The following is a 72,089-nucleotide window of genomic DNA, read 5'->3' on the forward strand; positions in this document are numbered from 1 at the left end:
AAAACTCTATTGTCATAATTTGTTTGTCAACTTAATCTTATCTCTGATTCTAGCCTAAGCTTTCTACAACATAGTTGGATATTATCCGTGTTATGTCACTCTTTTATACACGTTTTTTTCAGATTTCCATTGTGTCTTTTCTTACGCACAAGACAATGTTATTGCACAAAGATATCCGATTTTCTTTAATTTTCTTGAACCTGAACAGCTTTTAGATACCGTATTACAAAATGTAGTGATCTTACACTTACCCACTGTTTTGTGTAGGCTATCATGAAAAAGAAGAAAGAAAAAACAGTAATGTTATACTATGTTATACTTAATATCTCATATATATTATTACAACTTGTCATAAGTGTGTCCTCTATAAAAGTATAATTAAATGTCTTCTTAACAGTCAACGTGCAATATATGGCTATACACTTCATGTACATTTGTCTGTATATAAAACTTGTTCCCATAGACGAGAATCTTCCAACATCGTTATACGTATTCCTCAGTCTACGTAGCCATCAATATGTGTATTGTAGAATGTATTCCTGGTGACTACTCGATATGAACTTGTTGAACATCAACCTGCACGGGTTTATTTGTTGCTTTTGTTGTGGATTCCTGTATTTCTTTATTTTTCTATGATCAATATATTTGCCTACACTCTTTATATAATGCCAGATATTACTCAAGTTTTAAAAATTGTCCAAACAAATTAGAAAAATAAAAATAAGAAATCGAATTCAACATTGAATCCTTATAAGACAATGCATTCATATTCTGCTGGATGCAACATATATTTGTACATAGACTGAAATAAATTTTGCAAAAGAGAAAAAACATAAAATTATTTAGTGCTGATGGGAATTCACTCCCTGATCCGAAACATCTAGACTGGATATAATCACAGTATATCACTAACCTCAGTGAGAACTATCGACAGGACTTTGCTGTAGGATAAGACAAATAAACTTGTATAAATATTATTATAAATATTAAAGAAAATAAACCACATATAACACTATTGCTTTCAATAGAGTTTATAATTTGTATTTCGTCTGATTTGCGTCTGTAAACTCAGATTACATAATATTCGATATATTTAGATCCGTTACTTATTCTCAGAGTTTCTGCAGTTGTTTGTTGCGTCTTCTCAGGGATTCTTTTACACAGTAAATAAAGTTATTGGAGGAAAAAATCTCTCAGAAGTATGTATTTTAATGCCCATATAATTCCATCTCAGTGAAATGGTTTAATGTCCATATTAGTGAGGTTCTTTAATATAGATGAGATGCTTTAAGCATCAATGTTTGTCATTTTGGAGAATTACAACATGCAGATTTAACACTCTAAATTGTTTGTGTTTATGACAATTAAAGCTTGTGAACCATAATCGGATACTTCCTAATTATATGTGAGCGTTATTGTCAAAATTCACATGCCGTATTTAGATCTTACTGATACGTTGCTTATCTAATACAGACACCCCCCATGTGGCAATCTTATGAGAATCACTGCCATGGCATTTGTATTGCAAGTACCTACCAAGGTAAATAAAACGTTTGGAACTTTTACGAACATTGCCTTAAGGTACTACATTTCTTGCGTGTGACCATGGGTTAAAATATGTTAATCAGCTGCCCAGTACATGTTTAAAGTATATGCATGCCTTAGGTCATTCAATTCGAATACCATGACAATAAAAATGTCCATCGTAGACTTGGCATTTTGTCTATTTGAACATCTCACAAAAAAAGAGAGCCGGCATGTGATTTATAGTGACAGTACACGGTGACTCGTGGGCCAAGTGATTTTTCATCTGAAAGTTGTTACTTTCTTTGCACTGGAACTTACAGTTGAAATGTGCAAAATTTTACAACAGTAATTGTCATTTTGTCATTGCCTTTCGTATATCTAATGGAATCTCGTTTGCTTTAAAAAATGCAGAAAATGGTCACTCTTATAAAATTGTTATAAGAACTATATATATGGCTGGGTTGAAAGCAAATATATCATAAATGTAACAAAAGCAAATGGATTATTCATGTTTTAGCCACTAATACCATGGTACAAATGACAGATTAGATGCTTATATATGTCAGATCGTAAAAGACTGGTACCATTTTTATAGTTTGCTGTGACGTGCAGATCGTTCAGAAAAATAACTACTGCAAAACGGGCACAAAATTGACACAAACGAAAAACTCGTATATTAAGGGAGCACCATTAGCATTATGTAGCACTGTACTTAATTGAAAATAAATTTGTTAATGGTAAGTTGCATTAAAGTGGCACATAACTGACAGCTCAACCAATCCACTTTGCTTTACTCGATTAGTGCATCATGTGCATTTGTATGTTGTTCTATTTAATTTAATTAATATGAAATTGCTACTGGCAATTATTATACACATGCAAACCCTTACTACTCAGACTGTTAATTCTTTCCTTTAATATGTTATACTAATGTCAATGTAGAGACAAAAACGATAATTATGTCAGTTCCCGGAAGTAAAATGTGTGATTATTTAAGAAGCATGAATGTTATGTACGAGTTATTTGTTGTGATTTTAGGTTTATTTAGTGGCTTGCGAATTTCATAAGACCTTTGCAACGCACTGCAATGTGAATGCGGACATTGTTTTAACAACTGTTTTCATGCTAAAGAGTTTGATCCGAGAGGAGTATTACACATTTAATGAGTTGTGAAATGGACTTCTTTGAGTTATAAAATCAGATTAAATGAAACGAAACTTTACATCTGATCAGAATCTCTATATTTGTGTTTGACTACTAATCAAACGATCATCAGGAATGTATTCCGAAATTTATTTTTTTAACTTTGTAAACATTATGTTAGACATATGAATAATTGTATGTAAAGGTTTTAATAATAAATTTTAGCTGATGCAATATACTAAGTTTAATTGAAATATATGTCTTTTCTTTTAATGAGATATTACAAAAAAACAAATATTTGAATCATATTTTGATATATCGGAGGGGAAAAGTGTGCAAACGGCGGGTACATTAAATTAATAACCATAAAGGTCTCAATTCAATGGCAAAGGAATTATGTACAACTCTAGTATGTTTTTGACATTGTTCTTCCAAAATCATTTAAATTCGACTCGGATATAATGTTTTCTAAAACATATAAATATTTTTTAAAATATCCTGAGAGACGTTACAATATAGGTAATAATTAAATTGTAATCTTCACAGAAGGTTCCTTGGAAATATGGAAATCAAAACATTTAACATCCTGGCATATGGGTGAATGCAATGTATAAACAAAACTTTCATCTGCAAACTATTATAGATGACTTACCTATTTCACATTAATTATTCTTTAAGAACATCTGGTTCAACTTCATTTTCAACGGTTACAGTTAGCTTTTGAAAAGCAACAGTCTGAAAGAATAATTAATAATATATTTTAAATAAATAAAGTAAAATGCATAAATAAATATCACATAAATTAAATGAAATTATTTAATCTCAACCAACATCTGTTTTGCTGTAACAGTTATAATTCACCTACTGACTTTAAGATCTCATGTTTTGTATGGAATATGTCAAAGGTATACTGGTATGCTAACCATGTGGGCAACTTCTTCATGGACGATGATGTACTGACTAGAAAACATTTGCTCAAAATCTGTAAACCTTTCGATGTTTGACATAATTTCTTACATTGGGATTAAGAGGTATTGAAAGAGTTTACACCTGATTACACATTATAAACAAAACCATATCAGTGATGCACAAAATAAGCTGACATGTCTGCAGTGTGGCCATTTATAGTGATGTCTAGCACTGAGGCATAAGACGATTTTATTAACTAAGAAGTATTGCTGATTATGATAAACGGAGTTACTGTGAATGCAATAGGTCAAGGGAGACAACTTAGCATTTGATTATTTCTTATATTTACAAGCATTTGTGTCCCTGGACAAGACTCATGTACCTCTGGTGATTGAAGCAATGAATGGCATGACTGTGATGCATATGGGGGAGATCTATCTTAACATATTATGATATCTAGTGGGGGAACATATATTAGCCGAACACACTCATGATATTGATGATATTGACAGTGTAAGTATTACATATATCTGATTTAATATATATATATATATATATATATATATATATATATATATATATATATATATATATATATATATATATATATATATATATATATATATATATATATATAACTTATTTGTTTGTCAGTTTAAAATTTCTCTTTTTCTTACATGCTATGGTAATGTAACTTTACTCAGTAGAGATGATACTTTTTGAGAAAATTGTTTGACCTTGACTGTTAGTTTATAAACAACAGCTGTTGATCTAAATTCTGACCTGGGTTCAGAATTAGTAAACAAAGTTCTATTCTATTTTAAAGTCATTGGTTGTTGTCAAGGTCATGATGGGATTACGTGGGTTAAGAAGTAAACGCTTTTTTAAAGTTTTATTTTGGGAATAAAATTATTGGTCTAATCAAGGCCATATTCTGTGTATGTGATATAAGCATGATCATGTGACCCCCTTCTAATTTCGCAACTTGGGGGAATTTCGAAACTGCGTCTTATGATACAGTATATTCTTTGTTTTGAGAGAGATTTCTCAGTTTTAGGCCTTTCTCACTGATGTCAAGTTAATTTGTTGTAGCCAGATTTAAGCTATAATACTTTTTCAGTCTATTTGGATTTCAAAAGGATTAATTCTTTATTCTCTGGAAATATTTAGAGGAGTGCTCACACACAAAGTTTGGTAAAACATTGCTTACAAATTTAATTTGGATTTCCAACACCGGAGTGCCATTGTTTGTATTTCTACAAGGAACTGTATATAAGCACAGTACAGACTACAGCATACGTCATCGTTATCCATCTTGGATTTTACATCAGGATTCGAATGTGAAATTATTAGAACATTTATTACTAGGACTTTTGCAATTTAATACTTGGATTATTCGTATATTATTTTGGATTTGATTCTTGGAACTGTAAGTTCTTCTCTTTTTTTTTTCTTCAGAATTTTCCAGGAAAATAAATTATTTGTTAAATTTCAAAATGCTTGTTGTTTTCAATCTTTCTGTGTTACTGTTTAATCGAACCTACACACGTAACAGTCAGTCTTGGAAAGTGTGATATTTGAAGAAAGTAATATTTATTCAATGACAACACATACATTTATAGAACAGAAAACAATCTAATGTAGGGGGAAAAATATCCTGATGCAATGATCACGCAAGTTATAGTATGTCAAGAGAAAATGACTCTTTCAATGACTACACTAAAATTGATAAGGAAGAGGTGATATGTTGTGCGAAAACATCACCAATCATCACAAAAACAAAGCTTTGTAACTAGAACGTATCCCGACATCAAGTCAAACTCGTTTTGATTTATATTCGTAAGACTTGCAAACGTGTCTTATTAGAGAAAAGAAACCACTTATTAAATAGATATATATTTTAAACGCACGATAATGAATCCAAGATACAAAATACAAAAATCAATTTATTATGTTCATAAAAGAAGAAATTTGAAATCCAATCACTAAAATGATGGCTGAAATTACAGTTTGTGTCAGCTAATTATTTTGCAATTGTCAGCAGGTTTCATTGCAACAACTAAAAAATAATTGCATAATAAATACCAAGTAAATTACAGAAGCAACTAAAATCTGAAATTCAAAGTAAAACCCTATGCCTTTGCCATTTTGGGGTTGTATCTAAACTGTGTCTATTTCATGTCGATGTCCACATTCGTTGATTCTGGATTTCAAATGAACTGGCATCTCGTTAGTTATGATCAATCTTTCAGTATACATATTCAACAATTCCCAGGGAATAATAACAGCATAGTCGAAATTTAGCTGGAATACTGTTGGAAGTGTCAAGATTGTTGGATGAATGGTTGATATTGTAAAAATTAGAAATATTTTGAAAACTCTAAATCGCCATGAACACAGGAGTCTCAAGGACGAAACAATTAAATATTGTTCTCTTGTACATGTGACAACACATCTTTGGACTCAAACTTTTCAATATTATGCTTTCTCACTGAACGTTGTTTCGTCTTCATATAATTCTTCAATGTTGAAAATTATTTTCTCTACTTTTTCAACATTATTAAAATACTTTTTTCCAACTGTGTATTCATATAAAAGTCTTAGTGACATGACAAACAACGAACACATATATGGAAAAGAATACTTTACAATTTGACAATATGACGATGTTTTTGTCCTATTTATTCTCCCCGAATTCCTCTCTCAAGACCAGCACAAACAAATAGAAAACATAGTTATATGAGACACATTCTACACCTGCCAGTGACGGTTATGAACCAGTGACTAGTACAGCATTTGATTAAGCTTATAACATCTGGCTTAAGTACATTTTCCTCTCCGAACTTGGCATTTTATAATTAACTGCTACTGCAGGCTTCAACCATCGTTAGCTCACCCTCCATTAGCATTTAAGTGTTGTTTCAATCAGACCTTGCATGAAACGAAGAGATACTAACGTTATCTTCTTGGGCATGGGAAACAAATGAAAACATAACCTTTTGAGAACAACATATATCTTCCAGACCATATATATATATATATATATATATATATATATATATATATATATATATATATATATATATATATATATATATATATATATATATATATATATATATATATATATATATATATATATATATATATATATATATATATATATATATATATATATATATATATATATATATATATATATATATATATATATATATATATATATATATATATATATATATATATATATATATATATATATATATATATATATAAGTGTGTGTGTGTGTGTGTGTGTGTGCTTCAGCGAAACCGTCATTACGGTGACAGTTCATTGTCGCTGGGTAGCCATTACGGCGATAGTAGCATTACGGTGAAACAATCTACATCATCCTAATGTTTGCTATACGTATATAGATTAGCTTCCTGACTGATTTACTTACAGAATTGCATACAAGTATCATAACATCATCGATAACTAGTATTTACAAGTAGCCTAATATCATCGATAACTAATATTTACATATTTTGATGCAAGATATGCAACGATTTTATTAAATAGTGTTATGCACAAATTTAATCTTGTGTTAATGTTATGTTTTCTGCCACCGTCAGTGAATAACCAATAAGGCGACATTTCTAAAATTGCTTCCTATTTTTTCAAAGTTAATGCAAATTTTAAGAAGATGTATTGAATTGATTTAAATGGAAAAGATGGTCTTTTTCATTTCTTTTATCTCGAATCAAATTCTTTGTTAAGACATAACACACTCAACTTTTCGAAAACAAACTGCCCTGTAATTAAAAATATTATTATCTTAAATTTGTGTTTGGTAAATAATACATCAGCGAAACGAACTTAATAAATACATCATAAAATTAAAATAAAAAACGTATTTTTGATCAATAGATTTATAAAAATTATATAAATGTTTCACACATTCAAATATTTTATTTTGTTCTTAATTTATATAATAACCAATGTTTTTCGTTCCATCAAATATACATATGTTGTCAACTAGGACGTAGAAAGTACAAAAGACCTACACCTATCCCTCGATAGCTCGCGCACAACGGGGTCCACAAACATAGAACACACTATAAGCGAGGCATCTGTTACCCAGGGACCTCCAAAAATTGAAGAAAGAAAATTGCTTTTGAGATCGAGAAAACCGTGGGGGGGGGGGGGGGAAGAGGCGTTAGGGAACTGGACTGTTTATTGACTGAATCCTTATTATACAATCACGTCGATAATAATTTTTAATGACGCACTTTTTCTAAGGAAGTTGCTCGTTCGTCTGTTTAAATAACATTTATTTTCAAAATGTCCAACATATGAAAGATCGTTCAACTGGTTTCAATAGCCATTACGTCACCGCTTTTTGTTTTCTTGGTGATTCTGGTTCCCGTAGTGCTGTTTAATAGTATCCTGCCATATCGAGAATCCACTGAGCAGGGAACTAGACTAACTGTTGATACACCACCAAACAAGATTCCTTTTTCTTCAAAGACATGCGACATTTATTTCGTAAGACAATCATCTACGTTGAAACTCAAATTTTTGTATTGCTCAAGTAGTACAATATTGATGTAGTGAATTAATAAATTGGAATTAATAATGAAATTTTTATCATCCTTAAGGATATCTCTAAGTGCCAGTTCAAGAATTCTCGGAAACTCGCTTGCCCACAATGGTCCGTAGCTGTGAAATCAAACTTTATTTCACAAAGTATACGTTTCGTTTGGCTGTCTTGTTATCTTTGATCACAGTTATGAAAGAATCGATTAATTTAAGGTAGCTTATGTCACATACTCAATAACATTTCTAAGTGTTCGATTGATCAAACGAAGTGAGTTCATCCGACTTATGACCGGGGCCACTAGATTTTAAGTTTGTAAGATTTTCGTGCCTTTTAACTTTTCTTTAATTCCGCCTCCTTTTTTTGATGCAAAAGACAATTAACATGATAATACAAAGGAGGACAGCTTTTAATTCAGTGCAACAATACAAAAATACTTCCGCAAGTCAGTTATCAAAACACGGTCTGTACTTAATTAGGTTCTCAGAGAAACGTTCGCAGACATAGCTGTTACGGTATATTTTGACGAATTGTACGTTTAATTACAAGAGGACGCATTGCATTTATGACGATTACACTTAAAAGGAACTAAACGATATAACTAGAACACAAATTTCAATTAAAATAAAAATTATTTAATTTGTATTTATTTATTAAAGTACTACCTCCACTCGGCGTGAGTGACATTTTCATTGATCGAAATTTCGTTACATATCGATAATTGCGGTGTACTAGGAATGCTGTTTGGAAAGAAAATGTAAAAAAATGTATGACCTATTTTTAAATTTGATATTTCATAGTGTTGATTAAAATTTTCAGGTCTGTTTTCGACAATAAAACGAGCGATGAATCAAAGTTTCCATTACCAATTTTGATCGCGATTTACTTCAAATTCAACACATAAGGATCAATTTTGGGGGTATTTTCTGGTTTAAAAGATGGGATCCACGCCCAACCCCACTTTATAAGCGGGTTAGCGAGTTATCAGGGCTCGAGTTATTGAGGGAGTGGTGTACATGTAGAGAAGGTTGGTAAGATTGTTGCATATTATTTGTGTAATAAATAAATGTTTGCTTTACTCATGAGATGACATTAAATAGTTCATGGAAACTTAATTTAGAAAATGATGCCCAATTTGTTTAAAAAGAGTCACTAACTTAAGTAATCAAGGGCAGGGTTTGAAACGGGATGTTGAACTTAAAAGTTCATAATATTTCTACTGAAGTGCTATGGCATCACTGCTCTTAAATTTAGCGATTGGTGAATAAGTAAATAAAGACATCGAACTTCAAGATATTATGTCTGTTTGGTGTTCTTTGCTCTATATTAACATACATTTCAGGGCCGGATCAGGTCAAGTGTTGGGGAGGTCCAAACTTTCAAAAGAATCATGACTTTCCTCGAAAGGGCAAAGTCAGTTTGCTGAAGGTGTGTATAATACCAAATAAATGTGCGCAAGAAGAAAACAATGATCAAATTTCAAGTGACAAGTGACTGTGCATTTAATATCCAGTTTACATGAGACGATTGTGGCATAACTTTACTATAAAAGCTAACTTTTATATTTCTCTGACCGCCATACTACCATCACGGGGCTCCAATCGTTACTTAAAATGTACCTGTCATACAAGCACTATGTAGCTATTGTATACTGCATGAATGACAGGTACATTGTAAGCAATGATACAAGCCCCTGTGACTGCCATCTTGATTTATTAATCTTCCTGCACCTCCTAAAAAAAATTATAAACATTCTAATGATGGCTGTTTTATCCTGATTGAAAATGGTGCCAATTTTATGCCTGTTATTTTTGCTGGAGTGTATAAGTTCACATATGTTTGAGTTAAAAGAAATAATATTGTCTGGAAATTGTTTAGGCTAGTAGGATGCCAGTCAATTCAGCTTACGTATGTGTACAGACAGCAAGATATCTGTTTAAACAGATAAAAAGGACCATTTAATTTTCACTCAGACTCTCTCTTTCTCTCTCTCTCTCTCTCTCTCTCTCTCTCTATCTATCTATCTATCTATCTATATATATATATATATATATATATATGCTTTAATGTTTAATGCTTTTATTTTGTTAACAGTGGAGCATCATTCTCTTCAACTGACTCATATTCATTGACTGGATGCCAGGAGGGAAACTGGTGATTTCTACCACAGGCATTTATTGTTGTAGTGGTTATAACTTACGGGTTTAACACCATTTTATGCACACGATACACGACAGTATGTATATTAGGTGAAGTTAGACCCAGGAAGAATCAACAATGCACAGGAAGTTACTGGCTAGTTTTCTTTTTTTACAAATACCTATGTTAGCTGAGCCTCGGTCTCGACCCCCATGTAGAGGTGAGATTTCAGTGATCTGTCTAGAGGAGTGCCTTTGGGATACTGGGCCACCCAAGGCTCTGCGTTCATTGTATATGGCTCACTGATCAAAGATTGGCAGACTAGTAGCAAGATAGAGGTCAGCTTTTGGGCAAATATGGTTATATAATAAAAATATTAGTGTACTTTTTGATGCCATGTCATTGGTTGGATAAATTCACTAAATAGTTTATTGATTTTGTACCATATCATTAATAAACTAATTAACATTATGTGGCTTAAAACACTGCTCTTTTGGATTATATATTATGCTTCCACTTCTCTATTCTTTCACAAATTAAGAAAAATATTTGTTTAAAACATTTAATACAGCAGCAATATCAAGCATACGTAAGTTATGTACATTTTATTTACATTGTTAGTTTTTTATTCACTTGTTTTTCTACTTTGTTATATATATAACAATATGCAATTGTGTGTTGTCCAAAATTAAATTCATTTTCTACCTGCCTTGATCTGTTGATTTGGTTTTTCTAGTGCACATGTTTATCACAATTCGAGTCCTGAACATTGGAAAGTTTTTATGAATTGTTGGGTCTACCTGCTGTTTACTACACATTTTACATTATAGTAACATACTCCTAATTATAACTAAGATTTTATTTTGTAAACATTATGAACCTTCAAGAAGGTTATTTGCCATGAGGTAAATGGTGTTTTTTTAGAAATTTTAAGTGTGACCTGAGGTCAGGCAGAAGACTATATAATTTTGTTGCTGAAAAATATATTCATTTATGCTATAAGATCTTGCGGCAGAATCATTTGTATTATTTGTGTCCTTTAGTTCATTTGGGCTTGATTTGTTTCTTCAAACCATTTAATTCAAGTGATTCTTCTTTGGAAATATAGAGTTCGCTTCAAAAAAATAACATTCTTGGAAATAGAGAATTTATACTGAAATTTCAAATAAGGATATATTCTTGGATTGTATTATTGTGATCTAACAAAAGATTGTTTGTACATCATCATGACACGCTCACCACAGGCACAACAGGAACTTCGATATTTGATTTAATCTGAATTTCCACTAAAATGTATTCAGAACTTTGTTTATTGGGACTTGTGTCTGTAATTCTAGAATTATTTGTGAATTAATTTTGCAATACTTTAAGTTCCTTTTCTTTTACATTTTCAACTTGTATTCTTGGGAAATAAATTATTTATTGAATTTTACAAAGCTTGTTGTTGCTCACTCTTTTATATTATTTAAAGCAAATAGAGTTGTACTAGATCGCATACCTTAAAATTGTCTTTACTTAATTTATAGAGTTCTGTGTATCTATTTTAAGCTGGATGACATTCATTTTGTTATTCGACTTAATAATTTTAATATGGGGATAATTTTTTAAATTTTATTTTTAATGTACTGTACAATATGACACATTTAAATATTTATCTTTTTACCAAAGAAGTAGGTTGATTTTAAATACAAATAGAGTTTTCCAGATTCTCTCCACGTTGTACAGTTTACTGAATGTCTATATGTATTTTTCAGTCAAGTTAGTAAAATGCATACCATGTTTGTTGTTTTCAAACAAATCAGGTACAGTCATTCCTCCTTGATAGCCGGAATTGATTGAATTGATTGTAGCAGTCCCATCTGTATGTCAGATGAAGAACAGCTGTATTATCAGACAAGTGTTCGGATAATATTTCTAAACTTTACATGATTAATATCAAAGATTAAATTATTTTTTAATGGATGCATACTTTTTCAGAATTGTATCATGATTTACTTTTTCAAAATGAACAGAATAGATATGTAAAGCTTTAAATGATAATTTTGATAAATTCTGTCATCTAGTTCCACTTTTCTTGTAATATTGACTCAAAATCACTGTTGCAATAATTATATTAGTTTTTTTTTTTTTAAAAAAATATATATGAATGTATTATCAAAATTTTATTTACATCCATATGCGCTACTATTAAAAGTGAAACTGAAATTAATGTAGATATATATTATTTTAAAAAAGACGAGTATAAACAGTGTGATTATTTATCTGACACGATCCTTTTTTCTCTTCTCATTATTGCATTTTCAGCTTGTTTGATGTAAACAATCATTATATAAGTAGAATGTTAATAAAAACAGGTCTCTGAGGTCGGTAAGCATATATTGCAAGATCGTTCACTCACACTTATAAATTTACTGCTTCTTGTACTAATGCTTGTAACTGACAGGGTCCGAAATACTTTAGCATCATGAACAATAGGTAAGGGTGATCAAGTCCAAATAGTTAACCAAATATATCATATAATAAGTATATCATATAATGCACCTATAATAAACAATTTCAGTATATATTTCTTGTTCATAATACAAATAATAAAAAATAGTTGTATTCTGCATCAATAAATATGAGTAGTTAAACAGAAATGATAAGCGCCAGCTGAAAACTTCCGTTTTCTAAACAGTTTAATATTTAATGGGGGAAGTTTTCGGCTAAAATAATTACAAAGTTCACAAGTCCTGCTTACTATTGATACCATCAAGGAGAAGATATTTTGGACCCTAACACAGGCTTTTTATTAGTGTAATTATTATCATCTTTCATATTTTCATGGCATATAATGAACTTATTTTTCTGTCTTATCAGCATCATATGCATGTTTTTTTTCTCTACATATCTGCACTATTAATATTCTATTTGTTCCCTTTCTTGCGTAGGAAAGAGAAATGAGTGGATATTAAATACACATTTGTCCATCCAACTTTTGTTTCAAAACAATAACTCGTATACTGGGTTTCAAGCAGTTTCGTTATGGAGCTAAAAGTGGAGCAACCTTTTCATGTGATTGTGAGCATTGTTTGTCATTGTGACAAGAACTACGTTAACTATTGCTGGATTTCATACAAATTTGGTATTCGGTTTATTTATGGCTTACAGGGCATGGTAATGTGCAAATAACAAACTTTTTACAAAGATCCACACTTGGAGAGCAGTCATGTGTGAGAACTTCAGCAGTTTAAAGACATGCATATAAATGTTTACTCCGAACAGTATACAATTTTTATTATTTAATTTTTAATGTTTAATGTACTTGTTCACATGCATCCTTTTTCACCGTTTTCGCTGGACATAAATGGTTGTTAAGCTAAATTTAATTTTCAGATTGGGTCATGGACTAAGTATAGTATCCTGTTCAGTCCTTGCATGAAGAACTTTTGCATATACTGTTTGAAATACAGGCTCCCTAGAAAACCCTAAATGGATGATTGCCAACATGAGTCATCTTCACATGACGATTTTGTTTGTCAAATACTGGTTGCCATTACAATGGTGATGATAAAGATTTTTGAAGTTAGGCATACCAGCCCCCTCCCCCATTTTAGTGACATTAGAGGAGTTCCCAATTTAGATAAAATCCTGGCAGCTTATCTGATTATGTATTGCAGTAAATGCACATAATAACAAAGACAGATGTGATATCACATTGTCCATGTATATTGATAGGCAAACACCATTAGTTTAATTAAAGGCATCAAGATTGTTTATCCTTCTGATACCTCTTTTTGAACATTAGGAATTTACAAAAAGCAAACTTTAGAAAATGTTCAAAGGCTTTTACCTTATCAGCATATTTTATTTCTATGGTCAAATTGAATTTTCAGGAATTTTCTATATATACTTGCTTCATTCAATGAACGAAATGAAATTTGAAAGTTATTGGCAATCTACTTCAAATTTGTTTGTCAGTACTAATTACTGCAATAATGAGATTTAAAAGTGCTTTTAATAATAACTTGGTAGGCAGTAGCAATTACTTCACTATGTAAAAGTTCAAACACAGGGACAGTTTCTTGCTGTAATGTTTTCCATCATTATTATTCCCTATCTTTTAAATCATACTTTCTTTCTCTTCAGCTCTTGTTTGATACACTTTTTGCTCCAATTTTATTTTTATCAGAACTTAAATATAACAATCACATTCAAGTCATGTTGTTTCTATTCACATACACGTATCAATTTCAAGATCTTGAAGGTCTGAAATAGGTTATAACATATGGCATATAAGAACTACATGATTGTAATTGGAGGTTTTAACATTAAACTTAACAAATTCACCATACCATTATGCATTGTTCACAGAGAGAAAACATTCATCATGTTCATGGATGGATGGATGGATGGATAAATAGAGAGATGAGATATATAGGTAGATAGATAGATATGGCCTCATATTTTGATATAGAGATTTAGTAGTTTTAATATAAATTTAATTACAAACGTGTTGAATTGCACATCAGTTTTATATTTCAGGCACAAAGCGGGTACCCAAGCCAACCTTACCTTGCATGCTTACCACAAGCTTGCGACAAGCTAGTTGAAGTTACACAAGCTAGTAAGGCTGCTCACACAAGCCTGCAAAAGGAATTTCTCCAAGTCTGCAAGCTTGGAAAATCAAAAATGCAAGCTTGCAGAAGAAATTTTTCCAAGTCGGCAAGCTTGGAAAATCTAAAATTCAAGCTTGCAAAAGGACTTTTTCTCATTAAGTCTGCAAGATTGCAAAATCTAAAATTCTGCATAAAACTGCACGCCAGCGTGCAGAATAATTTAATCAGTCATGAAAGTTGAAACTTGGTAGCTAGCTATAGCTCCTGCATGAGATTATGCAGTACCTGTTGAAATGTTGAATATATATTTTGATTATATATCATGTGCAGTAAGAAACAAGTTAAATTTGAATGTTATTTTGTTTCTAATTCATAGCATCTGATAATGCACTCTAGTTAAATATATGTATATACATTTTCAATTCTTGCAGAAATACTAAACAATCTAACTTGGCTGCTACATACATAAAATGTATTATTTCAACATTTCTCTGTCTGAACGTAAATAGGAACATTATTAATATATATTTCAAATTAAACTGATTTCTTGTCCTTGTTTAATATAAAATGTAATTTATTTCTACAAATATCATTTTTCCAGTTTAATGATATATCTTGTTTAAAATATCAGCCAGGTTAGATAAACAGTTGAGTTTTATGCGTTTAAAATAAATTCTTCAAGTTATTGTACACTGAATCAGCTATTTTGTTAGTGAGTGACATGGATTATAATCATAAAATAACTATTTTTTTGTCTTTAATCGGTTTATGTTCCTAAAAATACAAATATTTCAATCTACAAGTAAACCAGTTTTAAACTATACAAAAACTTGTCCTTACAAACACATATAACCAGTATATTATCAAAGTCATCCCATACAATGTTTACTATAGAACCAATTCAATCACATTCCACAGTATTAGGTCTTAGCATGATACAGCTTTTATCTTTTAAAAAAATTAATAAATAAACCCACACCAACGTTTTCAAGAGGTATGGCTACAAAATGATCAGACAATCCCAGGATAAATGTGAATCAGACATGCATGAACCAATTTGGTTTTATCTACAAATGCACATTTTTCATATTTTGTGAATTTATTTACAATTGCAAGAGAATGAAGGAGTGCATCTGCAGTCATTCATCAAGCAGCAGCACAGTGGATAAACTTTAACGTAGAACATATATGAAAGACTGAATAAAGAATTCCATTTAGTAAAATCCTGTAAAATAGATAGTAATTGCTAATTGCAAAGTTATTTACAGACTAACTTAATACAGCAAGATATTTTATGTCAAATACTTGTAAATGCTATTTACCGACTGCACCATCAAATCTAGTTTCAGTAACTCCTGTAATATTAACTTCTGACAATAAGTATTTGAAAGAATTGTCATAGATTTGTTTCAATGACAATCTTCTGCCAGAAGAAAAAAATAATTGTCAGTTATTTACTTACTAAATAAAAATTAAACAAATATATACAATAATAACGATGTTGTAGGGCAATCAAATTCCTTTTGATTTAAAATAATGTGGATTTCTGATGAACAATTACAAAGCAATACTTAGGTAAACAAAAATACAAGGACACTCACTTTGTTGTGTCGGTGCTACAAACAACCTATTAAGAAAAATATCGACAAGCTGTTTTACGTTTTTAGGCAAGTTTATTTGACAATTAGTAGTATCTAAAAATACCGGTCTCGTTTATTGTGGGTAGCCAATAAATCTAGAATGGCAGGCCGACTGGCTAAAGGATTCACTACAAGCAGAGAACTGACTGGTTCTATTGGCCTGGTGTAAATATTGACGTTACTATGTGTTGTCGGTCTTGTGACGTATGTCATAAACTGTGTCTAAGAGGAGAGTTTCACATGTTCCCCTAGGCCAAATGCCCTTGATGAACGCACATTTCAAAATAGTTGCTCTGGTTATTGTCTGGCACACACAACCTGTGACTGATAAGAAAGACGGGTTTATCCTTACACTTGTGAATTATGCTACTAGGTACCCTGAAGCCATATCATTGCCCATTACCGAAACAGAGAGGGTAACCGAAGCGCTAGTTGATATATTCAGCAAGGTAGGGGTGCTGAAAGAAATTGTAACGGATTGTGGAACCCAATTCACTTCCGACCTCATGAGTGAAGTTAATAGGTTGTTAGCGATAAAACAACTGAATACGCTACCGTACAATCCCATGTGTAATGGTCTGGTAGAAAAGTTCAATGGTAAATTGAAACAGATGTTAGGTCGAATGCGCGCCGAATGTCCTCAAGACTGTGTCCGTTATTTGAATGATCTATTCACGTATCGCGAAGTGCCGCAAGATGGTTACCTAGGGTGAATAATTGTCTTTTCGAATTAAGTTATTAAGCTAACATGCATCTCGTCGTAGATCTGCCTGCCTTATGATATAGGGTTTAGGTCATCCTCCTCTAAAGTTACGATAAATCTATTTCACGGTACACTTAAAGGAAATATACCGAAAGTATATTGAAACAAAATTCATCACAAGCGCATAGCGTTTAACGCGACAAAATAAGTTGAATTTTCTTGAATTTAACCAATCCCGCTAATTCCAGATATTGCCCGTGCATGCTTATTAACACGGAAAGTACACAACTTTCGATGTATGCAGTCAATGATGATTTTGTTTATCTGACAACATCAGACGAATGATAAACTATTGTCTCTAATTTCCATAGTTAGATTGGGTATGACAAATCTGAATAGCTAAGCTAAGGTTCAGCAATATTTGGTTACTGTGGTAACTTTCATCCTTATGTTGAGTATTGTTTGCTTTCAAAACAAGGTAGTATCTAGAGTAAATGGTAGATACGTGTTTTCTTCCGGCGTCTTTAGGATACGAGTCCGACGCTCTACCAACGTAGTTATTGATACTCCCTTTGCTATTTAAAAGGAAACGTGTACAACAAAATTCATTTTCTTTAAAACTACCCAGCTTTTCAATCATGAAAATACTCATATCCTCAGACTGTCTTAGTCATTGTGATAATTTCAACTGATGAGTGTGTTGATTTCGTTTTTTGAAAATTTAGATGCTTTTTGTCATAGTGTATTGGTTTTTGTGTTCTAATATCTCTCTTTCTCTCATAAGAGAGATATTACTGTCAGTTGTTTACCTGATTATTGTAATTGACAGTCTTTAATTGATCATGCTGATAACTAATTATAGTGTTGCTGGTATTTCATAACTGTTTACTTTTTAATTTTAAGACTACTGCTTTTCTTTAGGCTGTGATCTTCTCCTTCCACGAAACTGGTCTTGTAGAATTCAAAACTAAAGAAATATAAATAACATAGGATTGATGTAGAAATAAATACATTGTTTTGCTAAAGCACAAATCATTATATCGTTCTTGAAGTGACTGAAGTGAAATTCTCTCGCTGGACACATGACCAAATAATCTGGTTAGAAGCCCAACTCTGAAGGAACTATACAGCATACATTTATCAGTAAAGCTCATAGCCGAGATGGCTCTGTATTATACATGCATGTTCCTGACTCGCCCAATATTTGTTAACGACCTTACTTCAACCATTCTGGTCTAGTGACATTTATCGATTTTCGACCCTTAATCTTTCCGCCTATTTCCATTTTTGATAGTAACCCCCTAACAAATATTACCATTATATATGGCCTGGTGAATGTTTAAGTTTGTATTTCACGTCTGTTGTACTAGTGTATAAGATATGAAAAAAACAAAAGTGCTCCAAAACTGACAATACTTTTTTTTCGGCAAAGCCATCAAACTGGACTCCACCGAAGTAACAAACAGCATGACTTTGATCTGATATAAAAAGTTTCTCTCTTTATATTTCTCACTCACTCACAGTTTTTCTTTAGCTATGTGCATACGTTGTATACTTCCATCTGCGAATGTCACCAAAAGAAGTACGAGATATATTTTCTTTACTAATAGACCTCAAAAATGAATCAGAATTATAATTAGAATTATAATAAGAAATTAAGGTACTGCTTTTTTCGTTTGTTTGTTGTCTTTCAACCACCATAAGGCTTAGTAGAATGATACCAACCCCTCCACCTTATCCACCATAACGAATACGAATTTTTAGTCTTGTACGCTCGAACCTTTGGATACCTCTGATATCTGCATTAGTTTCTGATCCATGCACGCTTGGAAATAAATATTATTTATCACATCCAATAGAGTATTGAAATCAAGTGGTACGGTCATCAATGTTGTTATACTGTTGTTACTTTACTACAATAATTACTATTATTATATTGAGACCATGTTGAAACTTTAAACTTTATTTAATTTTACAGCAATTTACGTTCAGTTTATGCTGAGGACAATTCAAGGTTCACATGTTGGTGAACATTCACTTTTTTGTAAGGTGCAGGAAACAGGAGTACACAAACAACAACACTGACATTGGGTGGGAAAACACTTTACCATCGAGCATGCTGAGACCGTTCAAGGAAATGGGGACTACTAAGGTGTAACGCCAGTATTTTACCACTGAGCAACCCGCGATATTTTAATGTTAAATTTGTTATATGTTTGATAAAGCGTTATTCCTTACTTGGAATTGTATTGCTTCCTAAAGTTCCTTAGATAAATATACTTCGCCACTTTTTCTACATTGGTTTATGTCCGTGTTGGTTTTGCGAGGATATCTATCTCTGCCTCAAACCCTTTCTTACGCACACACATACACGGATAAACACACATTCTTGTAAAACCTACCAAACGGGGCCATATGATTTGTACCATCAAAACGGGGACATTTCTATTAACAAATTATGAGCGATAAAGATCTAATTTAATATGCATTTGATACATACATGCCATTTCTAATTGATTTGTGGTTGACTTCCAAGAAACACTGTATGATATTCTTTGCCATCAGAACGGGGACTCACACACATATACACAGTACTGGAATTTATACAAACAAATAGGGGACATTCAATAAGTATGTATTTTGATTCTAAATCGAAACTAATTCAATCTAACTACCGCAGTAATCTCACCTGATTCACATAGTTCCCATCCATATCAATAAACTAAATTAAAATTATCATGTTGAATCTTTATATAATATTTGTCGTATATATAATTAAAAATGGTGTTCAGGAGTTTGAAGAAATTGAGTTGTCATAATTGTGTGAAAATATAGAGAATGTGTCCCTATTTCTAAAATGAAATAATCAAAGATATGCATGCCAATCTCCAGTTAAAATACTTTTATTGGCAAGACTATGGTTTAGAATTTAAAATGTCAAACACAATAACATATTTTTAACTTTTAGTGCAATTCCTTACATTAACAAGCCAATACATGATAAGATATATTCAATATGAAACACAGCAAAAGTTTATTTTGTATGATGGCATGGTTTGATTTTAGTGATCTCAGGTCAGAGCCGCATAAGTGACCAAATAGTCCCTATTAAAATCTAATTGTGTGGATCAAATGTGTTACGCCATGTGCAGTATTAATGGTAGTGACTGGTAAATCGTACAAATGAATCATCGAGAAGGGACTGCCCCTTTATCTGGAGACGCCTTTTATTCTTACTATGACGGTAAATATGGTGCAGAGTTACAAGCGAAATGAGGCTTAAAATCATCATTTGACTGACTTAAAGTAGCGTATGAAAATAGTTCCCGGTATTTGGTGTTTGAGTTGTGATTTGTATTGTATGGTAGTTAAGTACGGACGCTACGTTACGGAAATGTATTCAGGAGAAACAATGCATTTGTGAGGTAGGGCGGCAATTGTATAGTTGTGATGTAAATGTGTAGTTTTGATATTGGTGGTCATGTATTCATTGGAGGAAAATTATTATAATATATTTGATTCGTTCACTAATGAGACCTCTTGTATTTAACATTATTAATGTTCTGCCTTTCGCTGAGTGAAGTCAGTTGTAAATTTAATGTTGCGTATTTGTGGTCATTTATTGATTAGAGAACAATTTACCACCGTCATCATCGGGTCCTTAGAAAAGGGAAAATAAGGGACTTATGGCCAGAAAGAAATGAAGCTGGCTAAAAGGAAGAACGGCAGACAGAAGTAACAAAACCGAGAGGGCGAGAGAAAGACAGAGAGAGAGAATATAAAAGGTACTGACTAAACGAGATCAGAATGTGAAATATTTGATAATTTACCTCTGAGTCAAACAAAATGTATGATATATCGAGAAACCTTAACTTTGTATATAAAAGCTTGTATTTTCAGCGTCGTGACAGGTACAATAACTTACAAAAGTTATTTTTATTTCCTATTTGCTCAACCTTAACTTCTCGGATTTACCTATAATGCGGTTGATTGGAGGAAAAGAAATGTTATTATGTTTGGTTACCATGTAGACTGTTCCTTATTATGCTTCTAACTACATTTGAATGAACTAAAATCAATGTTGATATTTTCCAGTGTATTTCTTATCCAAATGTGCATGGCTCAGAGTTAAATAGGAGATAAAATATACAAGCTCAGATGAAAACCGTGCTCAATAATTGCATGAAACCTTTTATTCAGTTTTTTTTTTGGTTCCCGATCTAATCTGGCGAAATGTGTTATGAACGTTGGACTACCCATTAATAAACATGTATATCGATATTGCTCTCTGTGTTAAAATAGAAAATATATCATATATATTTGTCTATGTTTCTACAAATGATTTAAATCCTGTTAGCTCTTCTTGATGCCGCCATTTTCGGTCAGTAATTCGGAAGCGACGTGCGCAAGCCCATAGCACAACAGTGTGAATTTTTACCGCGTAAACGGGGACGCAGTTTTCCGACTGATACACACGAGGTTTTGAGTCGAGTGGGATGTGTGTATTGTTGTGTATAGCATGATGTGAAAAAATACCAATAAAATGGGGACATGCTCAGATACGCTAATTGTAAGGTTTGCATCATTAAATAAGGCCTTGGCATTCCATTTAAGCCGACATTACAAAACGGTATTTCCCCGTTCCGAGTTGTGTCCCGGTCTGTTGGTGTGTATTCACACTGACGTCCCCGTTTCGCGCCCTTTACAAACGCACACAAACTCTCACACACAATTACACAGTATCTGATCAACAACTTCTTGTGACCAAGTAGAGAAAGAGAGATTAGCTTAACTTACGCGTTGATATACTCTTATAATAATAATAATAATAATAATAATAATGTTTATTTAACGATGATAACACATTTGTTCATGAGAGACATATATACCATGTGGTACGTAATTTGTGTCACAGATTACGGTATGTATGTTTGTTTTTAAATGTCACCTACACACACTGAAGAATCCTTGTACACATACTCACAAAGATTTAAAATGAACTAATATATGTAACAATAGTAGTCAACAGCTGCATATATACGAATACCTTGATATACACAGGTATACATATTTTGGAATGTCAGAAGTCATCTTTCCATAGCCTGAATAAAACATACACATATTATTCTTGACCAAATTATAAAATTCTCTATTGGTGGGCTTTAATATTTCATTCCATGTAGTCAATAAATAATTTCCTTAATTAGATTTTAAACAATGCAATGGAATTTGAATTACGGATGCTCAGGGATTAGGTACTCATACAAAGAATATGATTTTGAAAAGGTTTGTTTTTGAACACGGAATATTAGTATCGTTGTTTATTGTTTGTCGGAGACTAAGCTAACTATTTAATGATCTTATTTGATTTAGGTTATTGATATAACCTGGGGCAAGATAGTTTAAGGATTTATATATCATGATTCCTTTAAAAATAAAGAATGCGTGTTTTGTCTAGGCAGCCGTTGTAGACGTAAACACAATCGTTTGAGGGACTGATAATAGAAAATATCAAAATTATCCCCTCATTCCTTTTCTGGAGATTGTCAATGCTGTGTAGTGTAATGGAATGCGTTCATCCATTTGGTACATTAGTCTATCAGTGCTAGTAAAAATCCCGAAAAATAATGTTCAGGTGACTTGGCAATGTAGAAATTATGACAGCTATGTTTTGAGAGTTAATATATTGACTACCATTGTGCATATATGATCGATATGTTAAAACTAGAGAAAAAAACACGTCGAAAGAAATTTTATGTTATAAGTCTTTAGTCTTTCCCATTACGTTTCTATTCTTTTTGATTTCAATGCAATAGTTGGAATACTTGCAATACTTGGAAAACATGTCTAAAGTATCTGGATCGTGAATTCAAATGCAATCTGTTTTTAAGTGCACAAATATAGAATGCTTTCGTCCAAAACTTCCAACATGGCTACTATCCAATTACTGCCATAAAGTGGCTCCATGCTCTAATTAATTGAACAAAACGGTCGCTATTATTTTCTTTTCAAATGCCTTGAAAACCTTGCTGTCATTCATCATATGTGCTGGAAGCAATGCACTAGGATGTCAGATTTTGGTCATATGCATGCGCAAATTTATTTTCTACTAAAGTTAATCAATTCCAAAGGAGGTATGTTTGGGTTTGGATTTACTCTTTTAATCAAACATTATTTTTTCAATTTTGTTTTAAATCGTCGACACAGCACATGTTTACGGCCAAGGCCAGTCCAGCCGTACCGCTGGTGTCGATTCTAAGATGGATTGGTAATTGGATGCGTGGATAGAATTATAAATGCACTGAAGGGGTGAGTGAATATATGGACATATGGGGTTGGTGCATAGTTCATATATGAATCAGTAAATTTGGTATACAAGTAGTCATGATACTGAAGCGTAAGTGACTAAAGCCACGGCGCTTCATTTAACAGATTCGAAAGCATGTTATATTGTATGTCTAATTATGTTTTTGTTTTCTCAGTAGAGCCGTAAAAAGGGGAAGGTAAGATTGACATGAATTCTTACGACATATATACCTTTATTTACACAGTATTTATGAGATAATCAAACATATAGAGGCAAATCTTGCCAGGAATAAAGCATGTTTTCTAAGATGACTACGTCTAATTCGAATCAAGATTTCTGCTTGTAATTATATTATAAGGACCACACTGATAAAACGAGATAATGAACCCAAGAAACTAAATCAATGGCTAATTATCTCCACTGGTTTTCTTCATACACTTTCAAAGATAATTTCAACTGGCGGACACAAGAAGATACTGCCCAAAAGCTCGATGTAGTCAGCAGTTTGTGATCCATGATGGTGAGATTGTGGAATTGGGGTTTAATATTGCAAAAATATTGGTCAATTTAAGTATTATATTTGTCACGTCAACATGTTTAAACACTGAGAGCAGGTTTCATTTTAGATTGCTGCCCATGAATCATCACAAATTTATTCAGCTCTCCAAAACAAGTGAATTAGATAAACGGACTGAAATGATAATGGTTTATGTCTAAACATAGATGTAAAGATAACTATTGTTTGCTGGCATATGACCCTGAACGATTGGGATGTTCGCTCTTAGATTTAGATCTTATTCAGCTATAATATATTAGCAGGGATATATGTGATTACTGAACTAGTTGTTTACGTTTCCCTTTTATTTCTTAATCTTAACTCCACTGAGGAACCGAAACATTACAGGAACGAACATAAAGGTATGTTTGTCATTAAATAGTGAAGTGTCTAGACCTTAGTCACCACGTTTTATTACAAAGAATATGTTTATACTGTCTAGGTTATATCAAATCAACTACCTATCGATCTATATATTCATCTACCCACTGACGCACCTGCAAGCACCATGGCCGTAACAAATCTCGTATTGAAAGCACAATTTTAAATACAAAGAAAAGCCATGCCCTAGCATGCCTCCTGCTGAGCTGATTATCTTTAGGAGATGATTAAAACATACATACATACAAATTATATTTGCGATCCAAGTACGCCTTACTAACAACAATGCGCTCTAGGTATTTGAAAGAACGATAAGTTTAATTGAATTCAAATGAACTGGACGAACTGCTTTTACTAAATAGGACAAACCGTTTTAATCGAGGATTTTCACAAGCTACAGCTGAGTAATTCTGTCTATTTTGAAAGCGATTGACAAAAGCAGTCTATAATTTATCCACAAAGGAACGCAGTTCGTGTGAAACAACGACTCATATGTCAATGATGTATTTCAGGCGAATGTCTCAACTTTTATATTAGAGGAAATAACTAATGTTCGACACTCTTAATATATTGAAATAAAAATAAAAGGGAAAAAGGACATGTCTCAAAGAAAGATCTGAATGGTTTAAAATCAGTCAATTCTCACAAACTATTTAATAAATAAAGGAATAGATGAACGCACATACACACGCATACAAATACATCATGGTCTAGAAAAGAACTGTTAGGAAAATAACAAAAATAAAAATATTTGGAGAATGCGCGAAAGCAACACAATTTCATCAATATAATGTCTCTTATCAATGATATAACAATGTTACGTTTAAGATATACGTGACCTGGATAACACAGTGGTAGCAAACTTCCTTCGTTCCACTGCGGTCTCTTATTCGTTCCTGACCTCAGCTTGCATGATGGTAAGGTGGTTATCTCGCTATTGTTTGATGTATATTCCACCGTCGAATTTTTTACGCCTATGATGCTTTTGGTGTTTGAAATTTTAAGGCACTTTATCAATTTAGTTGGACAATATAAAACCGACGAAATGGGAGCTAGGTGCCATCCCCAAAAGCACTGAAGCAGCAGACTCTCTCTCTCTGGCCTGGACGGTTACCGTACTCCATGAGTAGCGAAAACCACCGATCCTCCTCTTCCCATGGGCCATTATTTAATGTATCTTGCTCCAGTAAACCCGTTTCCTTTTATGATGCTTGCTTTTATTTTGGTTATATACTATACTTGGCTACATATACACATCTGTCAATTTCAAACTAAATCGACACCTTCATATGAAGTAAAGAATACCTGTAAATCTGAGTGTCACTAGCCGTGTCATGTGTGAAACCACCAACTTATTAGTGGACTTAATTACTGTTGGCCTTGACAGTAATATGAACAGTTTTAAGGTCTGTCTTGCTATTATAGACCAGCAATATTTTGTATTGAAATGTACACTGATACACGGTTTAGCACTGAAAAGAGCTTTAAGTTTGACCTGTTGTAGTGCCCACGTCGAAAGCACACCCACCTGCCTCAATCACATTTATATATTATATTTTTAATCTAGGACTAGCGATAGCAACTACTTGTTGTAAATCTTGTATTTTGTATGAATACATGAATAAATAGTGTTATTTGACAAGTGTTAAGGCCTGTCACGTGTCTATCGTAATTGTCACATGGAAAGCATAGTGTTGCATGTGTGACAAATCTTTTTCGACTTATTACATCCCTCTGGCACAGTGTTGTAAGTCTTAACATTAAAACTTGCTAACTCAAGAATGAATCATGCATGAGCAATGTACCCTAGCCCAGTTCTACTGACACTTAATATTCAAAACAAGATTAGATTACTAAGCAGCCAATCATGTATTCCCAGATTAAACATCAAGTAGTCAACTGTGTAATAGCTCGCTAATTTATAATGTGTTTATGTTGTGTACACGCGCTTCAGCTGTCTTTCTAATGATAACGTTTTCTTAGTGTAAATAGCCTATCGAGACGCTATGACTCTGACTGGAAAGACAGCCATTTACATACGACAGGAAACGTAGGCTGTCACTAGGGATATACGGGAAACGGCCCACGCGTCACCATTTTCAATCCTCGACTTGCATATCAGCTGAATTCTATTACTGAGGAGTATATTTAGGTCTCTATCAGCCATTGAAGATATTATCGTAGAGCTAGAGTTTGGCAGCGACAAACAACAAATGCTGCAACAAACTCTAGTGATTCACGGCCTAATGCTACAGACAAAACAGTACCAAGGGATGGCTATTGCACGCGAGATTTACAAGTCACAAATGTCCTTAAAATTTCAACATTTCGACATCATTCAACTTCCGGATCAATCTATGGGGAAATCCTACATGAAAAATACGGAACCATGTTTGTATCTCAAGCTTAAACATTATTTTCTTCCATATTATTGAATATTCCTCATCGTCGTTCAAATTTAGTATGTTGACTTTACAAGGTAAGTGAAAAAACCAACAGTTGAGTAAAAACAGAAAACCAGTTTGGAAAAATCTACGAAAGACGTACCAGCGCAATCATAGTGTTGTTTTCAAAGTGCAGCTGGGAATCACCATAGTACATACATGCAATACGTGAACATTAATGATCAAATTCAAAGTATACCAATGTAGCAAAGCTAATACATACTCACGCAATCGAATGAAAAATATATTTAAAAGCCACGTTAAGCTCTTTCTCATATTCGTAATTTACTGTTATTATTGCAATGTTGTGCAACTCTGTATACATGATGCTTATTTTTATATTTAAACTATCCCCGTAAGCCAATTAAAGTATGAACATGTATTACTTTTATCCTAATGCGACCTAATTGTTGTTTATTGAGTCTAATCTGTCACATTTACTTTAATTGTGTTGCTTGCGAATCAACGAGACGGTGAAGCATACAAACATGATTGCAAAAAGGTTTTCAAAATATGTATTTAATGACGACTGGCCAATAGATATATAGAGATAGATAGATAGATAGATAGATAGATAGATAGATAGATAGATAGATAGATAGATAAGTTAGTTAGATAGATATATAGATAAATATATAGATAAGTTAGTTCTATAGATAGTTAGATAGATAGATACTAATGAACTTTAAGTTTCAATTTAGTGTCCTCGTTTTGCAATAATTTATAGCGACTAAAACACACACACAGATATATATATATATATATATATATATATATATATATATATATATATATATATATATATATATATATATATATATATATATATATATATATATATATCGTATTAAGGACGAAGTGAAAGAGAGAATCACGTTAGAGATGTTGAGTCGAAAAGGGAACTTAGTGAAGATAAACCTAATTTGGCACACCAGACACAGGGTTTCTGCTTCAATAATTTTAAGAGATTATCCAACCAAGACAAAGACAAATCCAATATTATAGTTCGCTGTTTTAGTTTCTTTGACAGAGATAAAGTGAGGAATTCGGTCATTATGATGGAAACAACGTCAGGATACAGCTTTAAGTCTTATGGTCTCGCGCGTCTCTGTGAATTAGGATACAAAATATCGGTAATGTCTGCAGAAGGCAACATAACTAAGCAATTGTGTATATATATATATATATATATATATATATATATATATATATATATATATATATATATATAATTTTACAAAAGAAATGGTCAGATTGTCCTTGTTTATCTTACATTTATTAGTATTTATTCGGTGCGTAATCAGCAACCGTTCCAAAATTGATAAGTTTGTGGATCCAATAAGAGCAGATATATCATGCCTGTAAGAAAAGTAAACCGAATATTAATGGCTTAGTCACAACGACCATGGTGCAAACGAAAGGTTATATACTTAACTATTTTAAATCTTGAAAGATGTGTAGCATTTTTATTTTGTAGTTCGATAGGGCACATCTTTTAATACGGGTACCATGTTTGTGATGTACTGTGCCAGACATATCGCTCAGAAACAAAACCAAAACAATCTAAATCCAGCATTTTAAATATTCAGAAAATGCAAATGAGAAGCAAACGAGACATTTCCCATATTAAGATATTCTTGCAAATATCCCGAATCTCAACTTCGTGCTTCTAAATTATTAGCGCATCCTGCCCTTTTATGTGTAGCACATTATGTCATTTAAATGCGAGAACTGTTAACGGTAGGTAGGATTATAAATAGCGTGTAAAGGACATATTAGTTGATCAGCGCATCTTATCATGTTATATGTTTATCTTAAGGAATATAACTGTGAACCTTGACGCATACATTTCAGTACCTTACAAATTAAATAGAATACAAATTTAGATCCATATTACTGCGCTTCCATCCATGTATGGAAGTCGGCCATTGCATGTAAATTGACCTCTTCTCATAGCGCATGTAGCTCTGACCCATAATAGGAGATAACCATTTCTATTCTGAAACAAGCGTAACATGTTGAGCCTTCTCGCTAGAATTGTTGTCCTGAGTTTTTGAGACATATCGATTTATCTTTAAAAAACAGACAACAGGAGTTCAGGTATTTCAGCGAAATATAAATTATCAATGTAAAGATGTTTTAGAGCGAGAAAGTTATCGTATTAACGTCTGCAAAATACCACAGAAGTGCAATTGCATTGAGTCGCTCGGAGTTTATATAGCATAATGTTAAGCAAAAGAATATTATCGGATACTTGGAAATAAATACACATACCTGGATTCATAGTTATGAATCAGAAAATTAGTCTTCGACCTATACATCATTTTAGTCAGGAAATATACTTTATCTTTGCAAAATACAGACGTTGAAATATATTTTGCTACTTGTTTTTATACTTTTCGTTTGTGGCTTCTGTATTGTTTTTAATATATTTGTCTTCCATTTAATTTCATCTGGATATCATGGGGCTGTAAAATGTTTCGAAAGCATTATTACTCAAGGTAGACATCTAATAAAACAACGCTAACGCCACCAGTGTTACTGTTAACCCAGTCTCAATAACTATTTCTAGTGAATCTATTAATGTGTGCCACCCCTCTCCTATCGACGACGATGTTTATACCTCAATAATAGGCACAGATGAATCACCTTTTCTACAATGTTGATTTATTGCCAACTTGATATTTTCGCCTCGAGGTCGTCTTGTTCCGAGACAACATAAGTAGGGTTTGGTGAATTTAGCAACACTACGTCCATTTTAGTAGCTCCTATTCATACATGCGTGCTGATTAACGCGCCTCAAAACAGAGCTGTTAATGTATACATTTCCTGACGACGCTCGTGATTACATAATCAGCCGTGGATATGATCATTACAGACAGAACACGATTAAAATCGTTACTAATCCACCATTTCTACCGTTTTCCACTTACGAAGTGGAAAATATTTTATATTGTTTTTGTGTGAGCACACGCTTATGTTTAGTTGACTGCATCAATGCGAACGATTAACCGTGGCCTTTACTTTCCATAGCTAGATTATGTTCGTTACAATTTGAATAACTCAGCTTCCACATTAACTGGTTACACACTGGTTATCGATTACGTTCGGACAAAGGGCTTTTGGCTATTTTGAAGATTGACGCCTTTTTTAAGCTTAAGATAGGCAATATATGGCGGCCAGCATAAGTGGTGGAGGAAACACCACCGACCTACGGGAAGCTACCGACAGCTTTCTCAAATATCCACATTGGCCGAGCATAAGACTGAGACTAGCGCTGATAGAGATGAGATCGCAGTGGCCGATAAAGGCGATCGATGTATGCCACTCGGCCAGCCTGGGCAATATTCAGAGTTAATGTATTTCCTCAAAGACAAACAATGCATTAGCTGACCCAAGCTGTGCTTGGCGCATATCGAACCTGCTCAACCAACTTTACCTCTACCTTATTTCTTTGTTTAAAAGAAAGGTACGTTCGAAACTACGTTTCTTTCGGTATGCCCGGCTGAACAGGAAAAGTTTGACATAATTAGCTCGTATGGTATCTTTGCTTGTTTTTCTTTCAAGATAATACTATTTTGTTATGAAAAATGGTATGCCTCTCTCTCTCTCTCTCTCCAATTCTAAATTATTCGATTGCAATTAGGGTTATTTATTTTCATGCCAATTCATTTTTCTGACTGGCATCCTTTGCCTTGGTATATACGTCACTATCTACATTGGTGTTCTCTTTTTATATTTACATCAAATTTTAGTAGTAATACCGAAGCTTTTCTTCTTTGCTTTGGGATCCCGTCATACCACTTATATACTCTGCGATATTGAACAACTAATGAAACACAAATATGACCGATCCGGTCAGGAAATGAATACATGGGTGATATTCATAGAATATTGGTGGGACAAATATCAATTTCAAAGTCGTATACTATGATGAATAAAAGTCTTGTCTGAACTCGAGGATTGTTTCCACATGGATATAGTACTTCCATCTCCATTATCTTATGGATCATGAGAATGTAAGAGGCCTAAACACCAGTGAGTAGGTGTACATGGTTTGATCCATAATGTGTGTCTTTATTCGCAGGTAATTCGCGACATTGTTTCTTCTTTTTATATCCATATGCAAATTTTTTGCAAAGGTTGAGGGGCATTTATATTTCTTCTGATTTCAAATATTGTGGAATTTTGATGAACAATAACATTGCAATACACCAGTGAAGAATAAATGCAGTTACCGCTATTTTCTGTCGGTGTAATTATCAACCTAAAATACAGATATCTACAAGCTATTAAATGTTGTTATAAACATGCAGGTAACATTTTACGATTTTCAGTTTCCTAACCTTTTTTCTTATCTGGATTGTTCGATACGTGCTTTTTGAATTATTCTTGAGCGAACCAGGAGAAGATGGTGGAAGATGGACGATTTTGCTTACAACTATACTGAAATAAGATGAAGAATTATATTACATTATTTTCTAAATCTGGCATCAGATTTGTAATGGGTAGATTCTCACTATCGAATAAACCTAGATTGTCTACATTAATGAATCCAGAAAAGATTTTGACTTTTTTTGCTTCAGTGCGATAATACTTTCAAAATGTTAATGTACCATAGAACTATAGCAAACAAAATTCAGTAAATGTATTTCCGCATACTGCCATTGAATCCACTTAACATAAAAGTAAAATGACACTGATCCAATGTTCAAAAGTTAGTCACTTCGACACTATGAAAAATTAGTTTGCTCATACACATGTCAAAGAAATTATACATATTTATTCATCAAACATTCGGACTCAGAGACACTATGAACCGTGGTTTGCACATGTCCAGTCAACAAATTATCACACTTATCAACACTATGAGACATGGATGGCACATATCCCGTCATCAAACATTTGGCGGTATCCATGCTATAAGTAGTGGCTTGCACATAAACGTGTCAAATAACTATATTTTGAAACAAAACAAACAATAACTTGAATGAAGTTTGCGATATCCTCATTCGCGACGGGGATCCCTTCTTCATGGAGTTCGAGCATGTACATGAAAGTATTAACATGTGGAAAACATAAAGAACACGCAAAAAGTACGAGAGGGGCAGAACGGGGACTACCTAAGCCTTTTGTATATTAGTTCAACTGAGACTCTCCATTCTATTCACAAATGTTTGCAGCATGAACAGTGCGACTGGGAAGAATGCATCGATGCATGCCACTGCAAGCAAGTGTTCTTCTTGCAAACTGCTTTACATACTGCCTTTCTTCTTTTTTCGTCAAAAGAAGTGTTGTTGATATGTGGTATGATGTTTTGATACTTATCTAACTTCATTTCTCCAAATTGTACCGGGAAAATTTCATAATTATTGTGAGAAAATTATGTAGCATTTCATACTCAGATTAGGAGGGATAAATGTATGCGTCGAATGAATTAATCAAACCGTAATAAGCAGAAACGGTTTCATACTCAGATTAGGTTGTGGTTGTGGTTGTTGTGGGGTTTAACGCCATTTTTCAGCACGATGGGCTATACATGGCGGCCAGTATTAATGGTGGAGGAAGAACCCGGAAAACCCCGGAAAGAACCACCGACCCACGAGAAGCTACTGGCAAGCTTTCTCACATGCCCACATTGGCCTCAGATTAGGAGGGATAAATGTATGCGTCGAATGAATTAATCAAACCGTAATAAGCAGAAACGGTTTCGACACATCAAACGTTAGGTCAATTCTACGGCATCCATTGACTAGACAAGAGTACACGCTGTGGTGAACCTGATATAATGAATAAGTCATATATTAACATTGCTATGGATTGGTGAATAAATGTAACGGTGGTGATCTTCCGAGGTGAATCGGATGGGTTCGAACTGTAAGTTAAGAATAATAATTTTGCTCTGAAAAGTGACAACCCTGTGGCCTCTCTCTCTCTCAGCATATACATCATAATGTAAAGGATTCGACTGAGATAACTGTCACTTGTTTCACTACCTATATCTGATAGCAATTGACATATTTTACTTTCTTATTCTTTTGTTTAATTACATTATTAGTGTCTGCAACAATGTAAAGTTTACCTCTCTTGACTCATAACAAGATAAGAAAATAGTTTGGGACATTAACAAAGAAATGGACATAAATATGACCGATCCATCATGATGTTCCAGTGGTAATGTGTACATAACTTGATAGAGAAGTTGTAATTTTATTCACGGGTAACTCACGACTCGTATTTCTCCTTTTTTCTTTTAACATGTAAATTATTGTCAAAAACGCTTCCGGCAATCAAAGTTCTGGTTTCAAAAAATGTTGAACTGTTGCGAACAGTACATCAGTAACAGAGCAAATGCACTCAGAGTTCATGCCGGAATAATAAACAAGTTTCTGTGAAAAGAAACAATATTGTCATGCCTTCTCAAGCTAAGACCCTTGTTAAGAGTATTTATTCCCTAACCTCTTATCTTTATTGCGTTGAATTGTATGTTCCGGAGGAATAGGTCTAAAACGCGTAATGACATACTAGTGGAGGGTGCCTAAAATGTGCTTACAAGGAAAACGAAATAAGCCATAGAATTTGCTTTGTTGTGATAATAATTCAGGTTCACAGTTAAGTGTCAATCTCTTTATCAGAATGGCGAGAGTTGGATTCTCACTTTCGTATCAGCTTTGATCGGCTACATTCATTTTTGTACTTTACAAGTCAAATCACATTGAGGTAAAATTGTTTTTGAGTCTACTTAACACAAAAGTAAGATTACACATCTGGAATCATCAAACAATCAGATGTATCGACACTATGAACAATTAGTTTGCACATGCACGAAATGATAATTTTCCAGTCATCAAGCTCTCGGAGGCATCGTTTCTTTGACCATGGTTTGCACACATACAGTCATCAAACTGTCTGACGCATCGTTCCTTTGACCATGGTTTGTAAATTTACAGTCTTCAATCATTTGACAGTATCGATACTCAAACGAATGGTTTCCAAATACACTTGTCTGATAAATAGATTTGGATAACATAACAAAAATCAATATAATATACGTTTTTGATCTGATTCTTCTTGGGAATTCAATGTATTGATTAATGTAGTGCGTCTCTTACAAACACAATTCTCTTGAATGTCACTCTGGCGAAGGGTGAAGGAAAAATATCAAAGAGGCTTTTCTGCATTACTCACATTGGTAAAAGGATAATATTCTGCGATTTTTGATTCCTGAAATTAGCTTCAGATATAGTTACCCGCTTGTAGACTGTTAGTACATAGTTTAGCTTTGAACACAAATATTCCGAGCATTAACTACCAGCTGGGTTTTGGGATGGTGAAGTTTTGTTTATAGACGATGATTACCTAAACTTCGATGTTTAAGCGCACAGTAATTTACATTATTTCACCAGTTATCAGAGACAATGCAAATCCGGTTTCACATCGGCACGATAAGCAATACTGAGTCCAGGTTAAATTATCTTGGAGGGGAGGTAAGACAAAATTAAAATTACATAACGTAATTCGTCCGAAACGATAAACACGCAAATAAACACCCCTTTTATTATTGAAAATCGGACTAATTTCTTCATTTATATAACCAATGACGTGAAAGCGGGCAGAGAGAGGGAGAGACAAACTTGCATTTATCTAAACCTTTCTATTTAGTCCAAAGTCGCTCAGCAGGGATGATACAATTAAACAAAAATCGGCTGAGACATTGTGAGAATTGTCTATTCCTATTTTTCAAAGCGACATTAGCTAAAATTTATAATTGTTATGGCAAATAGATCTAGTATTTCAATCAACGTTTATGACGGGAGAGTGAATGAATAATATGTTCCTGAAATATCATACTTATTTAAAAACAATACAGTCGATTTCCTATGCTACGTTTTATTTAATGGATTAACATTTTTCAAAGATGTAATAAAAATAATCCACGAGGTCCACATATATAAAACAACATATGTATCAAGAGATAACAATTACTTTTGAAATAGTTAGATGGATAAAAGCGTGGTCAAAGTTTGTGCTGATATAAAATACCACTCAACAGCAAAGAATAAAATGTTAAACATCTAAGTAGAATATCACAAAGTCGAAAAATGCTCGAGGCCCGAAATTTAATTGATTACTGAAGCACACAAAGAAAGCTAAAACACCAGTTGCATTGTAAAGACTACAATCCAGTCAAAACGATTTTGAGCAAGATAAATATTATTGAAAATTGATGTTGATGCAATCGTAAGGACAATGAAAGTCCCCTCCCATTTCATTCACATAACTTACAGTATTGATTCATGCATATACTAAATCAACTATACACCTGCCCTTGAAAAATGTTTACTTTGAGCAAAGTTTACTAATAAAAAAATCAAATAATCAACCTGAGCTCATATGGGAAGAATGCTTATTTCTTCAGGACGAAATAACACCCAGCACACTTTCGCAGATTGATTATGGCATAATTAACAAACTAAACTGTTTATGCTCTGACGTAATAACTTTGTAAACATTTTCCATAGAGAGTGTGCCTAAAGTGTGAGAGCAGATGATATGTGTATAATGACTTCGCTAACAATTTTGTCCACTTCTTTGAGACGAATTAAAGTTATATTTCAATTTTCCTTTTTTAAGTTATGTATTGCATGTCATTTAGAAGTCTGAATCAAATTTAGTTTGAAAAAATAAACAGCTTTTACGAGGTGAGCATTTGTTCAATTTAAATACAGTCAGCATTTAGTGAAGGGATGTAAAACGTAGAATATACAATCGGGTTGGAATAAAATTGTGCGTCCCACGCTGAGACTCTGTCTGAAAAGGGTCTGGACTTTATATGTGAGTGCAGTTTATATAAAGTGTTTGATTGTATTGTAAGGGTCTCACCCATTTCGCCTTTATCTGTTTTATATGCATTCATATGATTAACATAATCAATATGATCTTGACCGAAGATATATGCATAATTTGGGGAACGTTTGCACGGTACTTATGCCTGCTATCATTTTAGAAGACCTATACTGTGTTGCATAAAAGTCAGGTTTGAACTCAACAATGTTGTACTTGATAGGACATACCAACGAATGTATAGGACCAGTCACTCATACGTCAATTAGATATGGGTATTCACGCAATGGTGAAAACAGTATGAATGTGAAGTTATTTTAGTAGATATTAATATACATGTATTTAGTTATAATCGTATATAGGAGACTCATACTTACAAAGTCTTTACAAATCCCATAAAATGCAACTGTCCCGAGGTATCTTGTGTGTTTTTGTCAATGCCAACTTCTCCAGGTAAACATTCGCTGCAATAAACAAGCAAACCGATCAGGGCAAGCATATTTGCAGCATGTGGCAACACGTTATGTTATTAATATCCGATCTTTCCGGCACAGATTTGACCTTCCAATGAAGTACTGCTAGTAATTTTCGAAAGAGTTCAAATGTTACCATTTGCGAAAGGAATATTGTTAAAAATTCAGACTATGCAAAAATATTTTTTTATTTGCAGACAATCATTATCGTTTTTTTAGCATAAGTCACTAACTCAGGTTCTTTCGTCTATCTCTTTATCTTTTCTTAGTTGTGGCTGTTCAGGTTGTACTATTAGTGTAAATATAAATACACTTCATTTTAAATGAAGGTACGAAGAATGAGCAGGAGAAAAGTTAACGGTTTGATGTATTCCATTAGATTTCTACTAAGTAAAACAGTAATGGTTCATTGATCTCTCTCTCTCTCTCTTTGTCTCTCTCTCTCTCTCTCTCTCTCTCTCTCTCTCTCTCTCTCTCGTTTGTATTGCTACACATAATCTCCTTCATTACTGTCCCTGCTGCTGCCTAAACCGAATCAGAGCACAGCATTTAAAGAAGCACTGCTATTACCACCAATACTACTGTTAATGATGTTTCTACTATATCAATTAATTGATGCAACATTTCCTATCGCTGACGCTACTATTAAAACATAGGTGTTTACACAGGTGCCACAACGTCTATTCTTACACTGTCTACCTTATGGTATAGGGTCAAGGTCATCCTTCGCCAAAGTTGCAAGAAACCTATTTTACGATATAATTAAAGCAAATATACTGAAAATATATTGAAACAAAGTACATCCCTAATACATAATATTTATCGCGCCAAAATAAACTAAAATTTATTGACTTTAATCCAGATCTCTCTGTCTCTCTCATCCAAATGATTAGAGCGAGATAACTGTCATTGTTGTCCTATTTATTGTGGTCTGGTAGATTTCAGAACTTAAGAAACGTGTATAAGACTAACTCCATGTAGAAATAAATAAATTTTGTTGCTGCAGTAGAAATCATGTTATCCTTCGTGAAATGACTGGAGTGAAATACTTTCACTTGACACATGACCTGATAATTCGGTTAGGATCCCAGCTCTAAAGATACTATACAGTACTCATTTACCTGTAAATCTCATAGCAGACGACACTGTATTGCATATGAATGTTTACGACTGGTCTAGTATTTGTTAATGGCTTTACCTCAGTCGTTCCGGTGTAGTAACATTCAATGACTTTCGACGATCAATCTCTCCGCCCATATCCATTTTCGATGTTATCCTTCTAACAAATGTTGGCATATTGATGTTTTAGTAAATGCTTCCTTTTTTAAATTCCAGTCTTCTATATTATTATACGAAATGTGAAACACAAAATGTTCTCCAATAGTGAAAGTATTTTTTGTTGCCAAAGCAACATTAGATCATAACCATCAGATTGGACTCCACCGAAGTAACCAACAACTTGACCGTGATCTGACTTAAAGGTTTGTCTCTTTATATTTTTCTCTCACACACTTTCTCTCTAGATCTGTGCATAGATTGTTTACTTTCATCTCTATGCGCAAATGTCATTAAAGAAAAGCGGTTTCTTTACTAATCAACTTCAAATTTAATTAAAAATATGATAAGAAGTTAAAGGACTAATTAATTTTTGTGTTTGTTGTCCTTCCAACATCATAATGATTCCTAGCATGAGACCCGTCCCTCCACCTTCACCGCTCCGGTGGTCTAGTGGCTAGAGCGTCCGCCTCGGATGCGGAAGGTCGTGGGTTCGATCCCCGGCTGAGTCATACCAAAGACTTACAAAAATGGTACTAACAGCTACCTGGCTTGGCGCTCAGCATTAAGAGGCTAGTGTTAGGACTGGTCGGCTCGGTGTCAGGATAATGTGACTGGTGGGACATCGTGCTACATGTCTGCGGCATAATGCTCCAGTGCTAGATATCAATATAAACTGCCACATTGCAGACATCGTAGCGATATGACTGAAAATTTTTTAAAGCTACGTTAAAAATCCAAATCACATTACACACATCACACCCTCCACCTTCTCCATCATAACGTATAATAAACTTGTTTTATACATATATGGCATATTTAGATGTGTATGCTGGCAGCCTTTGGGTACCTAGGATTTATGCAATAGTATCTGATCGTTTTACGCTTAGACATAAATAGTGTTTATCAGTCCCTGTAGAGAACTGAACTTAAGATATACAATCGCCAATGTTTTTATAGTGTTTTATATTACAACTACGAATACTACTAATATATTATGACCATGTTGAAAAGCTCTAGTCTTTATTAACGTTTACGACGATATAGGTTCAGTATATGCTTAGCACATCCGAAAGCTCAAATATTGGAGAACATTAAACTATTTTGTATGGTGGAGGAAACCGAAGAACACATATAACACCACTGACTTTGAATATGTAACCATCTCGCCCTCGAGTATGCCGAGATTATATTATGTGTTTTATTTAAATGTCACTGATGCACACTCAAATATTCCCGCATACGTACTCACATATATTTAAAATGAGCAAATATATTTAACAATAGTGGTCAGCATATATATATATATATATATATATATATATATATATATATATATATATATATATATATATATATATATATATATATATATATATATATAATCTGCGCTTACATAAATTTACATAAAATAACAGATGTCGTTATGGTTCATCACTTTCTATGTCAATACTTATATTTTCCAGTATCAGCAACAAGCTGAAATAAACTAGTTGACACATAATAGAGTTAAAAGGTTAAATTCCTGTAGAAGCAGTCATGTACAATTTCGCAAACATAACCGTTTTTCTGTTTTATTTGCTTGTCTTGTCTATGTTTCTTATTTGCCTTTGAAAAAGACTCATTGAAGAGTCGAAAGCGCTCAGACTAGCTAGATTCCAGTTTCGCACTGTTTGTTGTCAGTTCATTGCATTTATCATAATCAATCCCTGACACACGTGATCCCTTGCTGGATCCAGTGCACTTGAAAGGATTGTTATTTGCCATATATATGCGAACAGTATAATTTACACATGTATCCATGTTTGGCATGTCAGAATTCCACATATATATTGAATAAAACAGATATGTTATTTCTGGGCACAAGTTATACAATTCTCTAATGGATGGCTTTAATATATGATCCCAGCTGGTAAAGAAATAACTTTTTCAATTAGTTTTGAAACAATGCAAGGGAATTTGAATTAAGTATCCTCAGTGGATAAGCATTCATACAAAAAATACGATGTTGAAAAGATTGTTTTTCGACCACGGAATCTGGATATTGCTGTTACGTGATGATCGGAGAATGCGTTCAGTATTTAATAATCTTAGTTGATTTTCATTAGAGATAAATTCTTTGAAAATAAAGAAACATTTTTTTAAAATTAAAATTAGATGTTTTTCCCATATGTTTCATAATTCTATAAGTGGTAAATATCCCGAAAAATAATGTTTCAGGGAATATTCAGGTAAACATTTTGACAGTAATTTCAAGAGAGTTATTATTTTGACTACCATTGCACATATATGATCGATATGTGTATTCTAGATGAGATGTTGATTAATCTAGATACCAATAAGTTTTTTCATTTTAACACTTAGACATATTTAAGTCAATTTAAGTTATAGGTCTTAAGGCTTTCCTATTATAGTTTCATTCTTTTTATTTCCTTGCATTCAAGCAGTTATGGGTAGCGTTATAGAGTGAGAATAGCTTTTCGTGTTGTCGAAAATGACATAATATTTGCAAAACACGTCTAACGTATTTGGTCTGGAATTCAAATACCGTATCTTTTATGGGAAAAAATGCGTTGGTCCAAAGTTGTCAATATCGCTACTATCCAATTAATGCGATAAATTTGTTTCATACAGTCCTGAAATAAAAATACGAAGGTCGGTATTATTTTCTTTTCAAGTGCCTCGACTGATTTGCTGTCTTTAACCGTATATGCTGGAAGCGATGTACTAGGATCTCATTTATTAGTCTAAAGTATGCGCAAAGTAATTGTCTACTACAGTTAATCAGTTCTTCAGGAGGAAAGTTTAGGTTTGGCTTGAACATTTTCCTGAATATTTTGTTTTTATTTTTTAATGAATCTTCGACACAGCGCATGTTTACGACCAAGGTCAGTCCAGCCGAACCGCTGGTGACGGTTTTTAGATAGATTACAAAATGGATGCGTGAATAGAATTATATATACACTGAGTACGGTGGGGCAAATGGGGTTCATGGGTAGTTTATATTTGAATCAGTATAATTACATTTTGTATAAAAGTAGACATCTCACGGAATCTTAAGTCATCAAAGCCATGGCTCATCATCTAACTGATTCCAAAACAGGTTATATGGTGTGTGTCATTATGGTTTTGTTTTCTCAGTAGAGCCGATGAAAGTGGAAGGTAAACAGACATAAATTATGACACCATATATAACTTGGTTATACAGTATTTATGAGAGAATCCAACATATGGAGATAAATCGTGCCAGGAAAAGAGCGTGTTTTCTAAGATGGCTACGTCTAATTCGAATCAAGATTTTGGTCGTAATTATACTATGGAGATTGTTCTGTGAAAATGATATAATGTACCCAAGAAACTATACTAGTGGCTAATTATCTCTAATTATCTCTACTGGTAATCTTCATATACTTTCTTTGACTATTTCAATTGGCTGTCACATGAAGCCACTGCACAAAACTCGATTTAAAATCGCTAACATAAATGTCAAGTTTGAGTTTAAGGCTTCACTATAGATTTTTGCAAATAAATACTCACAACTTTATTTACATCTCCATAACTCGTGAAACAAATAACGGATTGAGACGCTAATTGCATATGGCTTACAACAGAGGTAAAGATAATTATTGTTTACTGGCACATGACCATGTCAGACTGAAAGGTTTACTCTTAGATTGAGAACTTAGCTATTCTGTATTAGCAGGGATATCTGTGATTTCTGAACTAATTTCGTGTTTACGCTGATCTTATTATATTTAGTAGATAATTACAACAGACATACATCCAAATGACATATGCGATCTAAGTAGGCCTTGTTAATAACAACGTGCTCTGTGTAATTGAAAAACACGATCAATTAAATTGTATTGAAAAGAATTCGACGAACAGCTTTTGCTAAATATGCCAAACCGTTTTAATCAAGGACTTTAAGAAACGACACTCAAGTAATAATGCCTATTTTAAAAGCGCTTGACAAAAACAAACTACAATTTCTTCACACAGGAACACGATTCATTTTTAACAACGACCCATCTGTCACTGAGGTATTTTCATGCAAATGTCTAAACTGTTATATTATATGAAATAATTCTAAGGTTCGAAACTCTTAATAAACTGAAATGAAAAGATAAGGAAGAAGCATGAAAATGACTTAAGGAAAGATCTCAATGATTTAAATGCAGTCAATTGCTCTACAAATTGTTGAATATACAAAGGAATGGTTGAATACATAAACACAGACATACGCACACACACATACACAAAAACACATACACATCAAGGTCTAGAAAAGAAAACAATGCGAGGAAAAAACAAAAATATAAATGCGAGAAAGCGATATAAGATCGATAATAGAATGCTTTTTTATCAACGATGAAGCAAAGTTATGTTTGACACACACGTTACCCGGATAACACGGTGGTTACAAACTTGCTTAATTTCTCTGTGGTATCATGTTCTTTCCCTGACCAATATTGCATGATGGTAGGTGGAGTCCTCTCAATTGCCTGAGGTCTCTCCTCCATCATCGGCGTTTTAACGTACTTTTTTCATTTTATTTGGGCAATATGAAACCGATGAAATGTGAGCAAAGTGCCTTCCCAAAAGCACAGAAGGAGCAGACTCTGTCTCGCCTGGTTGGGTATCATACTCCAAGCGATAGGCGAAAACCACTCATCCACCTCTTCCACTGGACCTTATTCATTGTATCTTGCTCCGGTAAACCCCTCTCCCATTTTGACGCTTGGTTTTATTATGCGTATAGATTATAATTGGTTACACATAGACACCTGCCAATTTCAAAATAAATCAATACCTATATATGAAGTAAAGAATACCTGTACAGGTAAGTGTCATTATCTGTGTCAGCTGTGAAATCACCAGGCAATTAGTGGAATTAATTACTGTAGGCCTCAAAAATAATAAGAATAGTTGTAATGCCTGTCTTGCTATTGTTGGTACCAGCCAACACTGTTTGGTATTGTGTTGTACAGTGATATACATTAATACAATTAAAACAGTTTTAAGCTGTTACTTGTTATAGTGCCCACCACGATGGAACACCTACCCTCCTCAATCTAGTCTCTAGAATTGGTTTACTTTATGACTAACGATAGCAATGTCGTTTTGCAAAAATCGTATTTTTGTTGATGAGTAAGCAAATAAAGTGTGTAAAATTGTATCGTATATGTGGCAACTCATTTTCGACCTCTTAAATCCCTCAGGTAGAGGGTTGTAATATAGAACATTTAAACACTGTTAACAAAAGCGTAGAGAATGCATTCGCAATGTACCCTAGCCCAGTTATACTGACACTTAATATTAAAAACAAGATTTGATTACTAAGCTGTCCGTAATGCGTTTCTAACATGCCCGGTTTAGGCAAGTAGTCAACTGTGTAACAGCCAGGCAATTTATGCTATGTTTATGCTATCTTTGTAATGATAACGTTTAAGTAGTGTCATTAACGTTACTTAGTGTAAATAGCCTATTGGGTCTGATTGAAAACGTAGCATTTACCTACGACAGAAGCTCTTACTAGGGATATACGGGATGCGGCCTACGCGTCACCATTTTCAAATCTCAACTTGCATAACATCAGCAAAGCTTTATTATTGATGAGGTTATTTCGGTGTGTATCAGCGATTAAAATATAGTATCGTGGTGTTGGAGTTCGGAAGTGACAAATAACAAATGCTGCTACTAACACTTATGACTCAAGAAATAATGCTGCCGACAAAACCGAACCACAGGATGGGAATTCCATATGTAGACTTACATTGTATTTTTAAGGGATGCTTGTTCTTAAGGCTTTAGCCTTCACCAAATAGTAATAATCGTCTCCAGACCTTTATATAATCGTTCGGGAACGTCGGCTGTTAGTGGATACCTCATAGTTTGTACCAAGCTAAATGCGGCCGGATGAAGTGGGACAGAGCTATCGACAAACAAAATAAACAAATGCGTTCAGTAATGTTGGTCTCTGTGCGTGTTCGGTGAAAGTTCGTCAACATGTACGATTCCGAGGAATCCCTGAGTTTTAAGTGCGTGCTGTTGCGCCTACATATTCTCTTTCTCCCTCCTCTCTCCCCCTTCTCTCTCTCTCTCTCTCTCTCTCTCTCTCTCTCTGGCATTTTATTTGCACGGAATTAATTTGCCTCAAAGTTGCTGGGCCAGTGCGCAATGTGTGTGTGTGTGTATGTATGTATATATATATATATATATATATATATATATATATATATATATATATATATATATATATATGGTTTTAGTGCACATCAGGACAATATTAGTTATTGTTATGTTATGTATCTTTAATTTAAAGTGTTTGCCTGTCAGTGTTAATTTTTTTAAATTTCATTACATGTTATTGCAATGTAACATTGTGTGCTGGACTTGACCTTGTCCAAAATTGAGTTCGTTTCTGCTTGACCTGGTTGTATTTTTTGTTTTTTTGTTTTATTTATTTCATTTGTGTTAACAAAAAAAATAGCTTCATTATTCTTCATGTGTATGAGATTTATATCAGGATTATTATTCCGGTAAATAGGAAGGCATACATATGTTGATCAGGGTCAGGGTTTTGGAGATTCTTAAGTTACGTTTGTAGGCTATTGTGATGTAAATAAACAAGGAGCATTAGATCATTCTAGAAGTTTGTTTTCCATTAGGTAATGGCTCCTTTTAGAAAATGCTAACTGTGACCTGAGGTCAAGCAGAGAGCTATATTATGATGTGACTGTAAGGATTTTACCAGTTGTACTTTAACATCTAGCACCTTAAATTGTATTATATTGTAACCAGTTTGTGCTGAATTGTTTCCTTCAAATTATTGAATTCAAGTGATTATTTTATCTGATAATACAAAAGTGCTCTGACAAAAGTCTTTGAAAAGGCAGTCATTGGAATTTATATTGAATTCAAACCTGGAATAATATTTTTGTGATTCAACAAGAGACACATCAGCACTTCACGGTCCATAACATCTTGGGGATTTGAGCTGAGTTTTTTATTGAGGACTTTTTATTACTAGGACTTGTGTCTTTAATCCTTGGATTATTTTGGATTTAATTGGCAATAGCGCAGTTTCTTTTTTCTCAGTTTTCACATTGTTTTCTAGGGAAATAAATTAGTTGCTAAATTATACAAAGTTTGTTGTCTTCCCTTTTTTCTGTTACTTATTTTAAGAGCATAGATTCGTAAGATAAAATTTGGGCGCTCGTCCTTGAATACGAATTTTGCTAAACTATTTCAGAAAACTGTGTCTTTGAAATTTAAATACCTCTCGTTTCAGAATTTTAAAATCCCAAGTTTTATTTCACAGTTCAGAAATCTTTAATGAAATCATCAAGCTTTTTACAAGGTTATCAAATGTGCAGATCTTTATTTCAAATCCTACCCAAGGGCAGTTAAAATTTTTGAAAAAAGATGACATGGTTCTGCTTGCCAGAAAATATGATCTTTCTGAGGCAAAAGATTATTTTACTCTCTTCCTTGGATCAATCTGTTTTTAAATATAAATTGAAAGAAGATGGTATTTCTTGATGGAAAGTCTTTAGGTGCTCCAGGAGATCCGTCATGGTGCTCCAGGAGATCCGTCATGGTGCTCCAGGAGATCCGTCATGGTGTTCTTTCCTAAGACATTATACTGAGTTCATATTTGAAGATCATGAAGAAAGATCTTAAAATCTGACTTTATGCTTCACATTCATCAACTACCACAATGGTGACTAATCGTGTGCTCGAACGTTTTGAATTTTTCACAAGTTTAATGAAAACAAAATTTACTTATTTACTGGTTACCCTGACTATGTAATAAATACCGTCGATATCTTAAGGTATTTTTAAATAACTTTGATCACTAAACTTTGTAATTCCCTTATGTGGGAATATGTTCGATGGTACAAACTCTCGTTATAGGTAAACAGCTTGGACTTACTTCAGATGTTTACCTATCAAACGTATGGTACCTCTGCAAGATCATTTTCACTTCTTGATCATCAACCTTAAATTGTAAAAAATTGAACCGATACTATTTTTGACTTTCTGTATATTGTTTAATTACGTCATTGCAGTTTCAGAAGTTGGTCTTTTTTACTCCGGCAATATTTCTTTCCCTATTGTAATAACAGCTAAATTTAGTGTCCATTAAACGTGCATTGGATGATTTAAAATATGTGGAATGTCACCTATAATAAAAAATGTTAATGAAAGGAAGCATTAACTATTTAAAGACTGTCAAACCTTATTCCTAACTTAGATTTTCGATGACGTGATAGCACTGTCGCAATTTTTCAGACTCAATGTAGCTTCACCCCTCAAAAAAAACCAACGGTTCATTTGCATATATAACAATTGCTGATTTACGTTACGTTTAAGTAATGAAACAATAACAGTAAATATATTCATGCATGGTCTGTTCTGTTATTTGTGTTTTCTCTTATAAGCCAAACATTTATACAGGCGGACTTTAGTGTACATTTATATTTGTAGTAAATTTGTAGTGAATGCATCAACCAAACAATGGCGATGATGATGTCCACCCACAGCTTTGAAATCCACAGTTCAATAGACTCACATTTTTGGTGTTCTTATCATAGTTTATATATGTCTAAGGAACCTTATCTACGTTTTCCGTGTTTCTGCTTATAACAATTCATTGTTGTTGAATTGTTATATGGGGGCTGGGTTTAAACGACATTTTCAGCGCATGATCGGCTAAATACGGCAGCCTGCATAATGAGTGGATGAAAACCCCGGAAAAATCCTGGTGTAAAACACCTGCACCGGGGACGCTATTGACAAGCATTCTCACATATCAATATTATCCGAGCCTGGGACTCGAATACAGGGAGACAGACGTGAAATGTCAGTTATTGGAAGAGGCGTGCGATTTAGACCACTCGGCAAAATGGTTCCCACTAACTGTAAATTGTGCATATTGTATAAAATGTTTGCTTCGTGTAGTTGGACACAAAAAGCAGCAACGGTTCATAATAGATATCACATTTATGGATCATATTGCTGTTTTCTAGAAAATGTAAACATTCGTTTTAACAACTTCGGTATTCTTGTAAAATCAATAACGAGTTTTAATTTTCTATGGAAAGTTTAAGATGAGAACTAACATCGAGATCACTCATCAATCAATGATAAACTAAGTTTGGTTACACTATATCAGTATTTTAATTAGGATCACCAAAAGAACACAGACAATCACCATAACTTACACGTTTAATACAGTACGAAATAATAGTGGAGTACTAAAAGCAAACATTTTGCCATGAAGGGAACATTCCCAATATTAAGTGATGGTAAACATCCATATCCTTTCAATACAAGAAAATTAGCAACTTTTTAATGATATGAAAATAAAACGATATATTTCTAATATTGTATCTCACAACATCATAGTGTCAGTAATTAACCCGGTAACCTCGACTGATAGAGACAAAGGGGAGTTTCACATTATTATATTAGTGCCCTTAATTCTGCCCAAAGTGCATTTTAAGCCTTCCTCTGTCCTGAAAGCGCCATCTTGTGTTCTCTTCTCCAGAGTGCATTGCGATCAGCGAACAGAGCACATAAGCGATGCGGATAAGCGGCTACACGAAGCGGGGTACCTATTAGGTTACCAGCTACCGCTGTAATTTCACTGACTACACTAAGGGCCCTGGAAAATTTCCACTGGCCATACTTTGCCCTGCAAATGTAGCTTAAGCCCCAATGCCTATGCCCACTTCTAGTCACCAACTCGGCGACATGTCTTTGGATTCCTCCTCACCCACCCCACCACTGTGGCAGACTGTAACCGCCGATCGATAAATTCAGACTGAAGAAGTACCAGAACCAAAGTACATCGGTGGTCGCTTAGCAGTTTGGGAATGCACATTATGAAAACCTAGTATTGGGATACATACTCCAGTATTTCATAACAAGTATAACACGCATGTTCAAGCAGCTGACGGAGATCCACAATCTTCGACAATTTCCAGGAGGGAAAAAATCGTAAGGTAAGTCCGGAATAGAGAGAGAAGTAATATCTCTGGAGCAGAAATTACAGTCTGCCGCACTGAAAAATCCCTTATTAGGGTTAAATCTTTTTGTATTATCATCCACACATAAGATTCCTTTTAGATAAGCAACTTTTCAACGAATTAACCAAACTATTTGGAAATAAGAGTGACGTCTTTTTTTTCCTAAAAATGCACCCTTCCAACCCGATTAGGATCACAAATGCAATAGAGAAAAAGGCAGTTTAGGCCTGATTCAAATGTACTGAATTTCTTCAACCTCAAAAGACATGATTTTATGCGACTCACTGATACAGTAATTAGAAACAGCCAAGTCAAAGATCATTGAGCGAAATCTGAAATAGTAAAGAGTGGCATAAATAATGGATAAAATCTCTGCTAAGCGGCTTTCGTTTTGACTCCCGAAGGCGATATTCCGGCAAACACTGTATGACCTTGAATTTCACCCAGATTGGCTTGATGCTAAACAAACTAACGGCGTCGATACATCCAGTTGACTTCGCACAATTCAACGGTTATTTTAAGGAAAAAAGGTTAAATTTATCGGTCAAAATGCAATTACGCATAGTACACTACAAACGATGAAATGTACAAGTGGAAAACTTACATCACTCATGTCTGATGTGATCCTCATATGCACGTCGTTAGGTTATGGACAGCCTCGCATAAACTATGAAACTAGGACTAGATTGGAAATAAAGGGGACAACCTTGGATTGAGGAAGATAGACGAAGGCATTAGGAGCGACTTTTCCTCCAGCGGCTTGCTGTAGTGGTTTGAAATAGTATTTAATCGTACAAATTAAATAGCACGCGCACATTTAATCAAGTCGTAAATGCCAATAAGAAGATACACGACTATGATCCAAACTAGTTTAATTGCCCGCTTTAGAATGGGAATAAAAACAACGTTTAAAGTTTTTAAAATGTTTGTTTATAGATTTGCAAAAAAGTAAAAGAAAATTTGGAATGCCACCACCAATTTCGAACTTTGGATCTTTTGATAGGCAGTCGGACACAGAGAAAGAAAGACAAATGTGGGTTGATTAATTGCACATCCAAGGACGGGATGTTTTAAAGAAAGAAAACACTTACACAATCTGTAACTCGTGACATCTTGTGTGGTAGGACCACATAAATGCGGGTGTTTATATATAATATGTCTGTATAAATAACTTTCACTATTTTTTGTACAACAGAACTTGGGAAATTTGTGCACGAATTATGCATTTCCGTTTCAATTAGCACATTATGTTCTGCTATCAGAACGTAATCCGTATGCATTAGTTTGTAATAGTTAGTAATGAAATAAATAACATGGAAAAAGGTTTGAAAATTGTGGGTGCTTATATATAAGATAACTAAGAAACATCTATTCAGAACACTTAAACAACCTCTACTATCTGCAGTGTTTTCCTTTTATCCCTATTAATTTATGTTTAGGCAATGTCAAATAAACAGAAGGTTTTGTTTCGTCCAATTCTACTTTCGAAAGGAATATAGTCTAATTTGAACAATGACATTATGCACTTTTATAAATCTTCGAAGCCAGATATAAAAAAACGTGCCTGTTCTATAATGTCGCACACAGTCAAAAATTGAATTTAAAGGCTTCGTGAGACCTGCATTATATGATTGATTTTATCCCATTCTGGCATCAATCGAACAGGATATTACTTTCAACATGACTGGGCTAGTACAGGAGACCAAATTATAACATCGGAAAATCAAAGACGCCTCCGCATTATCACCCCAATATATTTATCTAAGCTATCTTTTTAAATTATTAATGCATATTCTTAACATTTCATTAGGAGCTTACAAGTCAGGAATATTTTAATCTGAATATCATAATGCGAGAACCATCAAGGTGTCAGTACTGCATGAGCAGGTCGGGTAACATGATTGGCTGCCATCATGTAACACAATACAGCTGGTCAATGATATGCGTGCTCGTGTATGTGTGTATGTATGTGTGAGCAACAGCTATAACAAATTATAAATGGTATTACTCTGGAAGACATTGAATAAATGAATTATAACATCGTCAAACCAGACATTTGTCTAAACCCTCGTTATCTTATGAATATAAATCGTCACGAACGTTTGAAATAAAGTAACTATCATGAACATTAGATTAGAAAAATACAGGTCAGGAATATTTGAATATGTATACCATACAGCGATAACCATCAAGGTGTCAGAACGTCCTTGACAGGTCAGGTGACATGATTGGATATAGTTATGTAACACTAATATCAAATCAATGATATGTGTCATTATATTTGCGTGTGTGACTCCAATAAAAAATAATATATTTTATTTCTGAGGATGATATTTCCTGATAAATTTTAGCCATGGGCATTGGAGGTAATTACCTTTGTTCAGGAAGTGAACATAAACAATCCAATCATATTGTGAAATAAATGTATTTTTAATTTATTACGTCTTTAAATAGAGTGCTGACCTATTCATTGCATGCACTAGACATCTCACTTGATTTGTTGTTTTAGTTAAAAGAATTAGATAAATATATAAATTAAAGGCGCATCAGAACAATATTGTCTATATCGTGTCTGTTCAACGAACACATTATTATTGTAATAAGATAATCTAAAAAAAGGTATGTAATCACATGAAAACACTGATCCTACTATTCTCTCACCTTTTTACATAGGTTGTTGCTTAACGTAAAAAAGGTGCGATAATTCAAATGGCACATTAGTTTCGTACTGGTATATAATATCTTAAAATACAGTAAACATTTGAATAACCTAAATAATTCCAAACCCCACCAACCTCATCACTTGCACAACTGTATGTTTCATTTTCGTCAGTGGATTTTACAGAATTTATGATAAAAATGTTAGGGCACCATCATAACGTTTCATTTTCTCATCCACATGCTTTGAATTCCAGACATCTCACTTTATGTATATATCATTAATAACGTATTCTTAATTGCATCTTTATTCAGATGCCTCAGGCAACAATTCTAATGTATTTAACAAAATAATAAAACACACACCAAAGAAATGGTTTCAATACGTAAATAATTATAGGAAAGGTTCAAACGAAATAACAATTGTAAGTAGCAAAGTATGCTATACTCATTGCAAAGTGAAGTGAATGAAAGACAATACAAAAGCAATGGATCACCGTCAAAGCTTTTTCTTTTTACACCTTAACGGCCTTCCCGGGAATGGTAGAGCATACACAGTCATACCAATTATAACATCTTAACAATGAACGTTTGTTTAGTAGTCGATCCGTGTAACCCAGTTCATGAAGCACATTCATACAATCTCGTTTTGAAGGACAATAGAGGCAAAGATCACAGTTCAGTAGTTGAATGTAATGATATACAGACAAAATTTGTGTTTGTACGATAACATATAAACATGATTTGAAAGTATTCTAATCAACTTACTATACCTGGTCCATTGTAAAATATGGCTTTCAATTGAATTTAATTTTTGTTTTGATATTTGGTCTATGCCTCCAGAGTGTTCACTAGCACACAAGTGGTATTATCACAAAACTGCTTGCTTAGATTGGACTTGATAATATATCTATACAACGTGTTCATCCATATGTTAAGACCCATGCTGGGAGGGTGCTGAGGTATCACAAATGGTTCATTCCACAAAATTACCTTCGTAGTCATCGATTATGATACTTTCTTCCTTGGATTAGTTGATTTATAAGTATAAATTTAATAAAATGATAAGTATTGAGAAAAACAATTTCGGTGCACAGGGCGAACCTTCATGGTTTTTATCCAAAATGTTCATGTTGATTTGAAATTGACTGGCATGAAGATGGATCTTAATGTCCGTCGTTATAGGTCACATCCGCCTTATAGGTACTACAATACGATAAGTGGCAAATGATGCACTCAGCAGATAAGAATTTTGAAGAAGAGATACAATTGTTACGAAAATGAATTTCAAATGTTTTCTCCACAGCTGATCTTGATTATTTAAGAAAAGAATTGAACTTTGTAATTCCTTTTATTTCTTATAGAAGTCACTATAAACTAAGACTCTGCAGACATCGTAACTATATGGTCGGGCTCGTACAGCTAAGCTACAAATCCAAATCATACACTCACACAATCTCATTTCGGATGTTGGTCCTTTTATAGGCAGGTGGATGTAAAATTTAAATAAGGTGCGATAATTCAGATGTGTATGTTCTTGGATCTTTAAATTAGCTTTAACAATTTTGTCATATCGCTTTAAGCTCTGCATTGTTTCAGCTTATTGTGATATCAAAGCACAGGGCATCATGTCACAGACATGTCCCATCAAATTACATTATCCTGACACAAGATGACTAGTCCTAACACTAACCTCTTTATGGTGAGCACCAAGCGTGGCAGCTGCTAGTACCATTTTATAAGTCTTTGGTATTTCTCGCCCATTGTTCCAACCCTCGACCTCCCGCATCCGAGGCGAACGCTCAAACCAATTGGGCCACCGTAGTGATAGCGATAATTCGAACTGACATGTTAGTTTTGTACTGCAATATACCATTCTAAAAAAGCCAAACAAATTGATGTCTTTTATCCCTAACGATTGTTACTTACACAATTACGTGCTTCTTTTTTATTACATTTTGGGGCATATGAAATTAAAAAAATTAGGACACCATGATAAGATTTCATTTTATTACCCACATGCTCCGAGGTCAGGAGTTATTACTTTATCACTTATTAAACATATGATTAACAACGTATTCTTAATTACATTTTGTCTCAGATTGCTACAGATAGAATTCCCGATAAATTTCACAAGAAAAGAGCACACACAATACATGTATTCTTTATATATATCATTATGGCAAAACTAAGACAATAAGAATTGTAATTGTCCAGCGTGCTGTGTTCACCGTCTAAAATATTTTCTTTTCACAAATGTACACCCTTCCAGACAATGTAAGATCCTACACAATGAATGGATTATAACAATAAACGTTTAGTTAGTAGTCGATCCATTTAATCCACCTCATTAAGTAAACCCAGTAGAATCATGTTTGATGGACAATGCAGACAAAGATTCCAATTCACTAGTTGAAAGTATTGAGATACCGACAACATTTTTATTTTGTCGACTGTAACATATAAACGTTCTTTGAAAATTAATCCACAGTCGATACCCATCCTAATGGATTTTTATATATTTAATAAAGTATTGTCTTGATAATAGGTCCTTGCCAGCAGAGTGTTCACTAGCACATAAGTGGTATTATCGTAAAACGGCTGGTCTAAAGTTGACTTGAGAGTTACAATAAAACGTGTTCATCCATATTTTAAGATCAGACAGGAGAGAGGAGTGGTAGAAGGGTGGCAGAAATGGCTGAGTCAGAATGATTACCTTTGGAATCATTGATTATAATACATTATATTTTTCGAAGGTAAACTATAAACATGCTTTGAAAATGGATTAATCTAAATGCTATATCTGACATATTTAAATATATGACTTTCACTTAAACCTAATTCTTTTTTATATTTGGTCTCTGCGTCCAAAGCATTCACTAGAACATAGCTGGTATTATAAGTAAAAGGTTGGTTGAGACTGCACTTGATAAGAGGATTATAAAACGTGTTCATCCAGACGGAAAGACCAGACAGGAGAGTATGGGATGGTAGATACGATAAATGACTGAATCAGCATAATTGCCTTTGCAATCATAGTTTATAAGACTTTCTTCCTCAGATTAGTTGATTTACACATATAAATCCATAAAAGATGACCTTTATTGCGAGACAGAATTTAAATGCTCCAGATAAACCGTCATGTTGTTTCATCCAAATTCTTCATGTAAATTCGATCTTAGAGTCCCTGTTATAGTTCACATTTGTCTTATAAGCGATATTATCCATTTAGTGACTAATACTGTGCTGTGCGGTTTCCAACTGTGCAGATGTCTTTAGCTTCAAAGAACAAGAATTTTCCATGTTTGCGTCACTGTTTATCCTGGTTATTGAAGGAAGACTATTAATATTATATGCATAGTTAAAACAAAATTGAACATTTTAATTCCCTTGGTTTCGACGTATGACTAATTATTGTGGTTCGGGTTATAAAGAATACTGCCAAGGCATTCAGATATGTGTGTATATACAATTATGCTAACCAAGCTAGCTCATATTAACTTCCTGCATTTCAATTGTAAAATATAAATGATTAAACCGATATCACTTTTGACTTTCCATATATTATTTAATTTATTCATTGCACCTTCATAAATTAGTCTTTCTTACTCTGATAATATTCATTTTCATTTTGCAATAATAGCTAAAGTTGGTATGCACTGGACCAGATTTTACTGATTTATATAGCATGGGAGCAGCCATTTTGATAACGGTGTTCTTTGATTATGCACGATTTCAATAACATCAACAGGTAAAGAAATTTAAGTTATGGTACATGAAAGTGGAATACAGGTATACCAACATTCTTTCCATTATGCATATTGTAAATGCAAACAACTTCACCTTACTCCTGTCACTTATGGTAGAAATTATAATGAAATGAAGCATTAGCTCTGTCACGAACGGAAAAAGTATATCATGATTGTGATTATCGATGTCACAGTTTCGCACACCGTCAATGTCGTTTCAACCCTCGGGGATCCCACAGTTCAGGTGTCAATGCAAACTGTTTGATTCGCGGTATAGTTAGATGCTGCGAAAAGAAAATTACAAATCTTGATCCAATGTAAATTATTTGTTCTTTGTTTATTTTGGTTTCTTGGGGTTAGGTCTTTTTTTATTTGTCGCATACCAACCAAATGATTATTCGGACGTACTAGAGCTTATTTATATTTTGTATTGAATGCAACAGCTAGACTGGCGACTATGAAATCAGCCATAGTTTTGCCACATCTTTTGTAACGAGCGCACATTATCGATGTGCTTGCGCTAATTTCCATCTTGTGAAGTGAATATTATCCACGTTGTTCTGTTTACAAGAGTGATTATTGTTTTTGTCATTGTTGTTTTGTGGTTATCGCCATTTTCTCCTCATAGGATATCTATATCGGCAATTATTAATGGTGCATTAAAACAATGACAAGAACCACCTGATGGGATTCATTCTCACATTACAGCATTGGTCATGCCTAAGACACGAGCATGCTCGGACAGATGTGGAATGGCAGTGATCAATAAAGATCAGCGCTTTGGACTACTCGGCCACCTGAATTGTGATTATGGTACAATATGTTTGTTTCGAATAATTAAACACGAAAATCAATAACGGTTGATAACATATTATTAGTCTGTTAATGATCATATCACAGTTTTTTAGAAACTGTGGATATTATTTTTGCACGTTCCATATTGTTGCACAGAGTTTTGATACCCGCTTTTCCCATTGTCGATTGAAATGAATCACCTAACGATCCATCAATACATGTCATATTTGTGTCTAGGTCCCTTTCTGTGTAGTTGGATGTAGACGTAAATAAGGTACTGTAATTCATACTCAAACCTTAATTTCGAACTGATATATAATATCATAAAATATGATAACATACAAAGGACCTGTATTCTCCCTCATCGAAGCTGAACCTTACTTACACAGATGCGTGTTTCGCTTTTCAGTTGATTTTGGGGAATTATAATATAAACATAAATGGTGGGGTACCACCACAATAGTTAATATTTTCATCCGCACGCTCTGAACTCAGAACTTGCCACATTATGAAGGTAGATGTCATTAATATGTTATTATTAAATATGTCTTTATTCACATTCTTAAGAAAACAAATTCTGATGAGTTCCACACCAAAAAATATATGCACCCAGGAAACATTTTGAACACTTAAGTCATTATCGCAAAACTGCAAAAACAATAATTGTAATTGACAAATGTGCTGTATTAACCGTCATTTCAAATATGTATACCCTCCTAGAGAATGTAAGAGCATAAACAATCAACGGATCATAACAATGAACGTTTAGTCAGTAGTTGATCCATTTACTCCAGTTCATTAAGCACCCCTGATAGAATCAATTTTGACGGACAATAGAGACAAAGAATAAAATCCGTACTTGTAACTAATGAAATACCGACGAATTTTGCATTTTGTCGACGGTAGCATAAAATCATGCTTTGAAAATATATTACTTCACATGCTATACCTGACCTATTCTAATATATGGCTTTAACACAAATATATTATTATCCGGATATTTGGTCCTTGCCTGCAGAGTGTGTGCTAGCATATTTTTGTATTTTGTCAACGGTAACGTATAAACATGCTTTGAAAATATATGAATTAACTTGCTATACCTGACCTATTGTAATATATGGCTTTCACTCAACTCTATTATTATCCTGATATCTCGTCCTTGCATACAGATAATTCACTAGCACTAAAGTGGCATTATAAAACGGTTGGTTTAGGTTGGACTTAAGAAGTTACTATAGATAGTGTTCTTAAATAGGATAAGACAAGACAGAAGAGTGTTGTGGGAGAAGGGTGCCAAAAATGGCAATTATCTTCATAATCATATATTATAATGCATTCTAACTTGATGTAATTTATTTCTTCATATCAATCCAAAAAAAGATGATATTTGTTGCAAGACCAAATTTTGGTGCTTTAGGTACTTTATCCAACGTCTTCCAAATTCTTTTTGTTGATTTGAAAATTGATTGCCTGAAAATTGGATCTTAAAGTTAGCCGCTTCGTTAACATTGTTCTTATAAGTAATTGCATTATTTTAGTGATAAATAATGTGGTCTACGGTTACGGACCTTGCAAAGGGATTAAGTGTTTCAACAAAATACATTTTCCATGTTTTCCTCGCTGTTTATCCTGGTGTTTTAAGGACAGAGGCGGCATTAGGAGTACGCGGGGCCTAGGGCCGACCATAACCGCGCGGGGCTAAAGTGAAACCTGCGATCAAAGTTATCGGACAGCCGTTGCCCACTAGTGGTGTTGAGAAAATGGCTGCATCTGTCTTCATCTGTGCTGCCACCTGTTAATTGCGTTACGAAGTTGACTAAGTTGACTTCGCAACTTTGCGTGCATTACGTGCGGCCTGTATCAGTTGTTTCCAATTTACCGGAGAATATAGCTTGACAAATTCATAACGACGACCTTAGACATAAAGCGCGGGGCCCCCTCAAGAGCGGAACCTGGGGCAGTCGCCCCACTTGCCACCCCCAAACACCGTTCCTGTTTAAGGAATACCTAAATTGTATTCATAGTTAAAATAACGTTGAACTTTTTAAGTCCGTTGACTTTGACGTATGATTGATTGTTGTAATTCGCGTTATATAGGCTATTGATTGACCTTACATTATATGTGCACGTATAAAAAATACGCTCGCTCTGGTTGGTTATTTTCATTTCTTGAACTTCCAATGAAACCGATAAGATTAGCACCGATAACATTTACACTTTCAATATAATTTTCAGTGATTCATTGCAGTTTGAGACGCTGGTCTTTACTACTCTTGCAATATTCGTTTCCCAGTTGCAAAAACAGCTTACGTTGATGTATATTGGACCAGATTAGACAGAGTTTAGAGCGTCAGGGAGAGACGATTTTGACAAAATGTGTGCATAGGTCATGCACGGTTTCAACATCTGCAATATTTGGAGAAAATTCAGTTACATTATATGAAAATTGCATTGAGGTATGCCGTCAATCTTTCCCTTATGCATGTCACAAATGCAAACAAGTTCACCTTATCACTGTCACCTATAATATAAGATATACTGAAAGGAAGCATCAGCTATGTCTAGACTGGTGAACGTATGTTATGATTTAGATAATCAATGACCTGGCAGCCTGTCATAATTTTGCACACCGTCAATGTCCTTCAACCCTCAATAAACCCACACTTCAGTTTTCTGTACAAATTGGCTGATTCGCGTTATAGTTATAAGCTACGACAATAATAGCACTAAGCGTCATCCAGCATGAATAGTTCTGTTTTCTTTGTGTTTGGCTTTGTCTTTTGTCGTATGGAAATCAAACGTTTATTCGGCCGGACTAGCGTATATTAGTATATGTAGTGAATAAAACAGATTTTGTGACGACATTTTGTCATCATTTTTGAATTTGTCAGAAGTGACACAGGGCATTTAGATTCATTTAAGAATATTAAAAGTAGGTAGGTCTGGCACCTTTCTGTACACTGCCATGGCGGATACATATCCTCAGCTGTGTCAAGTCACAGGTAAGTTGTTAATCTTGTGTTGTGGCCAAGGAATTAGTGCAGCAAGAAGAGAAAGGTAGAAAAGGAAGAGCTGCATTCGTTATGAAATAAAATTAAGAGTCGGAAGACAAACACTGAAAATCTCATTTCTATTTTTAACTTTCTGGAATATGTGCAACAGCTGGAAAGACAGATGTTATTGTTAAAGCAAGTCACCATGGGAGTGCATAAGAAAATAATTCTCTCACTGGGTTTGAAGTGGAATTTGAAATAATACCCAACAACTCAAACACTGACATTACAAAGACCAGTTGTATATAATTGCAAATATTTGTTTGAATAGTGTATTGTATATTAAATATTGATTACGCTTTTCCTTTGGATTGATGTTATTGAATATTTCATTACTGTGAGTTTATCAAGCCATTAGGATACCATTATATTATTTCATTTTATCATCCACAATTATATGAACTCAGGACTTGTCACTTTACGGAGGTACATATAATTAATGACATATTATTAATTACATCTTTATTCAAATGGCTGAAAGAAAAGTAATTCCTATGGACTCCACAAAACAGGAACATACCCGCGCAATACATCTGTTCAATATTTAAACCAATATCGCCAAACCGCACACAAAACGATAATTCTAATAGACAAGGTGCACAGTCTACGTTATGTGCTACGTGGACTATAAAGGAGGAGTATATACTAGGCATATCCATACTGAAAGACCAAACAGGAAATTGGGGTGTGGATGTGGCAGGTTAGTGTTATTAAAACAACAAATGCTGATTTCGAGTGGAATTTTGCTTATCCATACGGAACGATCAAACGTCGCAATCACTGATTACAATACTTTCTTCATTGGATTAATCGTCTTATACATTTAACTCCAAAAGGAAGGCATTCATTGCGAGGCTGGATTTAGGTGCCCATGAGGACCGTCATTTGTGCTTTACCCAAAGTCTTTATGTTGATTTCATAATTGAATGGCGTGGAGATAGATTTTAAAAGCAGCCTTTATAGTTCACATTCATCTTATAAGTACTACCATCCATTCAGTAATAAATGTTGAGCTCTACAGTTTCGAGCTTTACAGAGGCTTCACATTTTAAAGACAATAAATTTCAAATCTTTCGTTCACTGTAAGGAAGACCAGCAATAGTTTAGGTTCAGCTAGCAGAACATTTAAACTTTTGTAATTGCCGTTGTTTCGATCTGCGATTGATGGATATTTTTGGTTTACTGAATATGCAGATTGGCCTTACAAAACATACTCTCGTAAGAGGCATCAGATAGATAGATAGATAGATAGATAGATAGATAGATAGATAGATAGATAAAGTGATTGATAGATGGAAGAGGATATTTTCTTGCAACGAGTGAATTAACAGATATATTAAATATACCAGTAGTCAATCGTAGCAGGCATATCATATTTTTATTTTATTTTGAAACGTATTCGTTAGCAATGTGTACTGTGTAACATATTGAAGTATTAGATTTCTTAGTGGACAGTTTTGTTCTGCTGTCCTTCGGACTTATTCACAGAGAAAATATAAATAGTTACATGGTTCGTTTTTTCAAATTTGAAATAAAATAGAACATTTAAAAGCAAACATGATTCGCGTCTTGTTTGAATTCAACTAGATTTGTATATTACGGTTCACTTCCATTTTATTCTCTAGGACACGTATAGAAAATGGTGAGTTAGGGAACGTTTGACAATATATGTCCAATGTTGCAAGTTACAACGATCTAGTCTCAATAGGTAACCCAGTTGTCAAGCTTGATAGAGATATAGGGGCGTTCTACCTTCTCACTTTTCTATACAAAGTGCAATTCAATGTCGTTCACTACCCTCCAAAAGCCATCGTATGTGCTTCTCTGACCACTAAGACATGCTCTTCAAGCAGCGCTGTTTTCTGTTTATGATTGGTATATTCTAAAAACGTAAAATAGGATAGACTGAAACTTAAATTTTCATCCGTTTATACATTCTAATTTAATTATTGATATTCTATAAGGTACATATTCTACCAACTGATTTCAGCTTAAGTTGATTTACATGTACAATGGAATTGGTTCCAAAGAGATCTAAATAAACTCATTTGACATAACTACAGTTAGTCGATGAACAATCTTATCAAATATAAGACACATGTATATAATATTTAGACCTTAAAATGACCTATGACATTAAACACTCTTATAATATTCGATAGTATTTACAAGAAAATCCTTACCTGTAATGCAACATAGCTCACGGTCAGTCAAAAATGGAACTTTAAACGCTTCGCGAGACCTGTATTATATCTCTGATTATATCCCACTGTACTATGCAGTCGCACTGTTTACAATTTTGAATATGACTGCGCTAGGATAAAAGATTGCATTAGAACCTTCCCAAATCAAAAAAGGGGCTGCCTTCTAATTATATAAATACTAATCAATGCGAACGTCTGAAATTAACATTGCTATCCTGATCATTTCACAAAAAATGGCTTAGAAAAGCACAAGTTATTCCCGTTATTTTCTGTTTGTGTAATGTACGAGAGACTGAAACCTGTGTATTTTCTCCATTCCCACTTTTGAAATGAATACATTCTAATTTCATTATCAACATTCTATAAGGTTGGTATTCTACCAACTCATTTGAAGTTGATTAACATGAACGGGGAAATTGGTTCCAAAGCGATCGAAACATGATCCATTTACCAAAGCTACACTTGATCGATGAATAATCTAATCAAATATTACATACCTGTATATATTGGTATGCGATTACTAAAGAAAGTACCTGTAAAGCTCACAGTCAAAAAATGAAAGTTTAAACGCTTCACGAACCAGTATTATATCACTGATTCTATACCATTTGTCTATAAAATTGCACTGATTACGATTATCAAAACGAATGGGCAAGGATAGTAAAGTGAATTAGAACATCCCCAAATCACAGAAGGGGCTGATTCCTTTATTAGCATACATTACTGTCTGGACATTTCGCAACATTGTGTTGGAAACAAACGAGTGCGAAATATTTGAATCTGTACATTGCATCTGCTTTGACAAGTGAAGTTAATTGCCTTATAAAGTACAGAACAAAGTTAATACTAGTTAACTTTGACTAAACTAAGCAAAGCTAAGCATTCATGTATGCTTGCATAGTTGATATATATAATTATCCATCAGTAATATGTCAAATGGTATATATATATATATATATATATATATATATATATATATATATATATATATATATATATATATATATATATATATATATATACCATTTGACATATTACTGATGGATAATTGTTCGGTGTATGTGACAAAATTGCAGTTTTGTTGCGTATTGATTTGTGGACATTTCATTTTCATAGCACAACACATATTTTGTGTTCTTTGGCATTTTATTTATATATCCCTTTGGAATTCCACGTATACCTGCACGTATCTTAATTTACGTGTTAGGTAAAGTTAATGCAGGCACGATAGATTAAAGATACAAATTCATGCATGATTTGTTATATTGTGTTCGCTGGTACCGAAACCAGTTTTCCAAATTTAGTGCTCACGACTCTTTCCGAAGGATGTCTCTATTGCATCGCATCGGTAGGCTATTCATTAAGCACCGAAATTTTCTGTCAAATACATCGAAAATTACATCTTGATACTGTTAACATAGATGACCGATATATAAAACTGGGCATAGTTCAGAAGCAGCGGATGTGCACAGTTTTACATTTCCTTCCCATATACAGGATTCGGATTAAATACAAAATAGTGGGTGGATATAGGTAACACACATTATGCCAAAGTGTATCGTCGGGTACATATCATAAATGACGGATAGATATACCATCAAATTAATTTCGTGTAATATAGTAAACCATCGAGCAAGGACTTAGAAATTTGCAAAATATTTCCAAAGATATCACGGATGTAACAAATTCTTTATCTTGCATTGTTGTTGTTATTAACATAGCAGGTCAGATCACAACAAAGGCACTAAGAATGGTAACGAAAATACGATGTTTATAAATGATTTAAAGATAGAAAATCCCTATACTAAACTCGTGCGCAAAAAAAATCAAATATTGGATATTTAACACATTGATGCGTACTGAGTTAAAGAATTGATACAAATAATACAGTTCCTAACTAGAACGAATTGCAATTTTACAGGAAAATGAACACAGATTAAACACACAAAAGAAACAAAGATTAATGACTACAAGAAAGTGATTTCACTCAAATAGTGATAAATGATTTTGCAAAACTTAACACGTTTTCAAACAGAGATAAACGATTTTGCATCGATTAATGATAATGATTTCCAAATAAATAGACAACTATTTTCACACAATTAACGGATTTTCGCTAAAAAATATCGATAATTATGTTAACTCAAATAGCTATAGTGATTATGTTTATGGTCTAATAGCGATGACGGTGGTTTTTCTGTTCATGTAAGGATGATGATATGTAACCCAAAGGCAGGAGATAACCCCTGGAGTCCAGATGACAATCACATGACATATTTTGTCCAACTGCTGTCGAATGGTCAATAAGCCACCACGAATGACCCGCCCCTTTCAGCCTTCCTAATGATCCCTTGGATCCTTTTTTCCCTGCAGGCCCGTTGGTCCCGGAGCTTTGGCGTCCCAACATGAGATAACCACACTTTTCCTCCCAGATAACGTCATCACAGACAACATGACACCAGGTACATACCAAAGTACACAGAAACACTACTCAACATACAAACCAGCACAACGGATAAGAACCATCCTCCATAACATAATTCCAAGACTGACAAAAAAAAACAGCGCCAGCAGCTCGACAGCAGCCCAACACGGACAGTCAAATCACATCATCGACAGCACAGTTCAGACACATAGACGGACCGAATCAACAGCTCTACAGATGCCACACTGTCCAATACAGGAAGCTCAAACTGACAGGGTTGACTGACACATATATAGTCTTAGGTCAGTCAAACGATGGCTACGCGAAAAACACAAACAGTATTACATTAGGAACTATCCCAAAATGAACAATATTAGAACAATAAAATAAAACAAGTCTATCCTATAATAGATATATATATATATATATATATATATATATATATATATATATATATATATATATATATATATATATATATATATATATATATACACAGCGAGAAGGCTTTCCCATGGGGATGTCTTAAATGCTTTCAGAGCGAGTCGTATTCCTTGAAGGTGAACTAGATCAAGCATCTTCAAGTATGACTTTCTATCTGAAGCATAAAGAACGCAACCATAGTCCAGTTTGGAGCGAATAAACGATCTATATAAAATGAGGATGACATTTCTATCAGCACCCTAGTCAGTGTGTTCGTGCATATCTGAGTGGGTGGAGCCCACTCGTACCTTGAATTCTCTGTCTGAGAGAAAGTTTGATATGAAAGAGGGAAGATGGCCTTTTAGAACCAGATCATACAAGTGATTAAGGATCCCGTACTTTCATGACGTGTCACATGCCTTTTCTAAATCAAAGAAAACCGATACTAAATGTTACTTCTTGATAAATGCGTCGTGAATAAATGTTTCCAGTCTAATCACATGATCCTTGGTGTTACGGCCATAATGAAAGCCACTTTGAAAAGGAGATATTAAATTGTTATTTTCCAAGTACCATACAAGCCGAGAATTGATCATTCGTTCCATTGTTTTGCACACGCATTTTGTCAGAGCAATAGGATGATAGCTGTTAGCATATTCACTATCTTTACCTGGTTTGGGAACTGGTATTACCGTTGCTTCTTTCCTAATTTTTGGTACATTGCCAATAATCCATAACTCATCGAAGATTTCCAGAAGAACTGTTAATGATGGTTCTGGAAGGTATTTCAAAAACTGGTAATGTATTTTGTATTTCGTCAGGCCCAGCGGATGTATCATGGACATTCTCTAAAGCCTTCATAAGCTATACTAGTGTAATACGTTGGTTATAACTTTCCGAGTTGTTGGATGGGAATTTTAAACGTGACTTTTGTTTTTGATTTTTTAATCTTAAGAAGGCTTCTGAATAATTAGATGAAGAAGACTTTTTAGAGAAACTGTAAGCAAGAATATTTGGTATGTCACGTTTTGAACTAAAATTGATATTACTCAGTTTTAGATGTCGGAGAGAATCGTGTTTTCTCTTTCCGTTTATTTTGCGGACAGTGTCCCAAACGTTCTTAATAGAGGAACGAGAGTTTAAAGGAGAAACATTTATTCCATGATGATTGTTTACTTTCTTTGATTGTGCGGCGAGCTTGGGCCCTCATAATACAGTATTTACTTAATTTTTTGGACGTCGGACAAATTGTAAAATTTTGCAATGCTTTTCGGCGTTGTCTAATGGCTTCCTTACATTTCATAGTGACCTAAGGTTTTGGCGTTCTTTTACAGTTTGGTGAGGACTTGGGAATGGATTCTTCTGCAATCTCGATTAAAATAGAAGTTAAACCCTGAATAGGGTCATTAACGTAGAAAACTATATCCTCATTCAGCCTTCTTTTACAGAGTGTTTCAAACTTGGCCCAGTGGGCCTTCTTATATTCCATTGTGGAATTGCGTCATCAGTTAAAGAGTTAATATTTTCAAGGGAGATAAGAACGTAATCACTGCTTCGAAGGTCGTCAGCGACCTTCCGTTCATAGTCTAAAAGCAGCGAAGGAGAACAAATTGTCAAAACGATGTACGTGTATGTGCCCGTTCCTGGATGTACATATGTCGATCATTTGGTGTTATATAGACACAAATCGTGTCTAGATATGAAGTCTTCTTTTTTGTGGCTTCTATCACTTATGTGATTTGATCCCCATAAAATGTTATGGAGATTAAATTCCCAGAGTAAAACAAATGGCGCGGGAAGTTGTTGAACAAGATTGTCTAATTCGTTTGGTACTTGGCTGGTGTTTTTTTTTTGGTAAGTAAATATAACAAAAGGTACTCACTCGATGTAGAGGAACTCTTACAGCAATGGTTTGCAAATTTGTGTTTAAAGGGATGACGCTATGAGGGGCACTATTGTTCACAAGAACAGAAACTCCTGCTGAGGCCGTGTCCCCATTTTTAGAGCAGGTGTTAAAGATGGAGTAGTTTTTAAGTGTGATGTTGTCCGTATCTTAAAAGAATGTTTCCTGTAGGCATAATACCGCAGGATCATGTTCATTTATTAGCAGAAGAATATCATGGCAAATGGTTATAAATCCTCGACAGTTCCATTGTTTTATCGTGTTCTTCATTACAACTTTAAAGTAGAGAGTATGTAACTAGGTTAAACCTTTTTCGGGGGCACTTCATGTGGCTATTTTTCTGGAGGAAATATCGGGTTAAATTTTTTGGTTGTAGGTATTGAGCCACCTTGAGAACACGGAGCAGATTCTTCTGCATCCATGTCTCAAAATCACCAAACCTGTGGTGAAGTTTAATGGGATTATCATACCATTTTCGCTTCCTGTTTCTTTGTTGCTTATTTTTCTATTCTGGAGATTAGGGTATGGTTGGTTGTTGAAATGTGTCTGCGTGGAGACTGTATTTCGTTGTGCCTTGTAGTCTGGAAAATTAGTAGTTATTGTTAGATCGGGTAAATCAGTTTGAGTATGTCCATCCATGGTTGTCTTTGGACTGGTTTTGACAACAGTTGAGAAGGTTGGGCCATGTAGATGAGTTTGAGATTCAACCATCTTGCTGGCCTCTGGGAATGGGATGTTAGAAGTATATTTTACCCTCAGGAACTCCTTCTCTAGTTTCCAGGTTTCGCAATCTTTAGAACTGGCATGGTGACCCTTGCCACAATTTGCTCAATGACGGCTAGCGCCTCCGTCTGCTTCTCGATGACTAGTTTCTCCGCATCGGCCACACACATGGTTCCAGGAACATCTCCCTTCGTGGTGACCGTACGTCTGGCACTTAAAACAACGTATAGGATTTGGAATATATACTAAAACATTAACCTACAAAAAGCCAATTGTTAATACCTTAGGTAGTATTGGTGTGTTAAAGGTAAGTATGTTGGTGTTCGTGTCCTGCAATTGTGTACTGCGTTTGATACGAATTCGCCGATCGCCGAATTGCAGTAACACCCTGATTTTCTCATTCCCTCGAAGATTTCAGTGTCGCTGACGCCTGTGAGGTCTGGGCAGCGGATACCACCTGTGGAAGAGTTGAGTATCGAATGAGCGAAATTAGTAACTGGAATGTCATAGAAAGTCTGAATTTTATTGATTTTCTCAGTCTGCACCTTGCGCTTACATTCAACTAGCAAGCTACCAGATTTCAGTTTCTTCACACTTTTTGGCGTGCCGACTGGACCAAGTGTAGTCTTTTCGACATTAAATGGTGCGATCAAAGCAGTCAGTTTTGTTGGATCTTTTTGACTGAATAACCGTGAAGCTTGGGAATGATTATACGCCACATGGTTCGTCATCTGAGTCTGTTAAAGGTTTGCAACGTTTCATTTGATTTTTGTTTTTGTTTTTGTTTTCCATCATTTTTGTTTTTTATTCATCACCCATGTTCACCCACCCGCAGCGGAGTCCAACCAGGGGACACTTTTCAAGTTTCAGGGATACAGAGGTGGTATACGTGTTAGGTAAGGACACCTCCCGATTGATCCTTTAAGCCACCGCATTCTAGTAAGTCTAATGAGAGTAGGAGAAATGAAAAGTAGAGGGGTAGATACTAGAGGCAACTGTGGTATCAAGAGAGATCCAAGCAGCTAATAGAGAAAGTGAATGAGTAAATAAAGACCTCCCAGGGCTTGGCGTAACCAGCCGATTTGTCGATACCGGGCCCATCCCGACCACCTGTGTAGGAGATGTAGATGCCAAACCAGTGTATTGCATTGGAAAGCCTCTGCTCAAATACTCGACATGGGACGCAACCCACGGCAAACAGGTTGCGTCTACTTAGTCTACTTAGTCGCCTCTTACGACAGGTAGTGAGGACACATCGGGCCAATTTAACAACCCCGGACCCACAGGGGTGACTGGGCTAGAATAATAGACTGAATTAGGACATCGCCAAACCAGAGGTGTGTGTGTGCCTCTTCATTCTCATATTAATATAAATCAACGGAGCTTCGTAAATTAACGTGACCGTTTTCACCATTAGATTATGAACGTGCAAGACAGGAATATCTGAATTTGTATATCCTACAGTGACACCCCTCAAGGTTTCAGAACTGCTTTGACAGGGCAGGTGACATGTTTGGCTGTGATTATATAACATTCACAGCAAATCAGTGATATATGTGTTTGTGTGAGTGATAACAATGAAATATAATATATTTCATTCCTTGGATGATACTGCCAAACATATTTTAGGCAAGGCCATTGGAGGCAATCCCGTGTGTTCAGGAAACAAACTTAGGCAATGCAATTATAGAGTGAAGTCATTGCTTTTGGAATATGTTGCTGCGCTGACTAAATCTAATTTCCCTCTGTCTCTCTCTCGTCTGGGATCCTGTTCCATTTCTACATTTGTTGATGTAGAAAGATAATAAGGTGCGATAATTCAGGTGTGTGTGTGTGTTTTTGACACTAACGTTTTAATGTTGAAGTAAAAGCGAGGCAGAAACTAGTACTATATTATAAGCCTTTGGTATCACTCGGCCGGAGTTCGAATCCGCGACTTCCCGAATCCAAGGCGAACGCTCGAACCACTTGGGCCACCGGAGCGATAGTGATAAATCGAACTGACACCTTACTTTCGTACTGGTATATAATATCTTAAAATAAAATAAACATGTATACGACCAGAGCTACCCCTTTATTCAATTATTCTTATTTTCTCAACTGTGTTTCTCTTTTCTTTGGATCTTGGGAATATTTACATAAAACTTTCAGGACAAGTTCATAAAATTTTAATTTGTCTCCCACATGCTCCGAAATCCGGATGTATCACTTTGTCAAGGTAAATATTATTAATAACGTACTTTTAATTATGTCTTTATTCATATTGCTAAAAATAGAAATTCCGATGAATTCCACAAGTAGGAACACACAAAATCAATAGAACTTTTCCATATTTAAACCATTATCGCAAAAAGGCAAGCATAAAAATCATTGTAATTGACAAATGTGCTGTATTGACCGTCTAAGATATTTCTTTTCACACATGTACGCCCTACCAGACAATGTAAGGGGATACACAATCAAAACAATGAACGTTTTGTTAGTAGTTGATCCGTATAAACCGGTTCATTACGTAAACCAGTAAGACGGACAAAAGAGACAAAGAAACCAAATCAGTATTTGAAAGTAACGTGATTCCGACGAAATTCTATATTGTCAAAGGTAACGCATAATCATGCTTTTAAGATCCACATGCTATACCTGGCATATTTCTTTCAAATCAAAGTAACATTTTGATACTTAGTTTTTGCCTCCAGATTTGTCACTTTCACATTAATGGGATTAAAACCAAACAATGCTTATTTAGAGAGGACTTTATAAGAGAAGTATACAGTGCGCTTATCCATACGGAAAAACTAGACAGGAAAGTGGGGCAGAGTGTTGTTTGATATTTGGTTGAATCAGCGCAATTACCTTCGTAATCATAGATTATCATACGTTTTCCTTGCTTTAGTTGATTTATACATATGAATCCAAAGAATATGACATCAATTGGCAGACAGACATTAGGAGCTCCCGGAGAACCGGCATAGTGTTGGATCCAAGGTCTTCATGTTCATATGAAAATTGATTGACATTAAAATGGATCTTATAGTCCGCCTTTATAGTTCACATTCGTCTCATAGGTATTAACATCCATTGCAGAGGGTTAACATTCTAACGAAAATGAATTTCCCATGCTTATTTAAAGAAGAACCTCAATAATTTAGGTATAGATAACAGAACTTTAAACTATGTAATTGTTTCGATCTACGATTGATGGATGTATATTGGTTTATTGACTATATGTTGCAAATATGCTTACAGAAAAGACAGTATATATATATATATATATATATATATATATATATATATATATATATATATATATATATAGAAAGAGAGAGAGAGAGAAAGAGAGAGAGAGAGAGAAAGTGAGACAGACAGACAGACAGACACACAAACAGACAGACAGACAGACAGAGACAGAGACAAAGACAGAGAGGATATCTTCTTGCAACGAGTGAATAACGAATATATTACTTATATGCTCAAGCGTATTGACTAGCAATATTTGCTGTATAACATATTGTTGTAGTATATTTTTACGTGGATCCCACTCGATGCCCTTGGTTTACTTTTTATGTTCTATTGTGTTTCCTGATTATTCATAGAGAAAATATAAATAGTTGCATAATTATCCTTTCAAATTCATAATAAAATAGCACATTAAGAAACAAAAATATTTCGCGCAATGGTGGAATTCAATTCGATTTGTCTATTACAGTTGATAGTTTTTTTTATCCAGTGGGCCACATATAGGATTGGTGACTCAGGGAAAGTATCACTGAGTCGGACCTCGAAGTTTAGTTTGTTTTCTTTAATTTTTGTTTATGTACCATTTATAGGAAACGATGTTTAGTGTCCAGCCACCATTGTACATATCAATAGCGATTAATGTTTCTCTATCATGTTTATGATGGCAAATAATGTGGAGATCACTCCAACAATCACGAATGTACAGACATTGGTTAAACTATATTTAATTTAAATTTTAGAACAACAAAAGATATTTCATTAAAGGTCGCCAAAAGGCACATAATTAAACTTGTTAATGTCTATTATTACACGAAAATTCATCGTATTAAGTGATAGTAGACATCTATATCTGTTCAAATCTGGAAATTTAACAACTTATTAATGGTATGTCACTGAAACAATATATTTCTAATATTGAAAGTCACAACGATTAAGTGTCAATAAGTAACTCAATTGTCAAGCTCGATATAAATAGAGGGATGTTCTACCTTCTGACTTGTCTGCTTAAAGTGCATTTCAAAGCCCTCATATGTCCTCCAAGAGCCATCCCATGTGATTCTCCATATACCACTAAAACATGCTTTTCAATAAGCATTGTTTTTTGTGTATTCCTGCTATCCTATGTTTATGTAAGAGAAGACAGAGGGAACGTTAAGGTTTTTATCCGTTTCTAATTTCGAAAGGAATACATTCTACTTTTATTATCGACATTCTTTAAGAATGGTATTCTACCAACTGATCTGAGCTTAGCAAGTTGATGTATATGTACGGGGGAATGCTTTAAAAGAGATCGATGTATAACCCGTTTGCCATAGCTAAACGTGATGTTGAACAATCTAATAAACTTTAAGACAATTGTATACAACCATTAGATCTGAAAATGACCAAGACATTAAAATATTGTATAATCTTCGATGGCATTTATTAAAAACTATACATGTATTGCATAGTAGCTCCATGTCATTCAAAAATGGAAGTTAAAATTCTTCGCGACCTGTATTATACAAATAATCCCGTCCCATTGTTCTACGCAATCACACAATTTACGATTTATAACATGACTGGGAGAGCATAGAAGAGTGAATTAGAACAGTCCCAAATCAATGAAGGGGCTGCTTTTGAAATTAACATTACTCTTCTGAACGTTTCAGAAAAATTGTATTGGAAACGAACAAATCAGGACTATTTGAATCTGTCGATCGGAATAGCTATGACAAGTAAAGGTAATTCATTTACCAGATTCAAAACAAAGTTAATGCTAGTTAATATTAGGTAGACTACGTATTCATATATGCTTGCATATACCTTTTTACATATTGATGATGGATAGTGGTACGATGTGTGCGACAAAAACTGCAGTTTTGTTGCATTTTGTTTTGTGAACATTTCAATTTCATTGCACATGTATTTCGTGTTCTGTACAGATACCTATGGTGCTGCCGTGTCCATATCATATGCTTATGAAACCGACTTCAATGGTGCTATTAGTGTGTTATCGGCATACAAATTTAATACACTAAATGCAGGATGCAACTCAATTTACAAGCAGATAAAAGAGGAAAAATGTCGTATTTGTAGGTGAAATACCAAAGAACATTCGCGAGGAAGGCATCGTATAATACGGCCCCGACAAAATGCGCCTCCGTTACATAAAACAAAGAAGCACGTTATGGGGAAAAAACTCTATACATCAGAGCAAGGGCATGCACGATCTAGGAATACGAACTTAACTTTCAATGTTCAAGTCTTTAAAATTGTTTGATAAATTACCGGAGAAAGAGGAAGTTCAAGCGAGATTTTCACTTCACATCAGATCGAGGACAAGTAGATGGAGCACATAGACGATGATATTGAACAAATATAAAATAACATGAAAAGCAATTGGTAAGCATAACAAAACGAATCCGATTCGACGTCTAGAAGATGTCATTTGGACAATGTATTTATAAAAGTCATGGTAGTTGCATTTTAAAAAGAATTATTGTGAGTTGGAGTACTGAAAACAAGCACCTTGCCATGAAGGGACAATTCCTCATATTAAGTGATATTATATAGTATACATCTATGTCAGGTCTAATTCTGGAATTGAACGTTTATTAAATAACTGATTATATATCACGGGTATATGTAATCGAACAGTTTAATGATTTGAAAATGAAGGTGATAGGATATTAGACTGAATTATGACACCTCAAATCCCGAGATACGTGTTTCTCCTTATTATCATAGAAATATAAATCAATAAAGCTTCTGAAATTTACGTGACTATTGTGAACATTAGATTAGAAGAGTACAAGGCAGGAAGATTTGAATCTATATATCATACAGTAACGGTAAACAAGGTGTCAGAACTGATTTGAGAGGTCGGGTGACATGATTGGCTGTGATTCTATAGCACGTACAACGAATCAGTGATATATGTATTTGTGTTAGTGACAACAATAAATAATTATATATTTCATTTCTTTGGATGATTTTCCTGATACGTTTTAGCCATAGGCTTTGGAGATAAATAAGGTAAATATTATTAATAACGTATTCTTAATTACGTGTTTATTCAGATTGCTAAAAATAGAAATTCCGATGAATTTCACAAGAAAGAAACCCGGTCACACCCATTAAATATTTTCATTATTGATATCATTGTCGCAAAACTGAAAACAAAATAAGTATTTTAATTGACCATTGTGCTGTATTCACCGTCTAAGATACCTTCCTTTCACACATGTCAACCCTTCCAGACAATGTAAGTACATATACAATCAATGGATCATAACAATGAACGTCTAGTCAGTAGGTGATCCATTTAATCCAATGCGTTAAGCAAACCTTGTAGAATCGTGTCTGACGGACAATGGAGAC

At 34.1% G+C, this 72,089-nt stretch overlaps 1 long non-coding RNA gene across 1 annotated transcript; it reads right to left on the reverse strand.

Annotated features, from left to right (window-relative positions):
- Positions 1–251: 251 nt before the first annotated feature.
- LOC149790486 (uncharacterized) lies at positions 252–36,239 on the reverse strand. The gene is made up of 4 exons (XR_016423624.1): positions 36,149–36,239; positions 3,323–3,405; positions 914–941; positions 252–268 (listed from the first exon to the last, which is right to left on the reverse strand). It is a non-coding gene; the product is annotated as an uncharacterized LOC149790486 (long non-coding RNA).
- Between the last annotated feature and the right edge of the window lie 35,850 nt (positions 36,240–72,089).

This window comes from Sinohyriopsis cumingii, chromosome 10 (genome assembly GCF_028554795.1).
Source record: "Sinohyriopsis cumingii isolate HCF-2022 chromosome 10, ASM2855479v2, whole genome shotgun sequence".
Taxonomy (NCBI): domain Eukaryota; kingdom Metazoa; phylum Mollusca; class Bivalvia; order Unionida; family Unionidae; genus Sinohyriopsis; species Sinohyriopsis cumingii.